The sequence below is a fragment of the Capricornis sumatraensis genome, chromosome 18 (genome assembly GCF_032405125.1).
Source record: "Capricornis sumatraensis isolate serow.1 chromosome 18, serow.2, whole genome shotgun sequence".
In the NCBI taxonomy this organism is placed as follows: Eukaryota; Metazoa; Chordata; class Mammalia; order Artiodactyla; family Bovidae; genus Capricornis; species Capricornis sumatraensis.
Window position 1 is genome coordinate 42,102,317 of NC_091086.1, and position 60,948 is coordinate 42,163,264.

The following is a 60,948-nucleotide window of genomic DNA, read 5'->3' on the forward strand; positions in this document are numbered from 1 at the left end:
TACTAACTTTCTATTTCTTTTATTTAGGATTTGCACAATATATTCTTTTTGTCCTTTCACTTTGTTTTTCTTTTTCATAAAAATTTTAAGTTTCTCTCCTGTTAATATTATACATATTTTTAAAAAATCTAGTTTGACCATTTTTGTCTTTTGATTGATGTATTTAGACTATGTCTAGTGGTTTTTATATGCAGGTTCTATGGGCTTTATCTAATGTAATTATATATACATATGTTTATGAGTTTGTCATCTTGCTGTTATCTTTCACATATATTTGACTTTGCTATCTTGCTATTCATATTCTGCTTGTCACATTTATTCTTTGGTCTTGCATTTGTCCTTTTTTGCTTCTTTGGGGAAAAAAAAATCTTGATTTTTTTTTTCCTCTTCTATTAATGTATTGGCTTTAAAGCCCTTTCTTCTTTAGCAGTTACCCTAGAGATTACATTTATCCTTGGTATATTAAGGTTTACCACTTTAATTACAGCCAGAACCTCTTACAGTTTGACCATATTACCTCCCCTCTTGTCTTTTGTCATGTTACATTTTTATTTCTATATGTATTTGTAAACCCACAGGATAGTCCTGTTAATTGTATTAAATTAGAACTCTTGATATTTACCTATGTTATTTGCTCATTCCAATATTCTTCCTTCTTGCATTTCTACAGTTCTATCTTGGGTCACTGTCTTGAATTCCCATTACTGTTTTCTTGTAGTATAGGTATACTGGAGTTGAAATATTTTGTCTATAAATCCTCTATTTACCTTCCCACTTGAAGGCTATTTTTTTTTTATCAATTACTATTTTTCAGTGCTTTAAGTTACTATGTTCTGGATTTTGTTTCTAAGTAAGTAGTTTCTCTTGTTGCTTCTTGTAAGTGATAATATCTTTTTCTCCTTTGGCTACTTTAAAGACTTCTCTGTTACTTTTCTCTCCTATCCCCTGATACTCCAGCTATATAGTGTTAAATCTTTACACTGTCCCACATGTCTCTGATGCCCTTACTATAACATTATTTTCAGTATTTGTTGTTGTTAACCTTTGTGCTTTCTTCTAACCTGTTTTTTTTTTTTCTTCCATTGTGCTAGTAAAGCAGTCTCCTGAATTTTGAATTTGTTACTATATTTTTGTGATTTATATTTTACTTAAACATTCTAGATCTCTGCTTTATTTATTTTCTTGGACATAATAGTCATAGTTATTTATAGATCTCTTAAAACAGTTCCAATATGTGAATCACTTGAGTTTTGTTTCTGTTGTCATTTTCTTGAATTTTGGCTACTTGACCTCTTTTTTTTTTGTCTTAAAGCATATTTCATATTATTACATGATAGAATGTGAATGTTGTATATTAAAAATTTTTTGGCTCTTGGATCATGTTATTTATAGACTTATGCTTTATTCTGGAGTCTTGATTTATTAACACTGATTTTGTTAAAATTTGTTTTTTTCCCTTGCCTTGGCTAGGAAGTGTCTATTGAGAATCTCAAGTGAAAATGTGAATGTTTAGCAGAACCTCTTCATCTTGATCAGCCTCGAGCCCTAACATGTTTCTTACAGTATTATATAGCTGCTAAATTTTCTACTTAGTTATCTGGCTGCTCAGCTGTAGCTTTTTGCTTGGTTTTTTGGACTTTAACCCTGCATTTGCACAACATAGAAATAGGCAAATGTCTTGGAAAGAAGATTGCATGCAAATTCTTGCTTACTCTTACATTTTCTTTTCTCTGAGATTCTTTTCTCCCTTCAAGCCACTTTGGCTGTGCCAGTTCAGTCTCTCTACACAGTACAGCAAGATTTTTGTATTTTTTTAGGACTCTATTCACTTAAAACTGGAAATTGACAAGTGTCCCCAGGTACAAAACCCGAGTGAATATGGAGCTTGTGCTTTTTTCCAGGGATTATTATCCATTGTCTTTTCACAGTTGCTTTATAAAGTAACATATTTAACCTTTATAGTTATTTTTGGCAGGAGGATTGTTCAGATCTTTTGTGGCCAGAAATAGAATCCTGTATCTATTTACTTTTTGATAAAATTGTTTTAGATTAATTATATTCAGATAGCAAAAATACTTTTTGAATAGCAAGTTATCTATTTATCAATAGATAAAATATTGATTAGAATAGTGAACTATCTAAACATAAGTAAGAATGAACTATTCTGCCACATAAACCAAAGATCTTTAGAAATTGAATAATTTAATGAACTTTACAGAAATATGTCAGTTAAGTCATATTTGAGCATTAATCTTTGAAGTACTTTCACATTTCAAATTATATTTTAGTAAAATATAGTTTTTATGACTAATGTAAGACTTTTAACATAGTCATAACATGCAAAATTTAGGGTGTGGTTAAAATCACAATTAAAGTAAAACGTAGGCTTGAAATATTTTTCCTTCACAATTATTAAAAAATATCTGTGAACTTTTATCAAAGATAGGTGAATATCTTTTTCAGTAGATTTCTGATATTTTGCTTTATAAATATGTTTATTATTTCTGTATCGATGTATGTAATTCTGCAAATTACTTATTGTATTCTTAGAGTTTTAAATGAAATAGTTTTGAATTATAACAAGTATTTATCACTGGAGATATTAAATATCTGCTGGTACTGAAAAATTACATATATTAACATTTAAAAATACTGTATTGACATGAACATGGGTCTGTCTGTCTGTATTATACAAAAATTTAATAAGATTTTTATCAATAATTAAATATTTTATATATTCTTTAGGTGCATTGACATACAGCAGAGCAACGAGGTAGAGAGAACACAAGCACTTCGATTAGTCAGAAAGGTAGGCTCCATGTCTGAGAGTAAAAGCAGATTTATGGTTTTCATGTTACGCGTTTTACAGTTTTAGATTTAGACTGTCTTGTGAAATCTATTAAAATTTAGACTGAATTCTCATTAAACATTTTTATTTTGTTGAAATGATAGGCGTTAAGTAGGTCTATTAAACTTCAAGGTAAGCATAGATATTTTGTGTAGTTATTCTATGTGATTGAGTATAGCTGGGACAGTATTTTTTAATAAAATCTCCATTGTAAAGAGTATTTCTTCCTTCTTTAGACATATAAAGAAATTACTGCTTTGATATGTTATTGGAGAAAGAGGATTACTTGTGTGGTGCCCCCATTTTGTCTTAATTATATACTTGGGGTTAATTCTGCTTAAATGAATGTCAAAGGAATCGCCAGCTGGTTGTTTTGAAGATGAATTTGGATATATCAGTAGACAGTTGCAATAAACAGTTCAGGACATTGTACAAAATAAAAGGTCAAAATCTAAACTCTGCAAAACAAGATGCTGAGGATAATCCATAATGCTTCTAATGATAGGTTTTCCAAGAGTTTTTTTTCTAATTGTTAATGTGATGCCCTAATGGCAGAGGAATAGACTGAATTGAGAGTTAATTTGGTTAGAGTACGGCTCATGTAAGAATTTTATCATCTTTCATTCTGAAGTATCATGTTTCATCTTAAAAATTTGTAAGCCTCATGCAGTATATGTTTGTTTTAATGTAAAAATATCTAAAATTAGCAGTTAACTTTTTTTAGCTCTTCTCCTCTTTCCCTACTTTTGAATTCATTACATGTTCCAGAATTGCAGAATGTTGGGTTTGTGCATTAACTTGATCCCCTCTTTTTCCTTTTTCTTCCAGTTGTCCAACTTATGTTTAGTAATAGTACCCACAGGTGAGCATAGTAAGGGAGAAGCAAATGGATGAATTGTCTTCAAAGAAACTTGTAGTTCTAGTTAAGAGTGATATTGGAGATAGATTAAAAAAAAGTTTGTTTATAGGGTAAAAATTGTTATGTTGGCATCATGATTTGACTCTTCATATTTAAATTTAAAAATTAGATTTATGTTTCCTTACCTACTCATACAATCTTTCCTACTGCAGTAATTTTGAGAATTCAAGATAAAAAAACAAAATATGTTTCTGAAAAACCTAGAATAACTCTTTGGTTATTTGAGATATATATATGTCAGTATTTACTTACTAGGAATTAAAGTGAGAAATTTAAAGGTATATTAACATTAAAAATAAACTCATTATAAGTAAACAAAAATAACATTTTTATTAAAATAACTGTTTTTCAAAAAGAAAATGAATGACTAGAGCGGCATTATTTTAGATTTATACAAATTTCTGTAGTGTTTGTCCTGATAGAAGATAGCTGGTTTGTCATACTTGCTTCTATATCCAATCTCTTGTGATTTCACATGCATTGAAGCCTCTGGAAAAATTCCATATGTACTTGTGAGAGTAAAAAAGACAATATCTTTGAATTACTATGAAAATAGTTTTGACTTTGCAGAATCTCTGAAAATATTCTAGGGACTGTCAGTTTTCTGTACCACAGTTTGAGAGTTGCTGCCTTAGAAACTGCATTGAGGTGGAAAAACAAACCCAGATGGATTCAATTCAGCTTCTTTGAATTATTCACTAAATATTTTCTTTCAGTTTTGTTCAGTGTTTTATGTAAGTTACCATTTAATCTGTAAATAGCCCAATAAAAATAAACAGACCCTTGAAGCAATTTAGTAATGCCATAACAAAAATATAATTTTGTTATCTTTTAAAGAACAGAGTAATTTGAGGCACGTATCATTTGTGGATCCAAGGGCAAGAAAATTGCTTGTACCTGGTGGTAAAAACAGGCTCAAAGCAAGAGTTGTGTCGCAGGGCTCCTTGGTTTAGCTAAAAGCAGTTAGTTTAAAAGGGAAAGCATGCTTGCTGAATCAACAGTGGCCTCTATCGGCCAGAGGAACTATAATTTCACTAATACTTGTAACAGTCAGCATATATTTCTTTTTTGCAGCAACATCTTGACAGCTAAGTTAGTAGAAATTGATGTTAATAATATAATTGCTAGGTCAACTGTGGGTTTTTTGTATGCATTTAGAACAGTTTTTAAATTTTCAATTAAAGTATTAATGTTTTATAGGACTTCCCAGGTGGCTTAGTGGTAAAGAATCTGCTTGCCAGTGCCAGAGACTTGTGTTCAGTCCCTGGGTCAGGAAGATCCCCGGAGAAGGAAATGACAACCCACCCCAGTATTCTTGCCTGGGAAATCCCGTGGACAGAGGAACCTGGCAGGCTACAGTCCATGGGGTCACAGAGAGTCAGACACGATTTAGTGACTAAACAACAATTAATCTTTTATATTTTAAAGGAAAATAAAAAACACCTGTTGCTTTTGGATAACTTGCTTTATGAATAATTCAGAATACTCATGTTGCTTTTTCTTCTTTTTCACCTTTTTCATTCATTTAGGGAATTTGTTTGTTTGTTTTCAATGTGTTTAATTTTTTTTTTCCTCTAATCCAGGTAATCCTTCCTGATTCTTACTGCTCTCATTTTCTATTATTATTTTCCCACTGAGCAGCCCTTGCTACTCTTTATCCAATTTAAATTCTTCTTGGCCGTGGGTTAGTCACTAAGTCCTATCTGACTCTTGTGAATCCGTGGACTGTACTCTGCCAGGCGACTCTGTCCATTGGGATTTCCCAGGTAAGAATACTGGAGTGGGTTATCATTTCCTTCTCTAGGGATCTTCCTGACCCAAGGATCAAAGCCAGGTCTCCTGCATTGCAGGGGGATTGTTTACCAACTGAACCAGCAGGGAAGCTCTTACTTCCTGCCTAATTAGGCTATACTCATACATCATTTCTTTATTCATGCAGTATAAATTTACTGGGCTTCCCTTGTGGCTCAGCTGGCAAAGAATCTCCCTGCAATGCAGGAGACCTGGGTTTGATTCCTGGGGTGGGAAGATCCCCTAGAGAAGGGAAAGGCTACCCACTCCAGTTTTCTGGCCTGGAGAATTCCATGGATTGTGTAATCCATGGGGTCGCAAAGAGTCGGACACGACCGAGCGACTTTCACGTTCAACATTCATGAATTTAATATATCACACATTTGTTTTTAATAGTTGGATTGAGTTAAAGGAATCACTTGCCCTTGATACACAGCAAGATATTGGCTAAACCAGAGTGAAAAACCCAGTTCTCCAAATTTCCAAACCTGCACTGGCTCATGAGTCCTTTTGGTATTAAGCACAACCTGCTTATCTTGACACTCAGAGCTGACTTTTTGGCCAACCAGTTACAATGACCTATCTCATTATGCCATTAGCTTTAGACAAGCTGCCTTTCACCACTGCTATGATCATTGCTTGTGTCCTACTCTTTTCATTTCCACCCCTTTCTACATTATATTCATCTTACAGTCTTAGGTGAAATTTTAAATATTTCCCCTAGAAAAGTCAGTGTTTCTGTAATTTCTTTTATAACAGTTCTACAAATTTATTACATACTTATGATTTTATATTTGTTACATATATATATCTGTTCAAGAGATGATTAAACTTTTATTTCAACAGATATTAAATGGAATGACTTTTCCCTCACTGATTGCTCATTGATTTGTAAGGAAAACATCCTCCAATTTACATAGAATTTAAGAGTTTCTTTGCATATATTTTTCCTGAAAAATAAGAATGGTTTCATCTGTAAAAACTTTTAAATTACAGATACCCATTTTATAGCACTACACTTGAGATTCATAGATTAGAATTTAATACTTGAAATTCTAGAAATCATCAGATCATATGCATCCTCATTTACAAATGAGAAAACTAAGACATCGAGAGGATTGATTTCCCAAGGTAACAGTTTATTAATGTTAGATTTGGCCCTGAAAGCCAGTTGGCCTGGCTTATAGCCAGCTCTTTTTAGAATATGTTGCATATGTCTTACAGTCCTTATAAGTGTAATGATAGATCAGTAAGTATTAAAATACAAATTATAGTCATAGGATATGAGAATTTTCTCACCCAGAAAGATCAGTTTCTCACACCTTTTTCGTTTCTTCTCCTTTCTTCTCCAACATTTTTAATTAATGAAGGATACTGTTTAGAAACAAATGTGAAAGTTTTTATAGATTTTAAAATTATTGGATATTTATATATTTTATGTCATGGAGCAGTATTCTGTAATTTCATATGAACCTTGTCATACATTTACAAGTACTCTACCCAACATAGATCTTTCCTTTGAATCTCTAAAGGACCTAACTGGATATTAATTTAGTTATATTGGATCCTCTAATTGTGTCATGATACAAGTCTTATTTTTCAGAAGAATTCTGAATATAGTTAAATCTAGGACAGGTTGATTATCCCCAATATTTATTACCACCCAAACTGAAGAAAACATTTTCATCTACTCCCACTCTAAGGACCTGTTATTTTGAAATACTTCATCTAACAAATAGTCTTTTATTTATTAAACAGTACTAACTACATAATTTTTCCTTGTTTTCCAAATGGAAGATATATGTTATCTGTTTTCAGTATTCCAAATGTTATTGCCAATTAAAATTTTCATTTAAAGTGAGATTCAACAAAAGTTTTTATTATCAGGGGTATAATGTTTCCAGCACAGTTTTTGAAATATTAGAAATAGATTATGGAGGGATTCCTGCCTGCTCTGAAATAGCAAATAATCATGAGTGAGCTCCCCATGACCGGGATCTAAGCGTGGCCTCTTAAGAGCTGAGAGCAGTCGCCACAACAATCCGAAAGAAAATGAGGACTTAAAATAGATTATGGATTATTAAACTTTGGCTTTCAGTATAGCAACAAATGATAGTTAGAGATGGGGGATTAGTATGTTTCATTTTACTGCAGTCAAAATAAGAAAGAATGAGGGCCCACGTCAGAGTTTGAAAGTGAGAAGAATTGGGTTAATGAGGTAAATTGATAGGATGGAGTGGTGATTATATATGAAGAAAGGGTCAGGAATGTAATAATACAGAAGTATGTTGACAGCTATTGTCACCACTGGTTTAGTTTGTCTGGTTGCTGAAAAGTTGTTTAAAATATAATTAAGCCCTTTTTTTTTTTTTTTTTTTGCCTTTTCATTCTGTTCATGAGGAGCCTGGCATGCTGCAATTCATAGGGTCGCGAAGAGTCAGACAAGACTTACTGACTGAAAAACAACAGCAAAAGCTCCTTTTCTCCTCTAGAATAAGCTCCTATTCTGGAGAACTTAGAGTCTCTGAAAGATCATATCTTGTTAGTCAACTAATTTATAGTCTGGACTATTACAGGAAAAAAGCCAACACTGTTTTCCATGGTAATGATTAACATTTATTGTATCAAATATCTGTTGTATCCTTTGACATGTTCATATGAAGCAGAAGATTAAAATTGCTGCCTTGGTCTTAAAAATATTCTGTGGTCTTAAACATTTCCGTCTGAACAAGACAGGTTTCAAGATGTATTAGGAAATAATTCTCTCTGATCTCTCCCTGCTGCAGATGATCACTGTGAATGCTTCCTTGTTTCCCAGCTCGGTGGCCAACTCGCTAATAGCAGTTGGGAATGATGGACTTCAAGAAAGAGACAGAATGGTTCGAGCATGCATCGCCATTATCTGTGAACTAGGTCAGAATTATTCTTTGAGTAATAAATATAGAGTATTTTAGAAAGAACATAAACCATTTTTAATGCGAATTCTTTAGGTGTTGGTTAAAAATAAGAATATGAGAAAGTAGGACATTTCTGATAGGGAAGTAGTGGACTTGCTGTTTAAACAGATTATTTTGAAGAGACATTTAAACTTTACAAATTTTAAAAGTTTTATTCATCATGAAATTTAAGATAAAGGAATTGTCCAAATTCTAGTAATTAGAGTAAAATCTCTTAAAGTGTGATTCTCAGACATTAGTTAACCACACTATGTATCTTGATGTGAATGAAAAACAATTCCCTATGCATTAAAAAAAGAATTCTAAATACAGGATTAAAGAGTTAAATGTGGAAAATATGGGGAGAAAAATGGATGACTTTTTTCTGATTGTAAGGAAAGGGAGTTTTGAATTATCAAAAGAAATCAAACATTTCATCAGCTGTTGATTTTATTATAAGGAGATAAGAAAACATGCCATGCTAGAACAAAGAAAAAATAACAAACATGATAGGTAAAGAACTTATTTATATACAGATCAGTAGGAAAAATAAGTAATTCTCAAAGAAATGCATGGCTAATCAAGTATTTTAAAGTTCAAAAGTTTAAAAGTTAAACTTCCCTTATAACCAAGTAAATATAATTTTAAATGACAAGAGAAGATCATATTTTTCCCCAAAAATGGTATAGGTTACATTCACTCTAGATAAATAAATTACAAAATTTAAAGGAACAGAAGAGCCAAGCCTTTTATTGAGAGTCCAAAAAATACTGTCTACAATACCTGTTGGTTTAAAGAGGAAGTAGAAATTTGATCAAGGAAATTTTTTAAAAATCATGAAAATTTGACTACCTATCAATAAGTGGGATTCCTGGAAAGTCATATACTCAAGTTAACTTTTCATTAGAAGATACTTTTATAATTATGCAAAACATAATGAAAATAGTGAGTGAACCCAAGAAATAGAAAAGAAGGAAAAAAGTCAATTTTAAGATAAGAAGAGGAAAGCAATAATGATTTTCAGTCTTAGTGAACAGGATAGATTAATGTGTGTTAACTGGAAGAAGAAAATGATACACAGACACTATCGTTTCAGATACACAGATAGGCAAACATGCACTGTTGTTTGAAAAATACAAAGGTCAGAGAAAGAAAAGGTTAATAGGGTAAGGAAGAGAATGTAACAGGAGTTTTGAAAAGTATGAGATAAACTTTTTATATAATTGAAAATCTTATTGAAATGAATGGATTTTCAAGATTTTAATTTCCATTTGACTCAGAGTAGAACACATGATGGATCACAAATCATAGAAGTACTTGATGAATTAATTGCCTCCAAAAAAGACTCATTTACTTCTATCTTAAAATATTGTTTCAAAGAACAAACAATTCTCATGTAATCAAATTGAGAGCATTAAAAAATGTATAAATTTAGCAATTTTTAAAATGAAAGTAACATTTTAAATATATAAACACACACCTACATAAAGTGAAATAATTAAGATGCTACTATGAGAACATTTTTGAAAAAATAATAAATGGAGGGGAAGGGGTTTTTTTCCACATGTGTTTAAAAAATGTTAAGCTAGGTTATTAGGAGAGAAAAAATGAAAGAGACTCAATAGTTGTTTACCTTTACGCATAGAAAACTTCAGAAAGCATGCTGGGATAATTGAATAAACATTTGAAAAAAATTGAGTTTACCAATATTAAACCAGAGTCTATTTCCTGAGAGATTTAAAGCCGATATGTTAACCATGAATTCAGTTAAAGCACACGTGTGTGTGTGTGCATACAAAGAGCATGCCTGATCTTCGAAGTAAGGGAGGAATTTCTGAGCTTAAAATCTAAAGTTAAATTAGAAATCAGCTAAAAGATTTAAAACAGATAAAGGGCTAATCTTTCCCCTATATAAAGAACTGGCAATTGACAGGAAAGAGCTATTCAGTACAACATGGACAAAGGATATGAAAAAACAATTCAGAAGACACAAAGAAAAAAAAATTTTGTCCATGTTTTACTGAATAGTTGTGTCCATGTTTTACTGAATAGTAAGTAGAAAGTTTTTTCAGTCAGAAAGCTCAGTTTTAAAATCCCAGATTTCTGATTATTTATTAATTAACCCCTATATAGTATGTTAAGTTTTTCTTCTTTATTTTAGCACTTCAGAATCCAGAGGTGGTTGCCCTTCGAGGTGGACTGAACACCATCTTGAAAAATGTGATTGATTGCCAATTAAGTCGAATAAATGAGGCCCTCATTACTACAATTTTGCACCTTCTTAATCATCCAAAGACCCGACAGTATGTACGAGCTGATGTCGAATTAGAGGTAGGATCTTAATATTCTCTTGTAATTTTAAAATATGACTTTAATTACATACTCTTACTTTGAAGTTTTATTTGAAATTTTAAAGTTAATAGATGCAGCACAGCATTAATTATTAAACTTAAATTAATAAGCTTGGCTTATTCCAGCAGTATTTTATCACTCATTTAATTTGGATTGAATTGAAAGAATTCTCAAGAATATTTCATCAACATGTGAAGTTTATTCATTTTTTTATTATCTGTGGAAACGTGACTGAGCAAATTTGAGCACAATTAAGGTTTCATAGACATTTACCTGTTTATTTAAGAAGACAATTTCTTTCTAAGGACTGTAGTGTGTTAATTGTGTGGGAATAGCTCCTGCTAATTATGTACTATTTATTTATTAAACCATGCTGAAATTTTCTGAACTTGGGAGTACTTGTTGGCAACTAATGGCCATATACAATTGAAAGAAATAGAATAAATATCTTTTTAAAAACACACTATTGTTTTTCCGTTTTTACTAATTCAGTGTTGTTTTTTCAGTTAGTCTAAAATAGTAAGGATATTTTTCTATAATAAACTGTGTAGTAGAGTTTGAAATAAAATTATCACAAGCTGTGTTCTTTCTTTCCTCCCGTCATTTTTGGCCTTGCCTTGTAGCTTGTGGAATCTTAGTTCCCTGGCGAGGGACTGAACCTGGGCCCTTGGCTGTAGAGTGCAGAGTCCTAACCTCTGAACCACCAGAGAATTCCCACAGACTATTCTTATAGTTTATTTGTGTGAATATATTCAATATTGCATTGTTGTCCATTGCAGATATTATTCAGAGTAAGCTTACTATGTTTGTATTTGGGTGTGAAATTATGCTAATTATGAAAGATTTATTGTTCCCTACTTGGCCTGTTTAGATCATTTTATGAAACTTGTCTTAAATGTTATAGTTCTGGTTTTATTAGAGCTACTAGAAATATTTTGATATTATAAAATTGACATTAGCTTGTATCATTAACAAATTTCAGTACAATTTTCTCCTTAATAAATGATTTTAAATACATTATTCATGGGCATCCAGTGGGAATGAACTGGTATCTTTGATATTTCACTGTGTATTTCGCTTTAAGTGTTTTCTTTATCAAGTGGGGAAACTGCTTTTAAGATTGGAGAGATGATCACAATAAAGAAAGATGTGTATAGACCTGTTTTTTTTTTCTTTTACCTGTATAATCGTACAGCAGATTAGCAAAGCCTTTGTGTATATGAAAAAACCCTCAAAGAATATGGTGGACTTTTTAAGTACACTACCATCTTTGCTTCTTTCTTGTTTTTTTAAAATGTTAGTTCTTTTTTCTTTAACAAGATTCCTCTGGTGTAGCATAGTGATTGAAAGCGTAGACTTCAGGCTTTACAGATCTGGTTTTGATTTTTTTGTTCTATAACCTACTAGCTTTATGGGGTCGCACAGAGTCGGACACGACTGAAGCGACTTAGCAGCAGCAGCAGTAGCTTTATAATGTGGGGCAAGTTATTAGCCTCTTTTGGATCCATTTTTCACTAGGTAAAATAAAAGTCATGGCTTTTACTTTAATTATTGTGAAGAATAAATACTATAATAATAATGGTAATAGTAATAGCACCTAGCATTCCTGTAAAGCTTATAATAAGGTAATATTTCCAAGTGTTTTACATATATTCGTTCTAATCTACATAAATTTTTTAGTTACTACTTGACACATAATTAATATTCAGTAAATACTGATTGCCTTGGATATTAAATCATTAATTACCATTCAGTTCAGTTCAGTTCAGTCACTCAGTCGTGTCCAACTCTTTGCGACCCCACGAATTGCAGCATGCCAGGCATCCCTGTCCATCACCAACTCCCGGAGTTCACCCAAACTCATGTGCACCGAGTCAGTGATGCCATCCAGCCATCTCTTCCTCTGTCATCCCCTTCTCCTCCTGCCCCCAATCCCTCCCAGCATCAGGGTCTTTTCCAATGGGTCAACTCTTTGCATGAGGTGGACAAAGTATTATCTTCTACTTTATCGTTATCTTCATCCTAGAGTCTGCTGTTAAGAGAATCTTGTCCCCATTTTTATTAACTATATTTTTATAAATTTTCACTCTTAAGTTGATAACTTTTTCCTGTTCTTAACATGTTCCAAATTCTGAAGCAATTCTCGATGAGTATTTAAAGATTTAAGTTCAAAACTTACGAAGTATGTAGAAAAATTAACCAGTCTCTCACTGCTGAAGAGAAAAAAAAAGTTTGCTAAAATCTCTATTTACAGATTTGGAGGTCCATTCTTTAGAACAAGGAAAACCAAGGGTACACTCAAATCTTAACAGAATTGCAGTGTTGTTTCAGTTTAACTTGGTGATTAGAATAAACTGATCACTCCCTTTAATTGACCTGACTGCAGAGGAAAGGATGAACCGTCTCTTAATGGAGATAACATCACTTGGAACCTTTAATCAAATTTACAGTGTCCATCATTCAGTCAGAAATTTGACTATGTAAATAAAAAAGAATACATGCAAGAGGTTATGACTGTATAATTGAAAACTCAAAAGGAATTCCATAGACACATATCCACAGGTGATTCAGATATTGCAGCCAGAGGGAAAAGATTTTAAAACACCCATGACTAACTTATTAAGAAAAATGGAGAAAAAGAAAATAGATGAAATAATGGAGAATTTCACCATCTAATTGGAATATGAAAAATAAATCAAATGGAGCTAGTATCAAAAAATATAATACCTGAAATTGTGAACTAGATGAAATTAAAAACTCATTTTGGACAAGAAGGTGTCATTAGTAAACTGAAAGATAAGTCAGAAATCAAAGCATTTGCAGGTGGGTAATAGGAAGAAAATGAACAGAACAAAAGGGATAAAACATAATTGTTGTCTTTGGAGAAGAGAGAGAGAAAAAGCAGAAACAAATATCCAAAGAAACTGTGGTCAAAACTTTGTTTTTAAAACTGGTGAAACTTCATAAAGCTCAGAAAACTCAAGGTAATATAAAGAAAACAACTCATAGGCACATCATGGTAAGATTGGTGAAAACCAAGATAACTAAAAATCTTAAAATCAGCTTGAGAAAAAAAGACTACTTTCAAAGGAACAAATCTGACAGCTGATTTCCCAACAGAAATAGTAGAACCAGAAGACAGTAGAATGGCATCTTTAGAGTGCAAAAGAAAATAATGCCACCTACCCCAGAGAAAATGTCTTTCAAAAACAAAGGTAAAATAAAGACTTTTAAGACTAACATAAAAAGACCCAAGGAAATCTAAAGAAAAACGATTCTTTCTTGGATTCCTTGCCTTTATGTCATGAAGACAGTAATACAGCCTACAATGAGGCACACATGAGAAGGAACTCAGCCCTGTTGATAACAATTTGCATGTAGTGAGTGAACCATCTTGAAGCGGATTCTACAGCTTTAGTCAAGCCTTGAGATGACTGTACCCCTGACCAATATTTTTACTGTGATGTTATGATGGACCTGAGTCATAACTGCACAGCTAAACTCTTCTAGAGTCCTGACTCACAGAAGCTATGTGAGATAATAAATATTTATTGTTATTTAAAAAATGAGACAGACAGAAAGGAAGGTTAAAGGGACTCCTTGCTGCTGCTGCTGCTGTGTCACTTCAGTGGTGTCCGACTCTGTGCGACCCCATAGACGGCAGCCCACCAGGCTCCCCCGTCCTTGGGATTCTCCAGGCAAGAACACTGGAGTGGGTTGCCACTTCCTTCTCCAATAAGGGACTCCTTAGTCAGAACGAAAATGATCTGAGACCAGAAAATGCAAGAAAGAACGAAGGGTGGCAAAAAAAGGTACACATATGACTAAATATAAAAGACTACTCATTGTCAAAACCAGTATTTGTAATGTCCTAAGTATTTTAAAATAAAATTCAGACCACAATAATGTAATCAGTGCAGAGCAGGGGGGTGAGGTAAATAAATTACAGTAGTTTAAGTTCTGAAATACATGAGCTTATTAACAAGGCTGCTAAATACAAAGGCCAATACACAATAACAACTTGGATTTCTTTATACTAGCAACAAAAATAATGGAATTTATAAAATAAAGACATTTAAATAATGTTCAAAAATAAGCAACACTAACTCATAGTGTTAGAAATCTGTGTAGTCATCTTGGGGGGAGAAAAAGGAGGCTTTGAGGATTCTAGTTACAGTGAGTGTGTTTAGTTTGAGAAAAATCTATCAAACCTCACATTTGTGATTTGTGCACTGTTTAATAGGTACAATACCTGTCAATTTAAAAGTTCAAAAACTGTACATTAAAAGAAATCACTCAGATATATTCCTTGATGATGAGTTTGAAGAAATAAGCTCTTCAGATAAGCTCTAGTTGGGATTATTAGAAATACAGAGAAGTTGAATGAATTTTAGCTTGTTAAAGGAAGAGTGCATTTTATAAGGACTCTTTTCTTTTTCTTGCTTTTTCCTTTTATTAGAGAATTTTAGCACCCTACACCGATTTTCACTACAGACATAGTCCAGATACAGCTGAAGGACAGCTAAAGTGAGTACCTTGTGTGTTGCTGTTAAAACTTTAGATTTGCCTAATTTGTATGTCAAGCCAGAGCAGAATGAGTTTAAGTAAATTTCCTATTTCATGGAGTTATATTGTAGTTCTCTCATAATTAACTGTGGCTTAAAAATTAAAAGTAAGCTTTTGGGAAATTTAAAGACTTGAAATTAGTTTCTTATTTTAATAATCTAAGGTAGGTGGCAGTAGAAACCTAGACCTTTAATCATTTCTCTATTGTACATTTGTTGATGTTCAGTTACTAAGTCATGTCTGACTCTTCGAGACTCCATGGACTGCAGCATGCCAGGCTTCCCTGTCCTTCACTGTCTCCTGAAGTTTGTTCAAACTCATCACGTCCATTGAGTTGGTGATGCTACCCAACCATCTCATGCTCTGTTGCCCCCTTCTCCTCTTGCCCTCAGTCTTTTCCAGCATCAGGGACTTTTTTAGTGAGTTGGCTCTGTGTATCAGGTGACTGAGATATTGGAACATCAGCTTCAGCATCAGTCCTTCCAATGAATATTCAGGATTGATTTCCTTTAGGATTGACTGGTTTGATGTTGCTGCCCAGGGGACTCTCAAGAGTCTTCTCCAGCACCATTGTACATATTTTTAGCATAATTACATTGAAAGACTAAAAGAATAAAATAATAATGAGTAGAATGAAGAGCTGCCTTAAATTGAGTATGCAGAAAGATAAGCCATGTAGAATTTTGAGAGTAAGGTTAATAAGGAAATAAAAGGAGATAAAGATTATTTTCCAGAAATGAAGTAGGATGATTTTTCAGAGTCTTTTGGGAGAGAAAAGCATGTGTTCACTAGGAATGCTGGAATAATTATATTTAAATTTATTTAGAGGTCAAATAATTTATCTGTGGAGTTTTGCCAATGACACAGTTCCAATAAATATGCTATCAGGTGTAGCATAGTAGGTTTGTTGAATTGCAGATACACGTTTTTTAAATTCCTCCACTAAGTTTGGGAACATTGTGAATGGGCATATTTTTGTTGTTTTTCATTTTTCTCCAGAATTAAAAATAGCTGTTTCATATCTTGAAATACCTCCATCACTGTGGATGCATTGCATGCTAACTAACATCATTTCCTGAGCTAAGAAATTAAGAATAGTTGTTCTCTAGTTAAGACTTCTCAGACTTTATTTTTGCTAAGTTATGAATTGAGATTCTTCAGCCCTTTTCTTTCTTGGCTTCCTATGACACTTGGGCATTCTCCTTACTGATGAAGAATGTATCCATTTTCTATTGCTGCATGACAAACCATTATAAATACAGTGGTTTAAAATAGCATCAGTTTATTAGTTCACAATTGAGTAGGTTAGAGGTCTGGCATGGTTCTTATCTGGAGGTTTTAGTGAAGAATCCATTTATCTCTAAGTTCACTCAGAGTGTTGGCAGAATTCATTCCTTGCTCTTGTACAACTGAAGTTCCTGTTTTCTTGATGTCAACTGGGGCCTTCTCTCAGATTCTAAAGGCCACCTTCTTGTCTTGGCACATGGCACTCTCCATCTTCAAACACAACAGAAATTCCTTGAATCTTTGTGCTTTGAGTCTTTCTCTGACTTCCTCTTCTCCCTCCAGCTAGAGAAAGCTCTCCAGATCAAGCCTACCAGATGATCTCCGTATCTTAAGGTCTGTTGGGCTGTATGATATAAACATAATCACATTCATGGCAGTGATACCATATTCACAGGGATCCAGGGATTAAGACCTGCAGTCTTGAGAAGACAGGGGTATTTTTAGAATTTTGCCTACCAGGATAAATAAGAAATGAACCAGGATACTTAGAGTTGTGGTTGGGTGGAGAGTATATTCCACCAAAATCCTGTCTTTCCTGTTTGGTTCAATACTTTTCTTTCCTTAAGTTTCTGGAGTATGGGCAGTTTCTGTAGCATGGGTACATTATGGCTAGGGCATAAGGAAATGGATGGGGTTTTCTTTTTCAATAAAACTACCAATTTATTGAATAGGTTAGAGAATGGGTTACCAGGCAGTCAATACAAGTGTGTCACAAACATTTTTAAGATAAGGAGCACCAGAAGTTTAGTCACACAGTTATCTAATTCTCATTTCTTCCACCACCCCATGTCCCCATTTCAGTTTCTGTTAAACAGTCTCATGTTGATTAGTACAGCAGAGCTCAGTGTGGTTGGTCTGTATGTATGGGGGGATATTTTTAACTATTGCGTTCCACTTTTATAAACTGCTTGCTTACCATTCTTTAATTTTATTTCCTTTCATTATTCTTTACTCTTTATGTCTTTTTTCCCTTACCAACTCTCTAGATTTTTGTATTCGCAAACTGTTAAGAACTTTATTAGAAAAGTGAAAAATATGGCATGGAAAAGAAATGGGCTGTTGACAGGGTAGAGATGGTTGAGGTGACATAGAAGTACATGATTGCTAATTAAGTAAAACTGGCCATGTGCCATACATAAACAGTGTTTAACAATGTAAATAGTTCTATTGGTTAGTTGATTGTCATAAACTATTACATAGAAAGAAACAAGTGAGATGATTGGATACCAGTTATAAAAGAAGAAAGTAGTTGGTAGTAGGCCCCAGCTGACAGAAAACCGAAACCTCAGTTGTACAACAGCAAAAGTGGATTCTGCTAACAACCTGAATGAACTTAGAAGTAAATGAGTAATAATGCCTAATTATTTAATAATACCAGTGAATATACGGCTTGTTGAGCTTGCTTGGTAGAATAAGTAGAATAAGCTTGCTCAGATAAGTTTGGGACAAGACTTGAAGTAAAGAGAACACATGTAGTAACAGTAAGAGGTTTATCTGGTAATTTTCTTTGCTAAAGGGCAGTCTTTTGACAGAGATGTTTCTTAAGCAGGCTGGTGGTGTTGCCAATGCTTACAGGTGTTAGTGGGCTATCTAAGAATAGTTTTCAGAAAGAGCAGGAAAAGTAGAACTCAGAAAAGCAGAATTTATAATTTGTTTTAAAATGTGAGTTTCACATGTGGGAAGGCATGATCAATACATAATTGAGTAATTTGCTTTGAGGTAGATCTTTTTAAATGTATTTTTCAATTTCCTATGTAAATATTTAAATATTAAGTAGTGATAGCTGTTACTCTGATATAGTAATAGGGAAAAACTTACTTTTTATTTAAATATTTAATTTCTTTGACTCTACCCCCACCCCACCCAACAGAGAAGACAGAGAAGCAAGGTTTCTAGCCAGTAAAATGGGAATCATAGCAACATTCCGGTCATGGGCAGGTATGTTCCTCTGTGTTACTTTATATCGTTTAAGACAAAGTTGACTATTTTTTCAAATGTTAACTTATTGTAGCATCTCATTTATATGTTAACATGGTCTTTTTTTATGTGTTATCATTAGAACCAAGAGAGGTTTAATACACAGTATTAAAATTGACCAAAATTTGTAAGTCAACATGCTGATGATAACCTAGGCATTTAAATAAAAAATTTGAACATGATCTATACCAAAAAAGATTTTAAGAATGTTAGTTGAATACGTAGCTAAAATTTCTTACCTTAAGGTAAAATGTAGAATATTGTAAATACCTAATAAGCAAGATAGTAGTCCCAAATACCTTTCCTTTTGTTTATTTTGTTTTGGGATGTGTTCTTTTAATTTAATTTCTTATTGAAATATAGTTGATTTATAATGTGCTTCTGGTGTATAGCAGAGTGATTCAGATATATATGTATATATATGTTCTTTTTCATATTCTTTCCATTATGGTTTGTTATAATGAATATAGTTGTCTGTGCTATACCTATACTGTAGGACCTTGTTTATTTTATATATAGCAGTGTGTATCTATAAATCCCAAACTCCTAATTTATTGCTCCCTCACTTCTTTTCCCCCTTGGTAACCATATGTTTGTTTTCTCTGTTTGCAAGTCTGTTTATGTTTTCATAAATAAGTTCATTTGTATCATATTTTAGATTCCACATATAAATTTGTCTTTGACTTCATTTAGTATGATGATAATCTCTAGTTCCATCTGTGTTGCTACATATGCCATTATTTTATTCTGTATTATGGCTGAATAATATTTCATTTATCTGTTCATCTGTTGATGGACATTTAAGTTGCTTCTGTGTCTTGACTATTAAAATAGTGCTGCAGTGAACACTGGGGTGGATGTATCTTTTCACATTAGAGTTTTCTCTGGATATATGCTCAGGAGTAGAATTCCAGGATCATACGTTAAGTCTATTTTTAGTTTCTAAGGAAACCTCCATACTATTTTCTATAATGGCTACATTAATTTACATTCCTGCCAATAGTGTGAGAGGCTTTCTGTTGCTCCACAGCCTCTCCTGTGTTTAGTATTTGTAGACTTTTTAATGAGGGACATTCTGACTGGTGTGAGGTAATACCTCATTGTAGTTTTGATTTGCATTTGTCTAATAATAATTAGTGATGTTGAACATCTTTTTGTGTGCCTATTGACCATCTGCATGTGTTATTGGGAGACATATCTACTTAGGTCCCCCTGCCCCCCCCTTTTTTTTTTAACTAGATTGCTTTGTTTTTTTTGTTACTGTGTTGTATGAGCTGTTTAGATATTTTGGAAGTTAATCCCTTGTCAGTTGCATCATTTGCAAATACTTTCTCCCATTCTGTAAGTTGTCTTTTCATTTTGCTTATGGTTTCCTTTCTATAAAAAAGCTTAAAAATTTGATTAGGTCTCATTTATTCATTTTTGCTTTTCTTGTAAAAATTTTTTTTTTGGAGTACAGTTTATTTACAGTGTTGTGTTAGGTTCAGGTGTACAGCAAAGTGAATCAATTATGCATATATCCACTTTAAAAAAAAATATTTTCTTCTCAAATAGGCCATTACAAAGTATTGAGCAGTGTTCCCTGTGCTATACAGTAGGTTATTATTAGTTACCTATTTTATACATAGTAGTGTATATATGTCAGTCCTGGTCTTCCAGTTTATCCCCACCTCCATCCCCTGGTAACCATAAGTTTGTTTCCTACATCTATGACTTGACTTCTGTTTTGTAAGTTCATTTGTATCCTGTCCCCTTTTCTTTAGATTCCACATATAAGCAATATCATATCTGTCTTTTTGTGTCTGAATTACTTCACTCAGCATGACAGTCTCCAGGTTCATCCACGTTGTTTCAAATGGCATTATTTTTTCTTTTTTATTGCTGAGTAGTAGTCCATTGTATATATGTACCACATATTCTTGGTATATCATGTTCTTAGTTTGTGAAAATGACTCTGCTATCCAAAGCAATCTACAGATTCAGTGCAATCTCTATCAAATTACCAATGGAATTTTTCTCAGAACTAGAACAAAAATTTGTATGGAAACACAAAAGGCCCTGAATAGTGAAAGCAATTTTGAGAAAGAAAAAATGGAGCTAGAGGAATTAGTCTCCCTGACTTCAGACTATCCTACAAAGCTACAGTTATCAAAATGATATGGTATTGGCACAAAAACAGATATATATAGATCAATAGAAAAGGATAGAAAGCACAGAAATAAACCCACTCACCTATGGTTAATCAATCTGTGACAAAGGAGGCAAGAATATGCAGTGGAGAAAAGATAGTTTCTTCAGTAAGTGGTTGGTGCTGGGAAACTGGACAGCTACATATAAAAGAATGAAATTAGAACATTCTAGCACCATACACAAAAATAAATTCAAAATGGATTAAAGACCTCTAAGGCCAGACACTATAAAACTCTTAGAGGAAAATATAGGCAGAACACCCTTTTACCCAAATCACAGCCTGATCTTTTTTAAATTGTTTTTTATTCATTTCTCCTAGAGTAGTGAAAAAAACAAAACAAAAAAGCCCAAATAAACAAATGGATCTAATTTAACTTAAAAGCTTTTGTACAGCCAAGGGAACCATAAACAAAACAGAAAGGCAGCCCTCAGACTGGGAGAAAATATTTGCAAATGAAGCAACTGACCAAGGGATTAATCTCTTCAAAATATATAAATGATTCATGCAACTCAATATCAAAGACCCAAATGAAATGACTCAATCAAAAAAATGGGTGGAAGGTCTAAATAAACATTTCTCCAAAGAAGACATACACATGGCCAAAAAGCACATGAAAAAATGCTCAATATCATTAGTTCAGTTCAGTTCAGTCGCTCCGTTGTGTCCGACTCTTTGCAGCCCCATGAATCGCAGCACGCCAGGCCTCCCTGTCCATCAACCACTCCCAGAGTTCACTCAGAAAAGGAAATGCAAATCAAAACTACAGTGAGGTATCACCTAACACTGACCAGAATGGCATTGTTAAAAAAATCTGTAGGCAGTAAATGTAGAGAAGGTGTGGAGAAAAGGGACACTGTTACTGGGAATGCAAATTTAAACAGCCACTATTGGAGAACCATATGGAGATTCCTTAAAAAACTAAAAATATCAATAGAGTTACCATATGATGTAGCAATCCCACTCCTGGGCATATACCCAGAGAAAGCCATATTTTTGCTTTTATTTCTATTGCCGAGTAGTCCAGAATTTCTTGAGAACCTTTTTGGATGTAATTTAAATGGTAAAATTATTGCTAATCTCTCCCTAGTTGGAAATTCAGAGAATGTTTGAAATATACTATCACTTATGATGATCAGATAATATAATAGTGTAATTTAGCTTAGAAAAATGTCACATTTTGTATTATGAATACATCTTTTGAAATTCAAATCAGTGATCTTTTTTTCTTTTTATCCTTCATAGGTATTATTAATTTATGTAAACCTGGAAACTCTGGGATTCAGTCTCTAATTGGAGTACTTTGCATTCCAAATATGGAAATAAGGGTAGGTAAAAATTACTCTGTATCATCCCTGGAATTTGAGTGGAGGAAATTAATTGGAGAAAAGTTTCAGGTGGTGTTTTTCCTCATGAATTGTTAATCTGTATCACAGAACATTTTAAAAATACAGGAATAAATATTTATGACTTAGTTGAACACTAAGGAAAATAATATGAATCATTTGAAACAGTGCTGTTGTTAGGAACTATGGATGTATTAAAATTAGATTAAAATATGACATTAATTATGCCTTTTCTTTCTTTGAAATTACGCTTTATTTAATAAAAAGTATAGACGTTTCACAGGAGCATTCTCATTGTAAAAGTTTCAAGCAATACAGAAAACTATACTTAGGGAAAAGTAAGCATAGTAGTTATGCAACTTACACCTTCTAACTTTTTATGTTATGAGTAATGCTTTTGATTAAAATTGGGGTATTTATATGCTTATTTATTAGACATAGTCCTGAATTATTAGGGCTTTCCTGGTGGCTCAGATGGTAAAGAATTTGCCTGCAATGCAGGAGACCCAGGTTCTAGCCCTGAGTTGGGAAGGTCCCCTGGATAAGGAAATGACAACCCACTCCAGTTTTCTTGCCTGGAGAATTCCATGGGCAGAGGAGCCTGGCGGGCTACAGTCCATGGGGTGGCAGAGAGTCAGACACAACTGAGTAACTAACACTTTACTTTCTAAATTATTAATGTATAAGAATTGTATAAAACAGCTAAAACAGATTGAAATTAGAGGAAAAGAAATTAACTCTTCACAAGGTTCTTCCTTTTCCCCTTCTATGTTTTTCTTTTAATGTTCAAAGGAACAAAACTCGCCCCCCTGTTTCTAATTAATAGTATAAATATTAGCTAGAGGTGCCTTGCTTAAAATGTGAACTAAAAATAAAAGCATCTAAACCATGGAAGGATGTAATTAAGGATGGAGAGATCTATAAGCAGGGAACTAAAGGTTCCAATTCAGTCGACTTCTTACTCAGCATAAAAACAATGCTCTTTTGAGTTTGGGCAGACTGAAGTTTGACTCCTGATTTTATTATTTATAGCTCCATGACCTTAGGCAAATTATTTTTAACCTTTAAATCTATTTCTTCATGTCTACAATGGGGATAATACAAGATATATTGAAAAAGTTATGTATATGTAGTAAGCATTCAGTACTTTAATATAGGCAGATACAGTAGTTTTCTAAAATATGGTAGTTCTGTTTTTACCAATTTTTAAATTTGTGAATAGGACATTTAAAAATTTTTAAGTGCAGATTTATTCCATAGAAACAAATTAACTGGTGTTTTTTTTTTTTTTTTTTACTTTCAGCGAGGTCTCCTTGAAGTGCTTTATGATATATTTCGTCTTCCTCTACCTGTTGTGACTGAAGAGTTCATAGAAGCACTGCTCAGTGTAGGTAAGTATTGAAGTGCATTCACTGTTCAAATATTATAATTTTTTAAATGACTTACCTAATGGAGGCAGAGTCCCTCCAAGGGAAAATGCTAAAATAAGTATTGAATATCATTTTCTTTTCTTATTGCATATGTGTGGCATGAAATTAATATAAAAATAAAATCTCAGGTGAATTTCTAAAAAGAAATTTTAATTTCTTCTCCATCATCCTAACTCCTAAAATTAGCAGTGAAATTAATAATAGAAGGATGGATCAGGAAAGGAAGAGAGGAGATAATAAGAAACCTTTTGCAGTTCTCAAATTAGATTATTTGACTTTTTAAATTTTATTTTAGCTAAATGACTCTAAACCCTTCAATGAAGAAAGTTAAAGTTAGATTTATGTAAACCCTTCATTTACAGATCATTTTTTTTCTGTGTGCCTTTTTGAGTCTTTTTTTTTTTTTTTTTTTTTTTAGCCAACAGTTAAAATTATTTATAGCCTGGTGTATGCTATGCTGTGCTAAATTGCTTCAGTCGTGTCTGACCCTTTGCAACCCTATGGAGTGTAACCTGCCAGGCTCCTCTGTCCATGGATAGCCTGTTTAGCTGATGGTTATTTAAAGTGTTTCATTGATGTATTATTTTCCTCTAACTAACTAAATTTATTTTAGATCCAGGTAGATTCCAAGACAGTTGGAGGCTTTCAGATGGCTTTGTAGCAGCTGAGGCAAAAACTATTCTTCCTCATCGTGCCAGATCCAGGTAGAATTTAAGTACAGAAATAATTCAGATTCATTACAGTTGCTATTGTTATGTTCAATTTTCTAGTGTATGGAACAAGATTTAAATTTTTCTGTGCTGTATTTATTTCCAGGCCAGACCTCATGGATAATTATTTGGCACTGATACTCTCAGCATTTATTCGTAATGGACTTTTAGAAGTAAGAATTATAAACCTTTTTCTATTTTATTTTCTCTAGCAGTTCTTTTAGAGCAACAAACATGATACATAGATGTGTTCATGTATGCTGTTTTGCAACTATGATATTTTCTTTTTATTTTCAAAGGGTTTGGTTGAGGTAATAACAAACAGTGATGACCATATCTCAGTTAGAGCCACCATCCTTTTAGGAGAACTTTTGCATATGGTAAGTTTAACAACTTTCAATTATGTTTTGTACATTAATGCTTTAATTTATGAAATAAGGCTATTTTAACAGTGTTACTTTGCATTATCTCAAAAACATAAGTTTTCATTTATTTGGATATATATCTTTGCATTACAAAGAGCCCTTGATACTTTGTATCATATATATAGACTAATTTTTTAAATGGAAAAAATATAAAGTACTGAATATTCGCTTTCAATGTTGACATTTTGAGTTCATAAATATCTTTCTTTAGAATCTTTAGAATGACTTCCTACCTAAAAATTACAGAATTACAAAACTATAGATAATACTTTAGTCAGCTAGGGATTAAATTGATAACAGTAGAAAACTTTGTGAAGGAAAAATCTAAATATAACTGCCTTATTTGAACATGTATTTCTCTGTAAACTTGTCAGGTGAGGTTTGTATTGAAAGGTTGGAATATTTTTGGGGGGGACATGGTTTTATGACATCAGTAACTCGTGGAAACGAGCTAGCCAAGTGATCTGGTCATTTTCAATACCTAGCAGATGAAGTAGTGAGGATACTTTGACCATTTACAAGTTAGAAATTTCTATTTCTAGGTCTGTTAGTTAATAAGTGTGAAAGTCACTCAGTCATGTCCAACTCTTTGCAACCCCATGGACTGTAGCCTGCCAGACTCCTCTGTCCATGGAATTCTCCAGGCCAGAATACTGGAGTGGGTAGCCGTTCCCTTCTCCAGGGGATCATCCCAACCCAGAGATTGAACCAGGTTTCCTGCATTGCAAGTGTATTCTTTACCGTCTCAGCCACCTGGGAAGCCCATTAGTTAATAAAATGCTAAATAAAAAGAACCACTCTGAACTAATTAAGGAAGAAGTAACCAGCAGCAGCAACCCTATGGCAAATCATTTGAAATTATGTTATGGCTTGTTATTACTGTCAGATTATTTTTTGTTTTTATAGTTGTGTTTGGTCCCCTCCATCACCAGGGTTTTTTCTATATAGAAGTTCAGCTTTGTGAGTGAGTAAAAGAAAATTAAGCAGTTCAGTGATAACTGTCTTGTTTATCAGTAAGTTATTTAGCCACTTGCTCTGTTAAGCCCATCTATGAAAGAATTAATATTGCGGGTTTTGTTTGGAAAGCAAAAGGCAAGTTTATTATTTTAAAGATTGTTGGAATTATGAGACCACTTTTGAGAAGCTAGCTTTTAAACCTAAGAGGTAAACTCATAAATTATGATATTGCATCCAGCATTTTAAATTCTACTTTTAACATAACATTATAGCACTGAATCTAAGTTTTGACCTATCATCCTTTTAAATTATTTAAGAATTGAGTTTAATTGGGTACCACTTAAGATTGTAATTTAAAGTTATGATAAAGGATCTATGTAATTTAGAGTTTTATTAATGTAATCTGAGCCTGTATCCTGGTATTTGTTACATGTCATCCTTGATGAAAGCAAATAAGATAAAAATAATAAGTATGTATTAGAAAGTATATAATTAGCTTCATGAGTAAAAATCTCAGTCTTCGGCATTATATCTGGATAATCTATAACATAAAATATTCTTTTTCAACTTTTTATAAAATACTATTTTTCATTTTAGGCAAACACAATTCTTCCTCATTCACATAGCCATCATTTGCACTGCCTGCCAACCCTAATGAATATGGCTGCATCCTTTGATATCCCTAAGGAAAAGAGATTGTAAGTATCCAAGTTCTAGCAAAGCTTGTGTGTAGTATATTTAATACTCACTTAGATGTCCTTATCTTCTTTTTAAGAAAGTAGTATATATAGGTTATTCCTGAGGAAGCCTTTGGATAAGAGGAAAATTTGTAGTTTTTAAAAATAATTTGTATTTTAGGCTACAAAGTATTTTGGCTTGGTAAAGTCAACCTTTTCTCACGTGTTTCTGGACAAGGACATAAAATTTCTACTGGATCAGTAACAATATTGGGATTGAGAGTTTTTTTGGACTATTGTATGTTTTGAGAAACAATTCAGTCTCTTTCTCAATGTCTAAATTATATCAGATTAAAGCACAAAGACTAATTTTTTTAATATATGGAGTTAAAAATGTTGAGAAAAAAGATGTTGGAATTTAGTAGCTCACACTTTAGGCATTGAAATAAGCTAAACCCTTAATGCTGAAGGGAATGCTGCAAATATAGAATTTATAAACTAAAGTATGGTGATAGAGCTGTAACTGCTGAATTCAAGGACTAACAATAAAATATAATTTAAAACGGAAGGTGGAGGAGCCTGATTGTATAGTGATGGTAGGAATCTTTTTTCATCTGATAAAGATTATGTCTAGTCCAAGGATGTCTTTTTTTTTTTCTCTTTATGATCAGAAAAATTTATATATTTAGGCTTCATTTTTTTTTTCTGTAATGTTTTAAAATGTTCATTAGCTTAGTCAGAAGCAGGAATTTTTGTTAAGTTATACTACAATTCTCAAAAGTTTAGTTAGCTTTATTTAAAAGTACACATAAGGGCTTCACTATAAATAAATAGTATTTTTTTATTAATTTAAAATCTACCAATGAGAATACTATTATTTAACAGATTGAGGTTATATTATAAACTGAGGGCATTAGGGATCATCAGTTCTGACTTCAGGCTTACATTGGTATTGGTGGCATTCAGCTCTTATTTTAGTAGTTTCTTCATGGAAAAAATGTACTTTCTCAAAGCCTGGTAGACCTGAACTCTTTGAGTCAGCTTATATCCATGGATTTTGGCATTCATCAGGAATTCAAATTTACCTTCAAAATTCCAATGATAATAGAATTATTTTTTGAGCTTGGTAAGCTGTCTTTACTGATAAGTACTTGCCAATCTGGGCACATCTCAAAGTTTTTAAATTTTGAATCCAGTTTGTATTTATTACAATAAAAGGGAATTAAAAATAAGTTTTAAAAGGATTTCATTTACAGTTGCAGATTAGTAGGGAAAATAGAGACTATTCTGTTAATATTGGAATCGTTGGTTATCCAACCTCATACCTTAAATAAAAATCAGTTTCATATGGATCAAGGCCTTAAATGTGAAAAGCAGAGTTTTAAAATAAAAAAATATATAAAACTTCAGTTTGGACCTTGAGGAGGGAGTTCTTAAAACTAACATACAACTTGTACCACCACCACTATAAGAAAAAATTAGTATGTTTTGTTGAATCTGAATAATGAGTGTTTCTTCATACAAATCAGCAGTGTTCTTGTTTATCTTTTTCTTTGTGGTTCCAAATTTGATTAAATCATTTACTTTTTAGTAACAGTATCTAGTCTGCATTTATGTAAATTTCAATAGAATAGTTTACCAAAGTGATCTCTTTAAAATTATGCTATCCCTGTTACAGTATTAATTGAATTTTTTTCCTCATTTAGGCGAGCCAGTGCAGCTTTGAACTGTTTAAAACGCTTCCATGAAATGAAAAAACGAGGACCTAAACCTTATAGCCTTCATTTAGATCACATTATTCAGAAAGCAATTGCAACACATCAGAAACGGGATCAGTATCTCCGAGCCCAGAAAGATATATTTGTTCTTAAGGTACTGATGCAGAAGATGCGATTTTTACTTTAATTTCCTAATTCTTAGCCACTGTATTTTAGTAGGCATATACATGCTTGAGTTAGCAGTTTTATTCATGCATATGGATTTTCAAAAAGCTTCTAATAAGTTTTATAATGATTGGGCAGTTGAGCTGAGTTTTTGTAACTTTTTGAAGAACCTTGATAATTCTCCTTAAATGAAAATGTTTTCTTTTTGTTTTTAAAATTTCAACTGCTATTTGATGTAAGGCCAGTTTTTCTTTATTTTTCTTATTACTTTCTGGTGATTTAGGATACAGAGGAAGCTCTTCTAATGAACCTTAGAGATAGCCAAGTCCTTCAACATAAAGAGAATCTTGAATGGAATTGGAATCTTATTGGGACCATTCTTAAGGTTTGATAGGATACTTCTTGATAATGGCTTGATTGGTTTCATTTTATTATTCATTGCAATTCATCATAATTATATGTTTAGGAATTAATAAGTATGTAATACAACATATTATGTTTTTCTAGTGGCCAAATGTAAATCTAAGAAACTATAAAGATGAACAGTTGCACAGGTATGTAAGAACTGTTTTGCATTTAAATATAAAGAACTTAAATTTGAATTATATTATGCCTGATACCTGTTAAAAGTAGTAATTGATGTTTTAAACATACATTCTTACTTTTTAATAGTTTGTATTCAGTAGGTACATATTGATACTTATTTTTATATATAGCTTGTGTTTTATAACCAAAAATCATCAACTAATTCTTTTTCTGGTTATTTACATTCTGGTTTTAGTTTTGGAACAAATGAAATACTTAAGATAAAAGTTTTCTGAAATCAAGAGTATCAGCAATGTACTAATCTTGGCTGTAACATATGAGAATGATATATTAAGAGCATAATGTCTCCCTCTCAAAATGATGGCCATTTTAAATATTCTGATTTCTTTTGCATGTGAGTTTGGAAGTTATTCATTCTTCTTCTTCTTTACACTGCCCTTAACCAGCCACACCTTCCATAAAACAGCTTATGTTTATAGCATATACAATACTTAAAGGTATTATGCTGTTTTCTAGTACCCCATGCATTTTTATTCCTTCTGAGTTTAGATTACCCAACCACCAGTGTTGATTTCTTTGAATAAGAGAGCTTTTACTTCATGTTTTTGAAAAGTTCACATCATTGGTATTATTATTGATTATTATCATCTCTTCACATTTTGAGAAATGTATAGAGAATATAAATTACGTTGGGATAAAGAAGCATAGCACTGACTTTTCAGACCTGTGAGAACAGATATGAAGTCTCATTCAACTTTGTTTCTCCAGCTCCTGGACCTGACATCTTTATTAGATTGGATAATAGCATAGGAATTAAATTGAACTAAATTAAATGGAAGCTTAGAACATAATATTGAAAATTATAACATGAAAATATCATCCATTGCTTTATAAATTCAGTTGTTTAAATTTTACCTGAAGCTTTTATTGTTGACTTTTTGCCTAATTGTGAAAAACTGACAAAATCATAGTATAGTAACATTTGTGTGCAATTATCTAGTATAAATTCATAAAGTATAGTAGAAGAAAATATATATATTCTAGGATTAAATAGAGTTTTTTTAAAAAAAGACCTAACAGTAAAATAAAATGTATACTTGTCAAAAAGAAGAAGAAGAATGAAAATTTATATCCAGGTGGTTTCATCATATTTATCCAACTGTGTATCTTCTAGCAGTGTTACGTTTGCATTTTTCCTGCTAGCATCTTCTCCACTATTTTCTATCAGGCATCTCACCATAAAATTCTTATTTCACGGAGATATGTTTTATAATGAAGGGGATTATTTGTGTGTGTGTGTGTGCGCGTGCACGTGCACGCACGCACGCACGTACGTGCATGTGTAGAATGTTCCAAATGTGTTTCTTAAATTTCTTGCCGTTTACCCCAATGGTTTATTTTTTATTTATTTATTTTTTTTACCCCAATGGTTTAAACTCAAAACGTATTCAAAAGCTATGGTTAAGATTCTAAAATAATTGTTTGGTTTATTACTTTGTTGCTGATTTTTTATTTTAATCTTAGGTTTGTACGAAGACTACTTTATTTTTACAAGCCCAGTAGTAAGTTATACGCCAATCTGGATCTGGATTTTGCCAAGTCCAAACAGCTCACAGTTGTGGGTTGTCAGTTTACAGAATTTCTTCTTGAGTCTGAAGAGGTAATAGGCACTTTGAATATTTTCCAGAGGACATGTTTTTCACTGAATTTGCCCCCTTCCTTTTATTTTTGAATATGTGTAAGCTATATTTAGAAACATAGAATGAGCCCAGACCTAGATTTTTATCCTTAGTCGCTAGCTATTTATGTGACTTCGGACAAGTTATTTGCCTTCTAAAAGACCTGGTTTTCTTTTGGTAAAATGGAAAATAATACCATCTCATGCAGCATTGTATTGAATAGGATTAAAAAGTACAGATACTCAGAGATTAATGTCTGTTATTAGTAACTTCATTATTATTAAATGTTTTGGACTTGATTAATCGAGTTGATTTTTCTAATGGTAGACACTAACTGCTTTTCTAGCAATATCATAATGTATTTGCTTTTAGGATGGGCAGGGATACTTAGAAGATCTAGTAAAGGATATTGTTCAATGGCTCAATGCCTCTTCTGGAATGAAACCTGAAAGAAGCCTTCAAAATAATGGTTTATTGACTACTCTTAGTCAACACTACTTTTTATTTATTGGAACACTTTCTTGCCACCCTCATGGCGTCAAAATGCTGGAAAAATGCAGCGTATTTCAATGGTGAGCATTCCTAGATTCTGTTTCAGTATATACCTAAACTTTATTTTTAATGTGATCAGAAAGGGTATGCTTTTTAGTCTGTGTACCTGTATTTGGTAAGTTTTATTGTTGTTATTCAGTACCTCAGTCATGTCCATCTCTTTGTGACCCCATGGACTGCAGCATGCCAGGCTTCCCAGTCCTCCGTCCCCCGGAGCTTGTTCAAACTCATGTCCATTGAGTTGGTGATGCCATCCAACATCTTGTCCTCTGTTGTCCGCTTCTCCTCCTGCCTTCAATCTTTCCCAACATCAAGGTCTTTTCTAACGAATCAGCTCTTCACATCAGGTGGCCAAAGTATTGGAGCTTCAGCTTCTGCACCAGTCCTTCCAGTGAGGGTTGATTTCCTTTAGGATTGACTGGTTTGATCGTGCAGTCCAAGAGACTTGCCTGTGAGTGTCCTGGAGTCTCTGGTGGAAACCTGGGTTGACCGTGGCCTGCTGCAGGGTCAGGGACACATACTACAGCAGTCCTGGGAGCCTGCTGGCCTAAGTCCTTTTGAAGGAGTTTGCCATTACCGCCATTACCCTTACCATAGTTTGGCCTCAGGCCAAACAATAGGGAAGGAACACAGCCCCACCCATCAGCAGAAAATTGGATTCAGGATTTACTAAGCTTGGCCTTGCCACCAGAGCAAGGTCCAGTTTTCCCCACAGCCAGTCCCTCCCATCAGGAAGCTTCCACAAGCCTCTAATCCTTATCTGTCAGAGGGCAGACAGAATGAAAACCACAATCACAGAAAACTAACCAAACTAATCACATGGACCACAGCTTTGTCTAACTCAGTGAAACTATGAGCCATGCCATGTAGGGCCACCCAAGATGGATGATGGGTCATGAAGAGTCCTGAAAAAAACGTGGTCCACTGGAGAAGGAAATGGCAAACCACTTCAGTATTCTTGCCTTGAGAATCCCACAAATAGTATGAAAAGGCAAAAAGTTTCGTTAAAATACAAAAAAAATTTAATTAGAGTTGTCTTGATGCTCTGATGCTTTTTTAAAAATGGGTTATTTCTTAAGTGCATTCTTTTAGAAATGCTTATTAGGAATTTTAAAATATTTGTTGAATTAATGAATCAGTACAGTAATTTCTAGTAACCTTTATTATTTTCATCATTTTTTAGTTTACTTAACCTTTGCTCCTTGAAAAACCAAGATCACTTGCTAAAACTGACTGTCTCAAGCTTGGACTATAGCAGAGATGGTTTGGCCAGAGTCATCCTTTCCAAAATCTTAACAGCAGCCACTGATGTGAGTATAACATAGGCAATAGAACTATAAATTCATAACAAGTTAGTTCAGTATTTTATAAACTTTAGCTTAATAAAATTATAAATTTAAGACTATGGGATGGAATTTGAGTTTATTTTTAAATTTTAGTTTGTCCAGAGAACTCGACTATAGTACCCATATTTTTATATAAAGAGAAATGCTTTGAAGCAGCTAGATAGATAACAGTATTTTATTATACTGGGACTAAAAAATACATTTGTATCAAGGGCTAGACTGTCAATTCCAGTCTTTCTGCCCTTTTCAAGTGTAAAGCTCTTCTAAAACAAAGTCAGATGGACTGTCTATAGTGAAGTTTGGATGGTGGTGGTTGGTTTTTGTTTTTGTTTTTTTTAATGTTCTCATTTATCTTTATAGGCCTGCAGACTGTATGCAACAAAACATTTGAGAGTATTATTGAGAGCTAATGTTGAATTCTTCAATAATTGGGGAATTGAATTACTAGTGACCCAGCTGCATGATAAAAACAAAACGATTTCTTCTGAGGCCCTTGATATTCTCGATGAAGCATGTGAAGACAAGGTGAAATTTCATTATCTTAAAATACTTAGATATGAATTTTTATGAAACTATTCAAGTTTGATAGAAAACTGTGTGAAATTATAATGTATGTAATATAGTGGTTTTGGAAGTAGAGAATTTACTATCTTCATGCAGTTATTAATTTGCCTAATTATTTATTTTAGGCCAATCTTCATGCACTTATTCAGATGAAGCCAGCTTTATCTCACCTTGGGGACAAGGGTTTGCTTCTCCTCCTGAGGTAAATTTTAAGAAAAATTTTCATGTAGTTTTCTTTTGTGTGCTCTCTGGCAGTGTGTATTAAAGCTGGATTCAAATCTGTAAAGGAAGCACTCTAAAGAGTTTAGCTGTTAACTTCTGAAAGAGGCCCATTTTAGAATATTGGGCATCCTTTAATACTGAGACTCTGGCTTTTCATTTTTTTCCATAGTGTTTCATTTTCATTTCTATGTGTCCTCATTCTTTTTATAACATTTTCTTTACTGCGGTTGGATTCATGTTTTTTGCAAAGATTTTCAAAGTATTTGTATTTGAAATTATAAGATAATTGACCTCTTTAAGGCAGTGTTCTTAAAGTCTTTGGGCTTAAGTGTATTTGGTTTGAGATACTTTAGCTTTATAAACAATTTTTTGTGAGACCCAATGTTAAACTGTTGCCTGTTGCACTTTACAGATTTCTCTCCATTCCAAAAGGGTTTTCCTATTTGAATGAAAGGGGTTATGTAACAAAACAGTTGGAAAAGTGGCACAAGGTAACTTTCTGTTGAATAAGTTTCAGTTTGTATGTTTTTATTTTAGAAAATAGATTTGAGGATTTTGAAATTAAAGTTAAATATTTAAATATTCATATGAAGTCAGGTCTTAAAATTCTGTTACTTATTTTCATATTCATCCATTTTTTAAACTACAGTTATTTTATAGTGTGAATTGTTGATTTTGTATGTTTTCTGTTGAAATTTTGCTTTCAGCTTTAATCTACTGGTATCGTTGGTCAACCCTGCTTACCATCATCATTTCTTTTATTTTGGGTTCCTTTTACAGCCCTTTTGAACTGAAACTTAAAACAGTTTTCCTAACTGAAGAGTATAAAACAGTTCTACCAAGCAGATATAATAATCTAATTATTAAACTTCATTTTAGGGTAGACTTTTCATAAATCTGAGAGCAAACTTCTTGCTGTTGTACATAATAGGAACATCTAGGAAGAAGGGACTAGTTTGAAGGTATTGGTTATCTCTCTAGCTTTTCTTTAGCTGGTCATCACTGTGGCTTCAGTTAACTTGAAGCATTAGAAATCATCAAAGCATCTTAGAAGCTCATAGAATAATCAGTCCTAACATAAATGATTCCCAGATTTTCCTTTATTGAATTCAGATCATTGTTTATATTGTCTGTATTGAACCATATTTCATAAGATAGTCTAATTTTAAAAAAATTAATGAAACTATAGTTATAGTTACCAGAGGTGGGATGTGGGGGTAGAAGAAACTAGATGAAGGCAGTCAAAAGATACAAACTTCCATTTATACACTTAAAATAAGTACTAGGGATATAATATACAACATGATAAATATAATTAGCTTTGTTGAATGTTATATATCAAAGTTGTTGAGTAAATCCTGAGAGTTCTTATCACAAGGGAAAATATTTTATTTCTTTAGTTTTGTATCTATATAAAATAATCTATGTTCACTAAACTTATTGTGATAGTCATTTCAGATGTGTGTAAGTCAAATCATTATGCTGGATGCACACACTGCTGGATGTCAATTATCTCTCAAAACTGGATGGAACAGAAATACTGTAACTGTAAAGCATACAACTTAAGGCATGGAGTCTTTCAGTAATTGGTGAATTGGAAAACTGAAATAAAGACATAATAGTTTCATTCCCTAAACAGAAGATTATCCTCACTTAAAAAAAAAAAAAAGTGAAAGTATCTAGGAATACCGAATATCTGGTTTAGAAGCAAAATTGGTAAGAGCATGAACTTCAGTGGTGGTAAGATTTGATAGAGACATATTTTCTGGGCATTTTTAAAATAAGATGGACAGAATTCATGAACTGATTAGATATAATAAATGAGGATTACTTGACTCTTAATGGTTTCCAATTTGAATGCCTGAGTAAATAATGGCTTGTCATTAAGAGACTGTGATTCGCAGGATTGAGGATACTAAATTTAGAATAAGTTGAACTGCTATTGCCTATGGGATGGCACGTGATGGTATCCAGAAAATACTTGGAAATGTGGATCTGGAGCTGAAGATGGCAGTTTGGGAGTTGTCAGTGAATAGTAGTAGTTGAAATTTGAATTGAGTGAGATCACCAAGGGAAATGTAAAGAACAAAAAAATAAAACTGGAAATTGCTCCCTAGAGAACACTCTGCTTTAATGAGGGGAACAAAAGGATGGGGACACTGAGGAAAAATTATCAGAATGATTTCACTAAACGATGCTTCAGGAAGGAGAGGCCAGTGGTATATATTCTTGAGAGAGGTCAGATAAGGTAAACACTAGAAAAAACACTGTTGAATGTGACAGGTCATTGGTGAATTTTGCCAGAGCAATTTCAGTAGAAAGTTGCAAACAGATGCTAACTTGCAGTTATAGTGAGTTTAGCCAGTAAATGGGAGTAAAAACAAAAGTAAAAACAAAGACAATATAGTCTACTCTCTCAAATTAATTAGAGAATGGGAAATTAATTTGTGAATAGTGATTGCCTACCATTAAACTTAGTGCTTTTCAAGTATTACCTCATTTAATCCTCACAGCAACTCTGTGAAATGTTTGCTATTATTTCTGTTTTATGAAGGAAAATGTAGATGCTGAGATGAGTAACCTAATTTATCCTAGGTCACAAAGCTTGAAAATAACAGAGCCAGGGGCACTTTTGATTCCAGAGCCCTTGATGCTCTTTCCTCTATGTTTGATTTTCTCCCAAGAGTTCGTAGCATGCCATGATAAAGTTGATGCTCTTTTTCTAGGTAATAAAACATCCAGGCCAGAATCATACTGAAAATCCACTCATTTGATTTAAAACTTTCTCTCCTAGCCCAGGCTTAGTACAGACTTAGAAACCTGCAATAAAAGAGGGGGTATGGTTCATTTCATCATTCTTTATTGTTTATCTCCTCCCCATTTACCAGCTGCAGATTTAGAGCCTCTCCAGCTTTAGAGCAAGAGGGAGAGGAGGAAGAACGGATGAGAATTCATGGACAGTCTTACCCAGCTGATGTAGTTATTACCTGGGGCTGTTAGCTTTGGGGAGGGCAGATTTCAAATGTTGATTTTTCTTTTTACTCAGGTCTTATGTTCATAAATTCCTCCAAGACTTCACTCTGGAGATCTCTCATTTGTAGTTCCTTTGACCAGAGAAGTGGCTCCTCTGGTTGCTTACTTAGTACCTCCTAGTATCTAGAGGTATACCCTCAGAGGTATACCCTCATTTGGGGTCTTGTCCCTCCCTGCCTCCTTGAGGCAGAACCCTCAAGATGATCCATATTAGAAACTCACTGCATTTCATCGTTACAAACCATACCCCTGGCCTTTGCTAGTGTGTTGTTCCACATGGTTGCCACTGGTCAAAAGACTAGCCAAACAGTACCACATGAATGTAACTATTCCTTCATAAAGCTCAAAATACTTGCCTTAATTTGTATTTTTGTACTGAGATTTTCATGTCTAGAGAAGATTATGGTAGTGTTATAGCAGTAGTAATAATTTGGTTTGCTGATAATATAATGAAACTCTTACATTACTTTTGCACAGCAAAGAATCTAAAAGAAAAGCAGGTGCACTGGGACGACCCAGAGGGATGGTACGAGGAGGGAGGGGGATTCAGGATGGGGAACATGTGTTTACCTGTGGCAGATTCATGTTGATGTATGGCAAAACCAATACAATATTGAAAAGTAATTAAGCTCCAATTAAAGTAAATAAATTTATATTAAAAAATAATAAATTAAAAAGAAAAAGTAAGCTTTTAGAGTCTCTAAGTAAGGAGTTAAGGTAACTCATTAAATTGAAGTAGTAGAAGATGGTTTAAAATGAAAAATATCTCCCTGCCCCTTTACTCTGTCTTTTCTGAAGGTAATGTTTGTTAAGATTTTGTATACATTTAAAGATGTTTTGTACATCTGTAAGTATATATTCTTCGATTAAAAATAGATAAATTCACTCACACCTGTAAATAGGACTGTATTTAATTTTTTTCTTTAGCAGTATATGTGAGATATCTTTTCAGAGTTGTGCATTTAGAGCTACCTAATTCTCTTCAGTGGCTACATAGTAAATTATATGAATATACCCTAATTTTTATCATCACTCTTGTATTTGGGGCACTTAGATTGTTTCCAACTTTTTAGTTTTGTAAACAGTATTTGCTTTATGTTCTTGCATTCTTTGCTTACCTGTGCAAATATATTTGTTGAACAAATTTCTAAAGTATAATTGTTGAGTCAAAAAGTATATTAATTTAAAGTTTGGATAAGTACTGGCAGATTGCTTTTCAGAGGTTCTATCAATTTCTTCTGAACAGTTTAAAGTGGAGATCTTTTGCAATGAAGATGGTAGTGTGATTGACTGTCTCAGTTTAAATAATTTGACTAGAAGTTTTCCAGGTTTTAGTTGGAAATGTTGTTTACATTTGACCTGATTTAAATCAGTGAAGAAAGAGATACTATTTTTCACCAAAAGGTGCTAAAATGATAGAACTCAGTTAATTTCCTTTTAAAATTCCTAGTGAATATCTTCAGGATTTAATATTAAGAAACTAGTTTTTTTTTTTTTTAATGAGGAAAGGAATTCAAATAAGATGAAAAACAAAATTTTTAACTTACTTATATGGACCCCAAAATATTAATTGAAAATGGGGAAAAGAGTATAAGCAGAAAGTTTATGGGTATGGTAGAACATTTTTGCATTTATAATAGCTTGTTATATCCATGCTCTTCAAAAATTTTTCAAATTTCCTGAACAAAGAAAAAGATGTTCATTTTTCTCTTATTTGTGCTTCCAAGATTTGCTAGGTAACTAACATATTAGAGACTTAGTAAATGTTGTTATGGAAATATATATAATTTAAACAATATTATTTTCTAGGAATATAATTCAAAATACGTTGACTTGATTGAAGAACAGCTTAATGAAGCACTTACCACTTACCGGAAGCCAATTGATGGTGACAACTATGTTCGTCGGAGTAACCAAAGGTATAGTCCAGTTAATGGAATAATTTATTGCTAGTCCTCAAACGTAAAATTTAAAATCATGTTGTTATAAATCATTGTTTTTTAAAGTTTTCTAAGTACTTGGATATTCTTATACTGACATAGGAAAAATCTTTCTAAAGCACAGCACTGAATGTTCAAAATTTCAGTGGCATTCATAACTTGCATTCCCTGACTTGTAGAGCATTTAGATCCCTTCATGTTCTAACCCTCATCTGTCTTTCTAGTCTTAGGTCTCTTACCATTACTCTGAAACCAGCTAAACTATTATTTTTCTAGAAGAATTCTAATGCCTTTCCACCTCCATATTTTTATTCATGCTGAGTGATTGTCTAATTGTTTATCTGATATTTTAAGTCATTTTATAAATTAGTATGTTCACAGTGAGCCAATAGGTTTATCAATCATTTTTATCATACTAGATTACAGCGTCCTCATGTCTACCTACCTGTACATCTTTATGGACAACTGGTACACCACAAAACAGGATGTCATTTATTGGAAGTACAGGTAAAAACATAATTTGCTTATTTTAAATAGCTGAAGTAATAGAAAAAAGTTAATATTACTAAAGTGTTATCTTTGCAAAAACTTCTCAACAGCCTTAAAGTCAGTGGTATAATTGCTTTTAAAGCTTCATCTTGTAACTGACTTTGGCATTCTGTGCTTGCAGTCCTTAGATTCATAAACAGGCTTGCATACACTTCCTTGACTTATGATCTTTTGCATATGTAATTTGTTGTGTAGAATAAGTAAGCCAGTCAAGGTCCAAGTTCTTTTTCTTTCTAGTTTGTTGGGAAAGTTCATCTTCTTAGTAAAAAAAAGTGCTGAAAAATTGAATTTCTTCATTCCTCTCATTGGAAAATTAAACTGAACCTGAAACATATTCAGTTACCTTTGGTGAGTAACAAACTGAAAGTATCAGCTGCTATTTGTTAGTATCTAACTACTCTCATATACTTCTTGAAATATTGGAGGCTTAGGCAAGCAGCTGTTCTTTGAGTATAGCATGCACATCAAATTATCAGAGTTCATCTCAAGAGCAAAAGTTTTATATAAATATACTCCATAATTTCATGTATTTTTATATTATCCATGAAGATTATTGAGGTGTGTATCTTTGTATTAATTTTCTTTAATTTGCTGAAAATTTAAATGATTTTCTCAATGTCATTACCTCTATAGTATGAGAAGATCTAGTTGTTAGTTTATTATTTTCTGTCTAAAAGAAATAATGATAATTAATGGCTAACGTTTTATAATACTAAGTGCCAAGTACTTTGTTAAACTTTCTGTGTAATAATTCATTAAATCATTAAACTTTATGAAACAGAGGCTATTACTATCCTCGTTTTAGAGTTCAGGAAATCAAGGCATGGGGAGATAGAGTTACATGCTGAAAGCCACTTGCCTAATAAGTTCCCAGCTCTAGTATATGAACTCAGAGCACATGTTCTAATGCTGCTTCTTAAGAAATTTTGCATAAAATTATTTTAAGATTTTTAATACATAGAAATTACTAAATATAAACATTAAATAGATTTTAATATACAATAAGAAAATGTTAAAAATGTATTGTTAATCATATGGCATTTTTTTTCCTTCTCCAGAATATTATTACAGAACTCTGTCATAATGTTCGTACACCAGATTTGGATAAATGGGAAGAAATTAAAAAACTGAAAGCATCTCTTTGGGCCTTGGTTTGTAATAAACACTTCTATGAGATCTTCTAAATTTTTAGATTTTTACTCATTTTCCCATTGATATTAAATAAAAATTATTTTGTTTGGAATTTGTTCTTAGATCAGTATTCTAAAGCCAAGATTGTTTCTACCCACTTAAATATTAGAAAGTAAATAATTAAACTATTGTTTTTCTTGATAAGACAGAAGTAAAGTGAAGTTGCTCAGTCATGTCTGACTGGACTGTAGCCTACCAGGCTCCTCTGTCCATGGAATTTTCTAGGCAAGAGTACTAGAGTGGATTGCCATTTCCTTCTCCAGGGGAATCTTCCTGACCCAGGGATTGAACCTGGGTCTCCCGCATTGCAGGCAGACGCTTTACCATCTGAGCCACCAGGGAAGCCCCTTGATGAGACAAATGGAACTTTAATTCCTAAAGTTCCTTATGTGAGGTTTTTCCCCACAGTTCTTTCTTAAAGATGTGGTTAGATTTTTTGTGTTACAGGTAGCTTTTCACATCTCTTAAGAGTTACTCTTGGAAATATATTTGACATGTGATTTCTTTTCTTTTAGGGAAATATTGGCTCATCTAATTGGGGTCTCAATTTGCTACAAGAAGAAAATGTGATTCCAGATATACTGAAACTTGCAAAACAGTGTGAAGTTCTTTCAGTCAGAGGGTGTGTGATTTAACTCAGAAATCTCTCTTGTATATATTGTTGTTCTCATGTGGATGTGAGAAAAATAGTTTATGATTATAGGTTTTCAGTGCATTAAATTAAACATCTTATGGAGTTCCTTGTTTAATATTACTTTATTTTTTAACAACATTATAGTATTGACATTTACCTTGCAAGTAAACAGTAAGAGTTTAGCATGTGTCCAAATAGTCCAGTATTCCATTAGCCTAAATATTCTGAATTTATTTCTAATAGCTTATTAAATAAAATGCAGATGTACATATATAGCAAACTAATATTTTATGGTTGCTTTAAGAAATCTCAATTTGAAATTATAAGCTGTCATTACTTCACTTTTTACTTACAGGACCTGTGTATATGTTCTTGGGCTCATAGCCAAAACCAAGCAAGGCTGTGATATTCTAAAATGTCACAGTTGGGATGCTGTAAGGCACAGTCGTAAACATTTGTGGCCAGTGGTCCCAGATGATGTAGAACAACTCTGTAATGAACTCTCATCTGTCCCAAGCACCCTAAGTTTGAACTCGGAGTCAACAAGCTCTAGGCATAATAGTGAAAGTGAATCTGCACCATCAAGTGAGTACTGTGACAACATCATATGAAGTTAGCCAGAACTAACACTGCTGATATAAAAATTTTAATGGATTTTACATTCTTAATTTACTTCTTTCTGAGATAATTTGGCAGTAATAGCTTCTTGGAGAGTGTGTATCTTTTCACAACAGGGAATATAGCCATCAACCTACATTGTTTCCCTTTGCTTTCTAAATAGCTGTTGGAAACCCGTACTTACAGAGTTAAGTAATAAATCATGTGCCAGAAGAACCATTTCCCCCTTGCCTTTTTTTTTTTTCAATTTCTAATAAGTAAATATTTATTTACCTACTGTCATCTTTTACCTAATTCTTTAGTTCGTTTTTCATATATAGGGTTGTTGAGCTAGAATATATTTGTTAAGAGATATTATATTCACATACTCATTTTTAGAAGAAAACCTAAATTTTAAAGTTAAATAGTGAAACTGCTAAAAGGGAGTATCAAAAATCAACTAAATGAAGTTTTAAAAAATCAACTAAATGAAAAATGGATTGTAATTTTAAGCCCTGTGTTAAACGGTGCTAGGTGCAAAAGTTTAAGACACAGTTTTTTTTAAGAGGATAGGTCAATATTTATCAAACATATTTCACCAGATCTAAGACATCCTAAATTATAATATGCACACCACTGTGTAAGACAAAAAGATGCCTATTGCAAGATACATCCTGATTTTAGAGATTTTAAGTGTGAAACATGTGCATGTTAAAATTGACATAATATGGAAAAACAGTGCAGTATGCAAGTTTAAGATTTTGTTTTGCCTTTGTTCAGAATATATTTAAAATCATTTCCAATTATTCAACAGAAAAATAAAATACAATCCCATAGATGTCATTAGTCACCTGGATTGAATCTTTTATTAGAGAGAGGTAGGCATTGAATTTAGATGAGTTTCTTAGTACCTAAGACAAAATGAGAAATAAATGTAATTTGTTTAAACTTTAACTTAAAATGTTGTGACTCATTTCTAAGTATATGTTGTTCAAGATTGGATATTCATTTCTTATAAGATTGATTTTTCTTGCCTATTGTGATTGGAAGTATAAACCACCAGGAACATGTACCAACTCAATAAACATCCATAGTCAAGTCTCCTTTTTGCCTTTAATTTTATCCTGAATATTTGGAGGTTTTAGAAACTTACTGGGATATAAAAGAAACTTCAGATAAGCTATGACATAATGAGTCCTGTAGGTTTTTTTTTTTTGGAAATAACAGAAGATTTCATAATAATTTTATATTTTATTCAAATACAAATTTTGAATCTCAAGGAAGCTCTGTTTATTTGGCTCAGCAGTCTTAACTATTTTTTAAAATATTTTTTCCAGGTGACTACTAGAAAGAAATTTCCTCAGCTATGTCACTTAAAAGTTACCATAATTGTTTGCCCTTTTTAATGTGCTTTTATTATCAATCCTTTGATCACAGGCATGTTCATCATGGAGGATGACCGGTTTGGCAGCAGCTCTACTAGTACATTTTTCCTGGACATCAATGAAGATGCAGAGCCAGCATTTTATGACCGACCTGGACCTATAAAGGATAAAAATCCATTCCCTTTCTTTGCTTCTAGTAAACTTGTGAAGAATCGTATCTTAAATTCTCTTACTTTGCCTAATAAAAAACATCGTAGCAGCAGTGATCCAAAAGGAGGGAAACTGCCATCTGAAAATAAGACAAGCAACAGGCGGATCAGAACGCTTACAGAGCCCAGTGTTGACTTTAATCATAGTGATGATTTCACACCCATATCCACAGTACAGAAAACATTACAATTAGAAACTTCATTTGTTGGGAATAAGCACATTGAAGACACTGGTAGTACTCCAAGTATTGGAGAGAATGACTTAAAATTCACCAAGAGTCTTGGTACAGAGAATCACAGAGAAAACACAAGCCGAGAGAGATTAGTTGTAGAAAGTTCATCGAGCTCACATATGAAGATACGTAGCCAGAGTTTTAATACAGATACTACAACAAGTGGCATAAGTTCAATGAGTTCAAGTCCTTCACGAGAGACAGTAGGTGTAGATGCTACGACTGTGGACACAGACTGTGGAAGTATGAGTACTGTGGTAAGTACTAAAACTGTTAAGACAAGCCACTATTTGACGCCACAGTCTAACCATCTCTCTCTCTCTAAATCAAACTCAGTGTCCCTGGTGCCTCCAGGTTCTTCTCATACACTTCCTAGAAGAGCACAGTCCCTTAAAGCACCCTCTATTGCTACAATTAAAAGTCTAGCAGACTGTAACTTTAGTTACACAAGTTCTAGAGATGCCTTTGGCTACGCTACCCTGAAAAGATTACAGCAGCAAAGAATGCATCCATCCTTATCTCATTCTGAAGCTTTGGCATCCCCAGCAAAAGATGTGCTGTTTACTGATACCATCACCATGAAGGCCAACAGCTTTGAGTCCAGGTTAACACCAAGCAGGTGAGCAAATATACATTTTTAAATGAACATGGTTGAATTTTAACAGACTTAAATGTATAGCATTAGCCAAGTTTTACATCTACATAAGCCTCAGAACTGACCTACTGTTTACTGTAGTAGGCTATAAGCTCCTAGTTACCCGAATGTGATTTGAAATGGATTCTTGCAGCTGCGAGGGGGGAAAAGAAACTCTTTTTAGGCCCTGGAAATAAACATACATGCTTTGCAAGGACACACAAGTCACAAGCTTTTTTTATTTATTTCTCGCTTCTGCAAGGATCGATTTTAAAAAGAAGCATGTCGGGGGAATCAGGAGCTTAAGACCTACAATAACAAACAACTTTTTCAGGTAGGTCAATTTAAGGCTCCAAAAGTTGACTTTTTTTTTTTTTTTTTGAAGATAACAAAATTTCAGTACAAGTCTTCCCAGCTTAAGTTGTTTAGTCGCTAAGTCGTGTCCGACTCTTTTGCGACTCCATGGACTAGTAGCCTGCCAGTTTCCTCTCTTCTTGGGATTTCCCAGGCAAGAATACCAGAGTGAGTTGCCATTTCCTTCTCCAGGGGATCTTCCTGACTGTGGCATCAAACCTGCGTCTCCTGCGTTTGCAAGCAGGTTCTTTATCACTGACCCACAAGGGAAATCCTCAGTTTAAGTAGCTGTGATAAGTAAAGTAGGAACCAAATGAACATTAAATGAATTACTTGATCCTCAGAATTCAGCATTGCAGTATGCCTGTGCTCAAGAACATTTGGGAGATTTCTGCCGCATCTAAAGATTATATCAAGCTGGTCAAAGTAGTAAATTTTATCTATAAAAGATTTTCATCACTAAATTTGATTTTTGCAAAAACTTCTAAAACCTAATTTTTTTGTTGGGTCAAGTACTTCTAAAAATTTTCTATAGTTTTTGATTATTCATTTACATTTATTAAATGGATGTATTTGCCAAGTAGTGAGCCTAGTTCCTAGCACAAATTAAGCACTTGATAAAAGTTAGCTGCTATTACCACTATTATTATTGATAGTTACTTCTTTAATGTAATCCATTTGGCTCTTATGTCATCAAGTTGTTAAGTTATGAAGGCATTTTCTCTCAGTAATGTTAACACATTTAGTAGAAGAGACTCCTTGCAGCAGATAGTAAATTATGTTCCCTTTGGTAGGATTTCATAAATTATGCAGTACTGTCTTACCTATCTGACAGCCTCATCCCTCTCAACAACTCACTAGTGTAAATCTATACAGTGACATTCACAAATTTTATTCAAAGGAGGTACCTCTGACGCACATTCAAAATTTGTTGGTATGTATTCTAACAAGTTTGGATATCAGGTTTTCAGGCCTATAGAAGCAATAATTAATAACTGTTACTGGTAAGGACACTGTGACAAGAAAGAACAGCTTTTGAAATTGTTAGCAAAGGAGGAAACTTTTATACTAAAGCAAAGTATTTGAAAAATCCGACTATAACAGCCAGTAGCATTCAGCCAGGGGCAGTAATGTACCACCCAAAATAAGTAGTGAGGACACCACCATCTTACAGCTCAGGACAATAAGCAAAGCCCTGTTAACTCTGGACCACCCAGTTAGGGTTATTCTATCTTGTTGAAGCAGGTATTTCTATCTAAACTGATTATAGCACAGGTAAAAAGTTTCATTGCTTAACTGTTCATTAGAATAAACCAGAAATGACAACTCCAAATCACTATTTCCTAATCAGTCTGGGTTCTTAGGATCTTATTTCCTGTATTCTCCGTTAGAATGAGAGACGGGTATATGGAAGTTTTACTCCTGGAGTAAAATTCCAGCTTATTGGCATTATAAAGGATTACTGTATGCTTTTCATTTCTTTTTTTTTTTTTTTTTTGCTTTTCATTTCTTGGGAGAGGGAAAAAATAAAAACAAGATAAAGCAGTCAAGAGAAACAAGAACAGCTGTACAAAGGAATGAATGCTGAACAGAAATCTTAGGTTCATCAAATCTTCTACTTATTCTTCAAACTGTATTTAGTATTTAACCAGGTTCCATGAAGGAAAAAATTGTTGATATTAGTCTTCCTTTTCTTACTTCTTTCTTTTGGTTAATTCAGAGAAAATGAAAATGATGGAAGATAACTACACATTTACTATAATAGTTTGGATCGAGGCTGAAAAGATTTTTTTTCCTATAAAATTAGAAGAGTAGTCATTCTCATACTGTGGTATAATAATGAGTGTGAATCCAGCAGTCTTAAAAACCTTGTCTTTCTGAGATGTTTCTTTGAGGCATAGCAGAAAAAAATACTGAGTAGGAATCCTTAATCTTGAGATCTAATCCCAGCACTGAGTGAAGGAACTTGGAAAAAGTTCCATAATTATGCTGTAATGTCTCATCTCCTTGGAATTCAAAAGCTTTGCAAGCCTCATCAATCCAGAACAAAGGCAGACAAGTCTCTCAACTGTTTACTGTTGTAAGTCTGTATAGTGAAATTCATGAATTCTGAAATATGTAGGCCTCAATTGCTTGGAGGCAATTGGAGTAGATCAGTGGTTTTAAGCATTTTTTTAAGCATTAACTTTTAAGTAGAGAAACCCTTTCTTCATAAAAACATTTCTGTGGAAACCCAATGTGAAGAATATGTAAAAATGGAGCTGCTGCTGCTGCTGCTAAGTCGCTTCAGTCGTGTCTTACTCTGTGCGACCCCATAGATGGCAGCCCACCAGGCTCTGCTGTGATTGAAATAGGTACTGTGGAGGCAAGTATAACAATAATTTCTTCCCCTTCAGTCCAGTAGTCTTTGAAGAGTTCTCTGGAATTGGAAAGATACAAAAGTACAGATTAACTACTGACCTATTTTATAAAATTTGTAAATTTCAATTCTGAGTGATTTTTAGGTGGAAATTAGTAGAAATTAGGAGTGGTGTTTCCTATGTTACTTTTATTAGCTATTTATAAAACATTTTGTATGCTTTTCAAAATAATTCTTTATTATCAGGTTACATTTTTACATTTTAAATGATTTGTTTTCAAATAGCAGTATACATATACTGTAGAACCTTGAGTTACTGCCTTGTATATACAAAGCAGGCATATAATAAATATTTTAGTATGTCTGTTACATGAATAAAAATATGTATAAGGAAGGTATATCTTACGGAAATGTTAGTATTCCATGTCATGGAATCACTGGTAAGGAATGTATTGAGGAAACATAAGTGCTTCATATAAACTATCTTTTGTACTATTTATATATGATACCATTTTAACTGTTTTGTGTCTGTCTGCTATGTTAGAAAATCTTAGGTTGATAAAGTAATTACTATACAAAAGAATAAGTGATTAAGCTTATTTTAATAAAAGCAGTATTAAATAGCATTAGTAGACATGCCCTTACTTTTTGATAGCAAATCTGGCAGTCTGAAGTGACTGTAAAGTTAATATTTGGATAATACCTCTGTTTTCTGAGGTCAGTTTTGTTTTTATTTTTACTTCTAGATGTTGAAAGTTACCTTAATTGCTCACCTTTTCACTTTTACCTGAGAGACCATAACAGTTGTTTTTGGTCAGCAGTCAACATTACTAGTGAACTTTTATATATCAGTTTATAAGAGATAAATATTTTCAAGTGTTCATATGCTCTCAGTACATAAGATGGCACTGTTTAGTACTTGACGCACTTTCTCTCCTTTTTGAAGTTACGAAAGAAAATGGACTACAGTTATTTATCTGATTGCTATAGCAAATCAATAAACTAATGTAGTTTTTTTAATGACATTCTAGGTTCATGAAAGCTTTAAGTTATGCTTCGCTAGATAAAGAAGATTTATTAAGTCCTATTAACCAAAATACGCTGCAGCGATCCTCCTCCGTGAGGTCCATGGTGTCCAGTGCAACATATGGTAGCTCAGATGACTATATTGGTCTTGCTCTTCCAGTAGATATCAATGATATATTCCAGGTATCATAAATTCTTTTGGTTTCTCTTGAATTAGTTTACTGTTCTTTTCATATTCTATTAATTGCTTACTAGAAATTACAATTTAGAGTGAATACTAATTTTAGGGAAGGTGATATTCTTAGGCAGTTGTATTTTAAAAAGTTTTACCATGAGAATTATTCCACTTTTCTCGACTATTCTGTACTCTCTTATAGCACCTCTAAGTCCCTAAAACATTATCCTTTTTCTCTTCTCATACTAAATCAGCATCTTGTTTGATTTCTTTATCTGTATATTCTCTATAAAAATTTAAAGTCCTAATCTTGCTTTTTAGTCACATTTGACTTATTCTTTATTGTTTTTTTAGTTGATATATGTGACATATAGCATTGTTTATTTAATCCTTTGATTCTGCTTATGTCATACATGGCAGCCACATACTGTGGTAATCCCACAAAATACTCAACAAATCTCTAGATGGTAGATAGAATTAAGAATACACATTTGTCTAGAAGACCAAAAACACTTTAGATAAATTCTAAAATAATTATTTTAATATCCATTTAAGTAAAGCTAGATAAGGACCTTAATGGTTTTATGTTGTCAAGTTTTGGTAATATAACTTCCTTCAGTATCTTTTCATTATAGGTTCATGTGCTCTAGTAATTCCATTTAAATTATATTTCATTTAATTTTGCTAATATTCTTAAAATGAATTTCTTTTTATGATAGGACTTACCATGACTTATATCTATTTCAGGTAAAGGATATTCCTTATTTTCAAACAAAAAATATACCTCCACATGATGATCGAGGGGCAAGAGTGTTTGCCCATGATGCTGGAGGTAATGCATGGTTTTGTTCTCTCTGTAGTAAAAAGAGAATTCTCATCAGTAGGATGACACTAAAAATTCACATGTACTTAATTTTGGGCAACAAAATAGTTGAGTCAATTTAAAATTAAACCATAACTTTTTTTGGGGGGGGGTACTAAGTACCTAGCCTCTCAAGAAGACAAAAACCAGATCAGTTGTTTCTGTTTTAAACATATTTTAAAAAATTAGCACTTACCCTTTTTGGAAAGAGGAGAGAGAGAGAAAAAAAGATTGTATACATTACATGATCTCTCTTTGCTATGAGCTGTAGTATTCTAATTAATATATGCATATCAGCCACAGATTTAAAGCTTTATAATCTTGATTTTTTTCTTAACAAGGACCTCTTTAGACCCAGAATTATTTACTTTTTCTTTATGTAAATATTGAGAAGAATTGAAATGATACCTAATGGTATAATTTTAATTTTGTATTTTGTATTTAAAGCCTCATGTTAAAGTAAGATAAATATATCTGCTGATGTTATTTTCCTGATTTAAAGCAAATTATCCTGTTTTTCTCCCCAATTAAGGTTAGATTTTGAGTCATAAAAGGTGTTCTGATTTTCTTCCCTAATTTAAAATTTCATATAGTTTAATACATCTTGAAAGAAGCCTCATTGATGCCATCTTCCTCAGATTATGTTTTATATTTACTCACACACAGGTCTTCCATCTGGAACTGGAGGTCTTGTAAAAAACTCTTTTCACTTGCTACGACAGCAGATGAGTCTTACAGAAATAATGAATTCAATCCATTCAGATGCTTCTCTGTTTTTAGAAAGTACGGAAGACACTGGACTACAGGAACATACAGATGATAACTGCCTTTATTGTGTCTGTATTGAAATTCTGGGTTTCCAGCCCAGTAACCAACTGAGTGCAATATGTAGTCATTCAGGTGAGTGATTATGTCTATCTGGATGAATCCACCTGAATTTGAATCTGCTTCAGTCATAAGACATCTCCCAACCCTATTGATCATCCTTCTTTCTCCATCTCTACCTCAGCTTTAGTGCAGTCCCTCAGCGTCCACCTGGGGAGTGTTAGTGTTTGTCTCCAGTTTTGTCCCCTTGCGATTCACCTTTCATACTGTTGCCTTGGATTAGTCTGTTGACAGTTCTTTACTGACTTTTCATGTGTAGCACACAAGACTCTGTCTGATGCACCGATTGTTTTTATCACCATTCTCCTATCTTGTAATTGACATGCCATTACTGACTTATTTGGTGTTCTTGAAGAGACTGTGCTTCTTTTCATGATTCTAGGCTTGAAAAGTGTGTTTTCCATGCTGTTCCCTCTTGCACCTTCCCCTCCTCACACATCATGCAAGCTCACACATAGCCACACAGGGTTCATTTGGCAAGCCCACCTCATCCTCAGAGACAGGAATGTTTTATCTTCACAGCTTTGTCTGACCCTCTTAGTTACATATTGACACTTTTTCCTCTTCACTTTTATTGCCCTTTGTACATGATCTCTTGTGTTAATTATTGTTGGTTATTTTTTCCCATTCCATTCAGTAAGGTGCTTCAGGGTATAGTCTGTCATGCCCTTGTATTTTTATTTTCTAATACCTAGCTGCATACTGCTTTATATACTAGGCACTCAGTATGTTTTTGTTGAGGTAGAAAGTGAATCAGACCCCGATTCAGCTTTTTTATATGATATGTATGTTTAAAATATAACTATAGATACCTTTTCTTGGTGAATATTACTTCACCACACTCAGAAAAACCTAGTGATAACCAGAATTCTCTGGGTCATTCATCTACACTTCTCCATGGCATTCTGATTAAGAGCTTCCCAGCTGATGGATTTCAGCACACTGATAACTGAATAGATTATGGATGTGCTGAGAGATTAATCCTCTCCCAGGAGGGCCTGGGTGTGACAAACTCTTGGACAAGTCACTTCCCACTATGAACAGGGACTCAGCCTGCTATATTATTTTCATTTTCTGTTGAGTGGAAGGTTTGGTCAGTATTGTTGTGATGTATTGTACACAGTAAAGAAGATGCTACTAAGTCATTTGTCTATACATTGTTTATGATGTTTTAGTTCTTGTAAGTTCTGTTTATTTACTCATTCAGCAAATACTTAGGAAGCACTTACTGTGGAGTTCTGCTATACTCTTTTCTCTTTATCAAACAGGAAATAGGGAAGCCAGCCCTCTAATTACCCAGTCACAAGACAGTCCAGCAGATTCATCTGTGATCTGTTGCTGAGCTAGTTGGGCTTCCCTGCTGGCTCACACAGTAAAGAGTCTGCCTGCAGCATGGGAGACCCAAGTTCGATCCCTGGGTTGGGAAGATCCCCTGAAGAAGGAAATGGCAACCCACTCCAGTATAGTAATCAGGTTGAGACTCATCAAGTTTGGGACTTGTGGAAGAATTGCTGCTGTCAATGAGGCTTTCACCTTGGCACAGCCATTAGAACCCCTTGATTTGTTATTCAAGTGATATGAAGTGGGGAGGAGAATAACCCTTAATTGGGAAATGATTACAATTTACTACTGATAAATCCTCTCAGAGGTGTGAAAGGAGGCAGGCTAGTTGTTAAAAAGACACTGAGCCTCTACTCATTCATGCATTCAACTTAATATTTATTATGTCACTCTGGGGATCAGGCATTGAACTAGATGCTAAGACAGTTGTGAGAGGAAAAAATAAAAAGACACTATTCTTATATTGTATATCCAGTGGAGAAGGAAATGGATTGATCAATCAATACACAAATATAACAACCAAATTTGCAACAAGTGCCATCAAGGGTAGGTACCAAGTATTAAGTTTTCCGTCAGTCATATCTAACTTTTTGTGATGCTGTGGACTATAGCCCACCAGGCTCCTCATCTGTCCATGGGATTTCCCAGGCAACAATACTGGTAGCCATTCCCTTCTCCAGGGGATCTTCCCAATTCAAGGATCAAACCCAGTTTTCTCACATTTCAGGCAGATTTTTTTTCTTCTGAGCCACCATTACTTGCTGCCTGGTATTAGCAAAGGAATAGAACCAAGTGAGCTTCCCTGGTGGCTCAGCGGTTAAAAATCTGATTGCAGTGCAGGAGACCTCCTACAATATAGGAGATGCAGATTCAGTCCCTGGGTTGAAAAGATCCCCTGGAGAAGGAAATGACAAACCCACTCCAATATTCTTGCCTGGGAAGTCCCATGGACGGAGGAGCCTGACGGGCAAGTCTGTGGGATCACAGAAAGAGTCGGACATGACTTGGCAACTAAACAACAAACATCATCAAATAAGCAGATCAGAGAAGATACTTCTGAAGAATTGCTGTTGAGCTTTGGTTGAAAGAATGAATAGAACCTAAGTGAATGAAGACTGGAGTATAAGAGAATTTTAAGAGAGAGGAATGTGTGCAGTCATGGGACACCCATGGGAATGGAGCCTAGAAAGTGAAGGGAGAGGAAATACAGGATCAGCCTAGAAAGATAGGTGGAGACCAGGTACTGCATAGCCCTTTCTACCCAAAGTGGTCAGTGAACCAGCAGCATCAGCATCACCTGAGCACTTGTTAGAAATGTCTCAAACTCTGCCCCACACAGAGTCAGAATCAGCATTTTAACAGGATGCCCAGGTTATTCATGTATGCATTAATGTTTGAGAAGCACTGCTATCGGCCAAATGAAGGAATTTTATGTATCAGAAGGGAGATATCTTTATTATCCATGCATGCTCATTTATGTCCAACTCTTTGTGATCCCATGGACTGTAGCCCCCAGACTCCTCTGTCCATGGAATTTTTCAGGCAAGAATACTGCAGTGGATTGCCATTTCATTCTCCAGGGGTTCTTTTCAACCCAAGGGTCAAACCTGTATTTCCTCCATTGGCAGGCAGTTTCTTTACCACTGAGCCACCTGGGAAAGCCATATTATCCGTGGCAGATAACTAAAAATTAGTTCCTCTACTTTTTTTTTATTGAAGTATAGGTAATTTACAATGTTGTGTTACTTTTAAGTGTACAGCAAAGTGATTTAATTTTACATGTGTGTATGGGTGTCTTCTCTTTCAGATGCTTTTCCATTGTAGGTTATTACAAGATACTGAATATAGTTCCCTCTGCTACACAGTATACCTTTGTTGTTTACCCATTTTATGTGTAATAGTGTATATATGTTAATCCGAAACTCCTAATTTGTCTCCGCCCATCCCCTTTGGTAACCATAAGCTTGTTTTTTATGTCTGTGAACCTATTTCTGTTTAATAAATCAGTTCGTTTGTATCATTTTTAGATTCCACATATAAGTGATATCACGTATTTGTCTTTCTCTTCTGACTTAATTCGATAATCTCTAGGTCCATCCATGTTACTGAAAATGGCATTATCTCATTCTTGTTCATTGCTGGGTAATATTCTAACTTCTTTATCCATTTGTCTGTTGATGGACATTTAGGTTGCTTCCATGTCTTGGCTGTTGTGAATAGTGCTGCTGTGAACATTGGGGTGCATGTATTTTTTTGAATTATGGTTTTTTCTGGGTATATGCCAGGAGTGGGATTGCAGGATCATATGGTAACTCTTTAGTTTTTTAAGGAACCTTAAAAAACCATTCCCCATAATGGCTGCACCAATTCATATTCTCACCAACAGTATAAGAGGTTTCATTTTTCCTCTATACCTTTTCAGCATTTACTATTTGTAGACTTTTTAATGATAACCATTCTGACTGGTGTAAGATGATACCTCATTGTTGTTTTGATTTGCATTTCTCTAATAATTAGTGGTACTGAGCATCTTTTTATGTGCTTGTTGGCCTTTTCATGGTCACATCTGTGCCTTCTTTGGAAAAATGTCTGTTTAGGTCTTCTGCCCACTTTTTGATTTTTTTTTTTTTAATTGAGCTGTATGAGCTATTTGTATACTTTGGAAATGAATTCCTTGTCAGAAGCATTGTTTGCAAATATTTTCACCCAGTCTGTAAGTTGTCTTTTTGCTTTGTTTTATGTGTGGTGTTTTTTTGAGGGGGAGGGGGTTGCTGTACAAAAGCTTTTATTTTGGTTATTTTTGTTTCCAGTTCAATTACTCTGGGAGACAGATCCAAAAAAACATTGGTGCAGTTTATGTCAAACAGTGTTGTACCTTTGATTTCCTCTAGAAGTTTAGGTCACTAATGCATTTTGTGTTTATTTTTGTATGTGGTGCTAGAGAATGTTCTGATGTTTCATTTGAACATTCCATGCTTTTACATGTAGCTGTGCAGTTGTACCAGCACTACTTTTTGAAAAGACTGTCTTTTACCCAGTGTATATTCTTGCTTCCTTTCTCTTAGATTAATTGACCATGTGTTCATGGGTTTATTTCTGGGCTGTCTATTCTCTATCCTTTATCTATATGTTATATGTCTGTTTTTGTGCCATTACCACACTGTTTGGATTACTGTAGTCTGCAGTAGTCTGAAGTTGTCCCTCTGCTGTGTAATGATAATTTTAAAGAGACATCAGGACTTGAACATAAGACTTTTCAGTCTTTAAAACTTTTAGTCTGGTGGCAGTTGTTCAGAAAATGTTAAAGCTCAGAGGAAAGGCGATAAGGATATTTCCTAATATTGTATTCTGTGTCTACCACTTTCTCAGATGTTTATGCAATGTTTTGTTAAGTATGCAAGGCAAAATGTTGGCTGCGTTTTATGTTTCTTTGGGGTGCACTGTATGTATACCACTGCATTCGCCATATTGTAGCTAACCAACTAAAAGTGGGCTAGACTGGTGTTGTAGACTAGTCCATCTGTGAAAGAGAGCACTGGAAAAAAGTCAGCAGACTATAAAGGATAATAGCAAGGAGATTGGTTTGAATGTCTGAGTTATTAAACTGACAGATTTGTGAGGAGTGGGTAGAGATTACATTGAGTAAAGGAAGGCCCTAAAGAGACAGTGGTGGTTTTCAAAAACATTAGGTGTAAAACCCACGTTTCAATAGCAGTCTATACAAAAGATCCGTGGTTTGCAGATGACGGTGTAAGGGGAACACCAGGTGGTGTCCCATCTCCCTGTCCTCACCCAAATGTACAGCTGAGGATGGAGGAGACTAGGAAGTGCCAGGGCTGCAGGAGATACTCAGACGCCTGGTGTAAACATAGCAGGGTGTGAGGTTTGGTATCAAGAGCACTTAGGCTCAAAGCCAAACTTTTCCGTCTTATTATTTGATCTGGGGCAATATACTTTGTTTCACTGAGCTTTACTTTTAATTTTTTCTTAAATTTCTAAATGGGAATAATGATACCTGGCTTATGGTATAGTTTTGGTACTTAGTAACATGTGAGATTAGCATTCACTAAGCTGTCCATTAATGGTGACTCACACTAAGTTGTTTACATTAGAAATAATATTCTTTCATAAATTCTGATAGTTCAATTAGAATGATCTTACTGTGTTCCTAGGGAAAATCTCCTTGTTCATTTCAACAACAGTCTCCTTGCTATTGCTGCCCAGGAGAAATGAGGATCAAGTGGATCAGAGCTCCTCACAGAAATTCTTGATTTTTTTGATGAATTCTTTCAGCATTTAATATGCTATTTGGAGACTGCACTTTCTGATAGGAAGAATTTAGCTTATGATTTTCCTGAATTAACCCATATGGACTTACATAATTTTTTTCCCTAGAGCTTTTTATTCTTTCTCACATAATTATGCCCAGATACAGGGTATAAAGAAGGTATGCAGTCTCTTAGAGGCTGATCTATACTTCATGTCTCCACTTTTAATTAAAAGATAAAATAAAGCTGAGCTAGTGGCTCAGACAGTGAAAAATCTGCCTGCAATGAGGGCATCCTGGGTTCGATCTCAGGGTTGGGAAGATCCCCTGGAGGAGGGCATGGCAACCCACTCCAGTATTCTTGCCAGGAGAATCCCCTTGGACAGAGGAGTCTGGCGGACTGCAGTCCACAAAGTTGCAAAGAGTCGGACACAACTGAGCAAGTAAGGACAGTACAGAATATTATTAATTAAAAAGAGGAAACAATAAAAGCAACAGCTACAGTTAAGTAAACATCAGTTACATAGATAAAAAGGTTCAGTTTATGGACGTAATGCTTCATCCAAATTAAAAATAATCTTGAAATAAAATGTGTTGAATAAAAGTGTATAAGTGTAAGTTTCATTGCATTGAATACTTTTCAAAATTAAGGTCCCTAAAAGTCAATATCATCAGTCTAGTATGCATGGTTTTGGCCTTTAGCAGAGTGCTAGACATTATCTTCTGTGCCTAAGAAGAAATAGGTCAACTAGCTTCCCGATTTCAAGAAATTTTGGTTCTCCATATACTGCTAATTAATAAATAGTACCAATATTCTACCCACATGTTCTCTGAAGTTTCCATTTAGCACATGTAATTACTTCATAAAAAATTTTTATTCATATGATTTAGCAAGTTTCATATAAAAGATACCTCATGGATTAAAAGCCTTCTGTTATCACTATTCTTGGGATGCTTTTTCACTTCTTCCAGTGGAAGATGTGAAGAAGACTCCAGTGAGGCTTCACTTGTAGTTCAGTTGGTAAAGAATCTGCCTCCAATGCAGGAGACCTGGGTTCGATTCCTGGGTCAGGAAAATCTCCTGGAGAAGGAAATGGCAGCCCACTCCAGTATTCTTGCCTGGAGAATTCCATGGACAGAGGAGTCTGGAAGGCCACAGTCCATGGGGTTGCAAGAGTCGGACATGATTAGCAACTAAACCACCACAGTGGGAGAAACTGTTTGGGCTTTGTTTAGTTAGAGGCGTGGGTTTTTTTTTTGGAATAAGAATGGATGATATCTTTAGAAATAAAATGTGGTTGTAACAGGTTAGAAATGTTAGGAGTCGTCACTGGTTGCAGATGAAGCTGAAATGAATAAGCTTATAACTTTTCAGAAACAATGCTGACAAAGGAACGATGTCAGCATTTTCAAAACAACATTGACAAAGGAACGTATAATTTTCTTATTGTTCTTTGAGCTGGAATATTTTGTCTTTTTACTTCCTGGGAAGCTTACTGAGTCCAAAATAACATAGTCATTTCTTACCTGGTTATTCAGCATTACTGGTTTTTAAGTACATCTTTAGTTCTCAAATCTTTTGGCAGTAGTTTCATTTTTAAAATCACTGTATAATTTAAGTAGCATATGTTACTTTTAAGTACCTGACAGATGCATGATTTTCTTAGTAACTAAGATATTAAAACTATGCTAAGTTGATATCCTGAGGAACCAGAACATATTCTGCTTAGTATTATGTCACTATTAATCTTAGGAAGTACTTAAAGGTGAGATGAGGTAGTGACATCTATTCTGCTGAAGCAGCATAGGGAGAATAGTATGTGCTGATGTAGGTCTAGTTTCCTGGACTTTTAAAAAACTCTTACTACTACTCTGACAGTGTACTGTAGTGGAAAGAGAATAGGACTAACTATCAAGAGGCCTTACCATTTGACTGATGGTGTTTCTTCTCTCTGAAATCTCTTTTCTTGCATGATTTTTTGGGTTGCCCAGTGTTACCTCCTAAAAGGATAACTGAAGACTTTCTGATTTCCATTTCACTTAGTTTAAGTGCTCGGGGAACTTGTAATTAAAAAATATTGATGTTATTTTAGCTCCACTAAAACGTTTAGTTGACTTTAAAATCCCATCTAGGAGTGGACCTTAGCGATGCATGGATAGTATAGTATGTTTAACCCTATGGAAGGAACTGATAAGTCTGGAGAACTATGATTGTTTTATTGGTGATTATTAAATGGTAGGACTAGCAAGTGCTAGAATAATAGATACATGTAATCTCACTTATACATCTGAAGAGGAAGAGAGAGAAATTTAAAATGGCAGACGATTTGAATTTTTATATATTTAAGGAGAAGGCTGTTTAGTTTAGGGGTGGGAGGCATGGAAGAGGGGGTAGGTAAAAGGCCTTCACTTATTCTATATATATCTTCATATGAATTCTTTAAATAAACACATATTTATTATTTTTGTAGTTTAGAAAAATAAAATCTTATGTATAAATGTCTTTAGAATTTAACACATTACTATCTGAGCAGTCTGTAAATATACTTTGAAAATCTTCATCATGGAAAATAATTATTGAAGAGACTGGAAGGAAATCACAAGGAACCATTCCTTTGTGGTATACAGTGCAAGCATAGGAATTAAGCTGTTTTGATCTGTTTATTGAATTAATTTATTTCTTCAGACCTTCAAGACATTCCATATTCTGATTGGTGTGAGCAAACTATCCATAATCCCTTAGAAGTAGTTCCCTCGAAATTTTCTGGCATTTCTGGATGCAGTGATGGAGTGTCTCAAGAAGGCTCAGCCAGCAGCACCAAAAGTACAGAATTGCTACTAGGTAGGTTTTCAGATTTAAATCCAAACTTGTTAATATAACTGTACTTAGTTGTTTGTTGTTAATGATGAGTGCTGTTCATTAGTTGTCTCAAATCTATGACAACTTACTTTTATTGAGGTATATTTAGTCAACTATTGTACCCATACTCGCTTAGCTGTCTGCTTTCATTAGAAAGAATTTTGATCCCAAAATGATTGGCAGGTCATGTGCAGTTTATCTTAGTTTTATATATGTCTTTGGTAAAGTTTAAAAACAAATTCCATGAGTTATAGTAATTTTCTGTTGTTATACAGATAAAATATTTTGATCTTTTCAGGGGTTAAAACAATTCCAGATGATACACCAATGTGCCGTATACTCCTTCGCAAAGAAGTTCTGAGATTAGTCGTTAATTTGAGTAGTTCAGTTTCAACTAAATGTCATGAAACTGGGCTTTTAACGTAAGTAATCTTTGAGCATGAGTATTCTTTGCTTTTTTATGGTGAATACTTAAAAAGTTTGATCAGTTTGCTTTACATCAGTAGTTCTCAACTGCATGGCATATCTGAGTGAGCCTAGATTTTCTTCATCTACTTCAACCAAACTAACATATGGTAATAAATTGAATGGAGAAGCAGGTATGTGAATCCAACAGTTTTCTTTTCAGCCAGACTTTAAAAAGATCTGTAAAAATGTAAAACAATAGCAACTCTTCTTAGTTTTGGAAAATATAGTTATTTTTCATTAAAATATATGTATGTTAACATGTAATGATTTTATTTTTTAAATGAATTAATAAATGTTTTGAAATTTTCTAAATTTTAATTTCTTATATGTTAATTATTGATGGCTATGGCCCACAAAAGTAAAAGTAAAGCATCCACCTGCAATGCGGGAGATGTGGGTTCGATCCCTGGGTTGGGAATATCCCCTGGAGAAGGGAAAGGTTCCCTCACTCCAATATTCTGGCCTGGAGAATTCCATGGACTGTATAGGCCTTGGACATGACTGAGTGACTTTCACTTTCATGGCCCACAAAAAATAAGATTTGGGGGTTTCTCAACAATTTTTAAGAAAGTAGAAGAATTCTGAGACCATAAAGCTCAAGAAAAGCTGGCATACATAAAAATAAGTGACATTTTCTTGGTTTAATTTTTCCCTATTTTTACTCCTTTCTTTTAATAAAAGTTGCAGGCTCTTTTTTGCTTTTCTAAATCACAGCAACATGATAAAAGAATATTCAGGCCATCTTCAACATCTTTGTTATGCACTATTTAAAGCTGTGGTCCTCAAAAAATGAAATGCACTTCAGGGTCTCCCGTGGAACTTTACAAAATGTAGTAGCACATATACCAGGCCCCCACTGCAGACCTCCTGGCCAGAAGCTTTAGAGGGTCCTTCACCTGTATTAGCCCACTCCAGTGCTGGTTCTGAGGTGCTAGACCAGGTGAGAGCCACTACTAAATGCTGAAAGATACAAAGACAGAGCCCAGTCAAAGTTTAACTTCAGTTTAACTTTAAAATTTCATTTTATTTTTTTCCTTTAATTTTATTTCTATTTTAAAGCTTAGTTTTAAAAATACTTGAGTTACTCTGGGCCAATAAATACATTTTGTAATTTCTCAGGCTAGTGAAAAAGAATATTTCGCACTTTCTAAGAAGTATTTGGGTTTTTATCATTTTAAGAGATAGCCCAAACTTAAAACAGGTATAATTTAAGTGTGAGGTAGGAGTATTTACTATTTTATATTCTTACACGCCCTCACTCCAGATATGTCACTTGATCTATATAGCCAGAGGAAAAGAGATTAAAAAATGATATTTTGAAAGAAAATAGGCAAGTCATTATTATAATTTTTATCACATCCTAGTCTTTTCTTTCATTTTAGAATTAAAGAGAAGTATCCTCAAACATTTGATGACATATGCCTTTACTCTGAAGTTTCCCATTTGCTGTCACACTGCACATTTAGACTTCCATGTCGGAGGTTCATACAAGAATTATTTCAGGATGTACAGTTTTTACAAGTAAGTAGCATTTGTACTTCTGAACTTTATCTTTCAAAAATATTTGTTTGATTTAAACTAAAAGTTTTGAGATTATATCTGTTGATAGACTAGAAAGTCATTAATAATTTACCACTTCTTCCCTAGATGCATGAAGAAGCAGAGGCTGTCTTGGCAACACCACCAAAGCAACCTATAGTTGATACATCTGCTGAATCCTGACCTCATATTTATGATGTATATAGATGTAGACTATATATATATATATATTCATATTTGTGGACTTCTAAAAGCCTCAAAAAAGCCGACTGACTGGGCAGCAAAGACAGGAGTATCTTCTATACGCTGTTCCAGCAATTACTGGTACATGAACAGTTGGAACTGCGGACTTCCCTAACCAAAACAACTTCCTCTCCCCTCTGTGGAGCCCCTTTGGGGGTTCATTATTCATTACCACAGTTTTAAGAGTTTTAGTTACCATTGTATGCAAGATTCAAGCACTGAGTACCTACATGGGTTTTCTACTTTTCATTTTAAGAGCATAATAACAGTGGAACAGTACGGTATGCAGAAGCACCCTACACACCGTTATTTCTAAATTCCTTTTTTAGGGTAAATATAAAGATGCCTTGTTTGTTAACTAATTTTGGAAGCCAGGAATCAGTGTCTTTGAGGCTGCATCCTGTTAGCACAATGGGATGTTCTATAACTGCTGGTATTAGAAGGGGATCTTTGGCCCTTCCACTTTTTTCTTCATGTTTATAACACTACTTCAGAGGTTTTTAACCTCAAAGCAAAAGAAGAGCCTCAACAACCAGGACTTATAAGTTATTTTTATGTGACTAGACTTACATAAAGTTTCTTACTTGTTTTCCATCTCTTTAGTTTTCTTGCAATGTGTTATTATAGGCTATTTGAACCGATTAAGGTTTTTCACTACAGTTCCTGATTAAAATCAGAAAATTATTTTATAATTCAGAGTATTTTTCATTTATAAAATGCATATGTTTTCAGTGCACTTCCATTTCCATTAGCTTCCCACATCACCATTTTAACAGGAACTTGAACAAAGCACTATTAATTTAGATCTAAAGTAAAAGAAAGCATTAAATAACACCTTGGATCTCTTGAGGAAAAGATAAGGTTGCCTACAATTTATACATTCCATGGGAAAAGAAGAGCCATAGTTTCTTTTAAAAAAATCCTTGGTGAAACATGATTACGATTAAAAATTGTAGTGAAAAG

The 60,948-nt window shown here is 33.8% G+C and overlaps 1 protein-coding gene across 3 annotated transcripts; it reads left to right on the forward strand.

The window, feature by feature from the left end:
* The first annotated feature begins 18,588 nt into the window (after positions 1-18,588).
* On the forward strand, positions 18,589-59,925 carry RICTOR (RPTOR independent companion of MTOR complex 2). 3 transcript variants are annotated; one of them, XM_068990512.1, is made up of 30 exons: positions 18,589-18,637; positions 22,110-22,192; positions 23,514-23,601; positions 24,254-24,344; positions 24,457-24,523; positions 24,650-24,730; positions 26,330-26,430; positions 28,116-28,281; positions 28,576-28,677; positions 28,800-28,846; positions 30,363-30,498; positions 30,890-31,089; positions 32,253-32,379; positions 32,776-32,940; positions 33,105-33,181; positions 33,614-33,692; positions 38,044-38,153; positions 38,594-38,681; positions 39,782-39,874; positions 40,430-40,536; positions 40,904-41,133; positions 42,583-43,591; positions 43,869-43,940; positions 47,351-47,528; positions 48,268-48,352; positions 49,049-49,282; positions 57,562-57,717; positions 58,034-58,157; positions 59,586-59,724; positions 59,851-59,925. In XM_068990512.1, exons 1-30 carry the CDS (start codon positions 18,604-18,606, stop codon positions 59,923-59,925), a joined length of 4,344 nt encoding a protein of 1,447 aa, XP_068846613.1. In that variant the 5' UTR covers positions 18,589-18,603. The 3 variants fall into 3 exon arrangements, with proteins under 3 accessions (XP_068846613.1, XP_068846614.1, XP_068846615.1); XM_068990513.1 differs by lacking the exon at positions 43,869-43,940; XM_068990514.1 differs by lacking the exon at positions 43,869-43,940 and having other exon boundaries at positions 18,604-18,637; positions 49,163-49,282.
* The last annotated feature ends 1,023 nt before the right edge of the window (positions 59,926-60,948 follow it).

Excerpts from the sequence above, each read along its gene's own strand:
- RICTOR (XM_068990512.1), top strand. The coding sequence starts at position 18,604 with ATGGGAATCATAGCAACATTCCGGTCATGGGCAG. Across the intron at positions 28,282-28,575 it reads AAGATATATTTGTTCTTAAG|GATACAGAGGAAGCTCTTCT; the intron begins GTACTGATGCAG and ends CTGGTGATTTAG. Across the intron at positions 40,537-40,903 it reads GAAGTTCTTTCAGTCAGAGG|GACCTGTGTATATGTTCTTG; the intron begins GTGTGTGATTTA and ends TTTTACTTACAG.